At 45.0% G+C, this 72,089-nt stretch overlaps 2 protein-coding genes and 2 non-coding genes across 4 annotated transcripts; 2 read left to right on the forward strand and 2 right to left on the reverse strand.

Moving 5' to 3' along the window:
• The first annotated feature begins 1,734 nt into the window (after nt 1-1,734).
• On the forward strand, nt 1,735-1,817 carry TRNAL-CAG (transfer RNA leucine (anticodon CAG)). The gene has a single exon. It is a non-coding gene; the product is annotated as a tRNA-Leu (tRNA).
• A 30,942-nt stretch (nt 1,818-32,759) lies between these two features.
• Nucleotides 32,760-37,277, reverse strand: ZBTB3 (zinc finger and BTB domain containing 3). The gene is made up of 2 exons (XM_053449029.1): nt 37,042-37,277; nt 32,760-35,164 (listed from the first exon to the last, which is right to left on the reverse strand). The coding sequence occupies exon 2, from the start codon at nt 35,160-35,162 to the stop codon at nt 33,060-33,062; it is 2,103 nt and encodes a 700-aa protein (XP_053305004.1). The 5' UTR covers nt 35,163-35,164; nt 37,042-37,277; the 3' UTR covers nt 32,760-33,059.
• A 10-nt stretch (nt 37,278-37,287) lies between these two features.
• POLR2G (RNA polymerase II subunit G) lies at nt 37,288-52,126 on the forward strand. Its single transcript, XM_053449046.1, has 8 exons — nt 37,288-37,446; nt 38,311-38,420; nt 49,530-49,689; nt 49,931-49,981; nt 50,075-50,140; nt 50,983-51,054; nt 51,285-51,318; nt 51,970-52,126. Exons 1-8 carry the CDS (start codon nt 37,435-37,437, stop codon nt 51,981-51,983), a joined length of 519 nt encoding a protein of 172 aa, XP_053305021.1. The 5' UTR covers nt 37,288-37,434; the 3' UTR covers nt 51,984-52,126.
• LOC128468089 (small nucleolar RNA SNORA35) lies at nt 39,721-39,846 on the reverse strand. The gene has a single exon (XR_008345806.1). It is a non-coding gene; the product is annotated as a small nucleolar RNA SNORA35 (small nucleolar RNA).
• Nucleotides 52,127-72,089: the final 19,963 nt, after the last annotated feature.

Here is a 72,089-nt window from a genome sequence, read left to right on the forward strand (position 1 = left end):
GGTAGAGGCTAAAACCGTGAGGTAATTAAGAAATATACGACATGGGAAAAATGGGTCGCCTAGATGGGTTGGATGGTTCTTATCTACCGCCTAATTCTATGTTTCTATGTACCGTATTTGCTGAATTTTAAGATGACTCTGATTATAAGACGACACCCCAAAATCTGAATATTATAATTTTTTTGTTTTTATTTCCTTTAATTTGCCAACCTGCCCCCCCAGTTATGCACATATGCCCCCAGGCTTGCCACTCTGTCCCTAGAAATGCCATATAGCCCCCTATATGCCACTCTGCCTCCCTGATATGCCTTATACCCTCCTATATGTCACTCTGCCCCATGAAATGCCTTATATTCTATATGCCACTCTGAAATGATAGTTGTGGAAGGTGCACCAGTACCCAATGAACGTTGTAGGCTTTTTATCTTTGACTAATCACATCAATCGTGAGTTTATATGTAGCAGTATGAAGATGGGCATTTTCTGTGAGTAAGACACCTGTGACATTCCTCCAGAAATGATCTATTTTTTCTGAAAATCCTTAGGCACCTGCATGTGCTTCCCAAGTGTGGCATATTGCACTGCAATAAAACCTTAAAGCTTAAGTTCTCTGTCTGTGAAATCCAGGGTGGCACGCATAATATAAATAACGGGCACGTAGCAATTCTTTTTCATGTCATACCTGTGTCAGGATGTCCAAACGGTCTAAGGCGCTGCGTTCAGGTCGTAGTCTCCTCTGGAGGTGTGGGTTCAAATCCCACTTCTGACAATAATCTTTTCGTACCACTACCTGCCAGGCATAATTTCAGTTCATACTTTTCACTCCTACAATAATTTGCACTATTTAGGCTCTAAGATTAAGAATTTCAGCTCTATCTCACCACTGAACTGGTCGATTAGAACATCACACCGTGGTGGAGAAGAGAAGCAGTATCATGAGCAGGAACGTAGCAAGGGGTTAGCTAGCAAACACAGTTAAACATACGAGCCAGAATGGTCATTAAGGAAAGAGGATCACTCGTTCTACTTGCAGCTTTCTTGCTGCACGCTTACACTGGTATTGTAAACCAGGGGTCGTGAGTTCTACTTTTCCTGGACTTTATTGTTTGTTGTTGACTGCACAGCTGTTTTTGTTTTGTAGCAAAGCTGTCTTTGTCAAATGGGAACATTCAGTTATCAAAATGGCACAGTCAGTTGAAGAAACAATAAAGAGCTTCTCAGCCAGAGCTGGTCAATTAGAACACCACACCGTGGTAGAGACAAAAAGCAGTAACGTAGAGATCAACTATTGAGGGGGTTACTTTGAAAACAAGGTTCAAAACACAACTTTGAATGATAGTTGTGGAAGGCGTATCACCTGTGAACTCTTTACAGAAGATCTTGCTTTGGCTCACACCTCATTATTCTTTAACAAGGACCATTCAGCCCTTTTTTGATCTTTTAGTACCCAGTGAATGCTGTAGGCTTTTTATCTTTGAATAATCACATCAATTGTGAGTTTATATGTAGCAATATGAAGATGGGCATTTTCTGTGAGTAAGACACCTGTGACATTCCTCCAGAAATGATCTATTTTTTTCTGAAAATCCTTAGGCACCTGCATGTGCTTCCCAAGTGTGGCATATTGCACTGCAATAAAACCTTAAAGCTTAAGGTCTCTGTCTGTAAACGCCAGGGTGGCACGCATAATATAAATAACGGACATGTAGCTGTTCTTTTACAGTCCACACTTGTGTCAGGATGGCCGAGCGGTCTAAGGTGCTGCGTTCAGGTCGCAGTCTCCTCTGGAGGCGTGGGTTCAAATCCCACTTCTGACAATAATCTTTTCGTACCACTACCTGCCAGGCATAATTTCAGTTCACACTTTTCACTCCTACAATAATTTGCACTATTTAGGCTCTAAGATTAAGAATTTCTGCTCTATCTCACCACTAAACTGGTCAATTAGAACATCACACCGTGGTGGAGAAGAGAAGCAGTATCATGAGCAGGAATGTAACAAGGGGTTAGCTAGCAAACACAGTTAAACATACGAGCCAGAATGGTCATTAAGGAAAGAGGATCACTCGTTCTACTTGCAGCTTTCTTGAAGCCCATGGAGCAGCGCAGCTTAGGCGGAGTGGGCCTTGACAGAGCTAGGTGGTGTGCAAAAAGGAATGATTTAATTTAATTGGTTCAGAGTTGTTATGGGTGGGGTTATTAATAAGGTATATAAGTGGCAACCATTTTGTAAACGGTCACTTAACTGCTTATCTAAATCCTGGTTGTTCTGTATTGAGCAATTCGGTTTGGAGAGGCTTTTCTTTTTCAGATGGAGCGGGATTGAGGAGATTCTGGAGGGAGCTTCGAATGGCTTCGAGGGAGCGTGGTACCGGTTGGCTGAGGGAGCAGTTGGCACCTGTGCTGGACGTCGTGGCGGTTCCTTCCTCTGGTCGGCCTGTGCGGCGCACAAGGCCTCCGGAACGTTTGAGCCCGGAGCTGTCGTCTGGAGGACGTCGGGTCCGGAGTCGCTCGGGAGACAGGCGTGACGAGAGTGTTGGAGGCCGGAGCGGAGCTGGTGTTCGTGGGAGCGGTACTTCGCGGGCGCCCCGCGGTTTTCAACGGGCCCTGGCGGAACAGCAGCGGATGGAGGTCGACATGGCTGGTGTCGGACGCGGCTACGTCGGCAGGTACGAGGCATCGAGTGCGGCGGGCCCCGGGAGGTCGAGGGGTGCTGTTAGGTCAGCGGGGGGCGAGACAGGTGGCAGCGTGGTTGGCGGTGTGTCTGCCCCTGAGGTGCGCAGTGGCGGGAATTCCCCGACGTTTTCGTCGGAAGATGAGGGAGCGGCTTCTGCAGCGGTGCGGGTTAGTGGCAGCCCCCGAGCGTTTTCTTCGGGTCTTCGGTGCGGGGAAGGTGCCGTTTCTGCATCAGAGCAGCTGGCTGAAGGTGATGGGAGTTACGCGGTGGGCCACGGGCGGTCCCGTGGTGCCGTCTCCGGATTTACGGCCACTTCGTTGGGCCGGGCGCAGTGTGTGACGCAGGATGTTGGGTTGTTGGTTGAGGAGGCTAGTGGTAGGCAGGTGGGTCGTGGTGGCCGCACTTTGGAGTTTGAGAGTCAGGCTCAGGATGTTGTTTTGCTTCGGGATGACATTGAGGCGCTGTCTTCGTCTGGAGGCTTAGGTAGAGGTTTGAGTAGGGCTTGTGTTAGGTCTAGGTCTCCCAGTAGGAGCGCGGGGAGGGAGGTTGGGGAGGTTAGTGTCTTTCGGTCTCAGATTCCTGTTCGGCGTAGTTCGTCTTTTCGTGGGGAATCGTTGTCTGTGCCTCGGCTTTTATCTCCTCCTAGGTCTTCTAGTGCAGACGGAGGCCATGGCCCGGGTCCTCTTAAGCAGGATGTTAAGGATAAGATTTGGAAAGGGGATTTTGTGGAGATATTTTCTTTGTTACCTTTGGAGGAGTTTATAGATTTGAAAGGGGAGGATAAGAAGGATGCTAAGAAGGAGGAGGAGGAAAAGAAAAAGCGTTACAGGAAGATTCCCAAGTCGTTTGGTAATTGGTTAAGGGCCTTTTGTATATTGGCTAGTGTTATTGGGGAGAAGTCGCCTAATTTGTGCTCTCCTCTTTTCTGTTACTTGGATGGTATTTGGGAAGCGTATAGGACGTATGAAGGTTTGGCGTGGTGGAAATACGACGAGCAGTTTAGGCAGCGGTTGTCGGCTAATCCAGGTATGAGGTGGGACCAGATGGACCTGCCATTATGGATGAAGCTTATGATGGCGCAGCCCTTTCAGTCGGGGGCCGGCGCGGGCGGGCACGGTTCCTCGTCGGCCGTCAATAGGAAAGGTTTTTGCTGGCTGTTCAACGACCGCCATTGTAAGTGGGGGTCTGCTTGCAAGTTCAAGCATGAATGTTCCGGTTGTGGGGGTGCCCATAGTTTCACGAAGTGTTTTAAGAAGGGAAAATCTGTCCCGGGAACTACTCCTACCGGGTCCGGGGCCGCTTCCTCTGGGGCTAACCCCGGTGAGGTTAAACGCGATGCTACCCTGGCTAAGCCGCTACGGTAATCGTGCAGCGGCACAGTTGTTGTTTGAAGGTTTTCGTTATGGGTTTTACATTCCTTTTTCTGTTAGGCAGTTTCGAAGTTGTAATCGGAATCTGAAGTCGGTTGTGGAGTTTCCAGAGGTGGTGAGGGACAAGTTGGCAAAGGAAGTCTCTTTGGGCAGGATGGCGGGTCCTTTTTCTTCTCCCCCTCTGGATAATTTACGTTTGTCACCGTTGGGGGTGGTACCTAAGAAGGAAGTTGGGAAGTACAGGTTGATCCATCACCTGTCATACCCGAAGGGTTTGTCGGTGAACGATGACATTGATGAGGTGTTGTGTTCCGTTTCCTATGCATCATTTGACCAGGCTGTCGAGTTGGTTAGGAAAGCGGGCCCTAATGCCCTTATGGCTAAGGCACATATTGAATCGGCATTTCGTTTGTTACCGATTCACCCGGATTGTCATCATTTGTTGGGTTGTTATTTTGAGGGTCAGTATTTTGTCGACTTGTGTCTCCCTATGGGTTGCTCCATCTCTTGTTCTTATTTTGAGAAGTTCAGTTCGTTCATTGACTGGGTGGTCAGGATGGAGGCAGGGAGTAACCATAACTGTGACAAAGAGGCATTTCTCACGCCTTCAATACCAGGGCGGTTGACTATTGGCATTGGGTTGCCTGAATTGAAGTGTGTGATGAATGCACCTGCCCACTTGACTGCAACGCCTGGAGCTACTCCAGAACCTGCGGACCCAGCTGACCACCACCAGGGCCATAGTGATGGGCGGGGACTTCAACTGCCCGATCGAGGAAGGAGGGCGCACTTCCACCCACGCAACAAACCTGGACGTGACTTCGAAACTGCTCAGAGAGATTGTCACAGAGGCATCCTTAAAGGACGCTATGGGCTCCATCGGGACCGGCTCCGTGAACTATTCTTGGAGCCGGCCGGATGGCTCTGTGCGTTCCCGGATAGACTTCGTGTTCACCTCTCGAGCGGTAGAGCATCAGCAATGCTCCATGGTGCCCTGCTACTTCTCAGACCACAGGGCTGTTTGGCTCCAGTGTGCCCTGGGCAAAGGGTTTCCTCCCGGTCCAGGCTCCTGGAAGCTGAACTGTGCCCTGTTAGAGAGGCAGGAAATCGTGGATGAGCTGCGTAATGTATATTCTGATTGTGTCAGTACCAAGTATCTGTTCCCCACTGTAGCCCAGTAGTGGGAGTTTACTAAAGTAAAGCTGCGCTCTTTCTTTCAGGCTAAAGGAAGACTCCAGGCGTGTGAGAGGAAGAGGAAATTCAGACGGCTGCAACGCAAGCTGCAGTCCCTGTTGGACCTCCAACAGTGCGGATGGGACGTGGACGAGGAGCTGGAGGAGACCAAGGAGGGCCTGAAAAGGCACTTTGAGGAGGAATCCAAGCAAATCGTCTTCCGTTCCAAGGTGGAGAACCTGGAGAAGGGTGAGAAATGTAACTCTTTCTTTTTCAGGAAGCTCCACTCCGCTCACACGCCCCTGACGGAAATGAGAGACAGCGAAGGCGTGGTACGACAGGGGAAGGAGGAGGTCCAGAAAGTGGTCGTCGACTACTACCGAGATCTCTACTCCCCCAAAGACACAGACCCGGAGGCTCTGGAAGGTGCTAGCCACCAGGTTGAAGAAAGTCATCAGGCAGATCGTCCACCCCGACCAGACCTGCGGCGTCCCAGGGCGCCGGATCGCGGACAGCCTGGCCCTCATCAGGGACACGATCTATTACATCAAGGACCGCAACGTCCGTGCCGCTCTGGTCACCCTAGACCAAGAGAAGGCATTTGATCGACTGTCTCATGGTTTTATGGGTCAGGTACTGCGGAGGTTTGGGCTGGGGGAGATGTTCTGCTCTTATGCTAACCTTGATATCCGCAGCTCGGTGCTGGTGAACGGCTGGAAGACTGACCCCTTCCCTGTCCTCTCTGGGGTCAGACAAGGCTGCCCTCTCTCACCTCTTCTTTTTGTCTGTTGTATAGAGCTCTTCGCCGAGTGCATCAGACGAAACCCAGAGATCAGAGGGATCACCACGCCGGGCAGAGACAAGAAAGAGATAAAGTGCTCGCTCTACATGGACGACGTGACCATCTTCTGCGCGGATCGCCGGTCGGTGAGAGCGCTCGTCCAGACGTGCGAGGACTTCAGCCGAGCTTCAGGCGTAAAGGTCAACTGCGGGAAGTCAGAGACCATGCTGTTCGGGCAGTGGGACCTGACTTCTGAGCCGATCCCGTTTCCCGTCAAAACCGACTTCCTAAAGATCTTGGGAGTCTGGTTCGGCAGAGACGGCGCGGCCCTGAAAAGCTGGGAGGAGAGACTCAACAAGGTAAAGCAGAAATTTGGGCTGTGGAGCCTCAGAGACCTTACCATCGAAGGGAAAGTGCTGGTGCTGCGCAACGAGATTCTTCCCGTGCTGCAGTACGTGGCTCAGGCGTGGCCCCTGCTGGTCACCATTCACCGAGCCATCAACCGAGCGGTTTTCCACTTCATCTGGGGCTCCAAAATGGACAGAGTAGTGATGTACAAGGAACCCGGCAAGGGAGGCAAAGGAGTGCCTGACATCCCTACCATGCTGAGGACCTTCTTTGTGTGCAACTGCGTGCACAGGACTCTCAGAGACGTAGTGAAAGGCTCTGCTGGAAACTCCATGTCTCGCTTCTTCCTGCTGCCCCTGTGGAGGCAGCTCAAGTGGGAAAAGTGGGACAGCTCCGTCCCTTACAATTGGACCATGCCCTGGTTCTACTCGGACGTGGGAAAATTTGTAAGGGAGCACCAACTGGAGGGAGTTAAACCAGACTTGTGGTTACCCCGTGTGATCCACAAGCTCATCAGAGCCAAAGACACTATCGAGAACATCCCAGGGCTCCCCGACGCCACAGCCAAGACTGTCTGGGCTAACGTGTCGTCGAGCAGGCTAACCAACAGGCATAAAGACATTGCATGGATGGCCATTCAGGGAGGCCTCCCCCTAAGGACATTTATGCATGCCAGGGGGCTGTGCAGATATAGACACTGCCCACAGTGCATTGTGGAAGAGGAGACTTCCCTCCACTTGTTCTGGCAGTGCCCGTTTGCACAGGCCTTGTTCAGAGCCCTGGAGCTGGATCTCAAGGACTCTATCGAGAGAAAGTACCTGTCCTACCATTCGGTACTTTACGGACTTTTCCCAGGGACACACACGGAGAGCGCCATTGAGGATGCTTGGCGCCTCATGTGCTGCGTAAAGGACGCTTTATGGTTTGCCAGGAACCGCCTGGTGCTGAGGAGGGAGCAGGTCACAGCCCGTGACTGCCGCAGGCTTATCCACAGCCTGCTGAGAGACTACTCTCTCAAGGTCAGTCTAGAGGCTGAAGACTAGCCCCGTTCTCCTCGCCCCCCCCCCCATTTCCCCAGGTTATGTTCCACGAAAGTGCTGACCATATGTGCCACGTCTGGGAATGTAATTGTACACTGCTTCTACTGAGCTTTCCGTAAACTGAAGTCGTACTGTAACGTGTATTGCCCTGCGCTGCGTCGCAGTACTGCTTATCGTTTATCTGTACCAATATTACTGATCTATGTATTCCTGCTAAAACAGGTTGATGTCTGTTTTATCATAACCAGTTTTGTATAATAAACTTAAATACAAAAATATTGTGCTGCGGAGATTAACAGGTGTTGTATCTATTCCGATGTGTTTTACAGAAGGATAGGAAGATGAAGACTCTACTGAGGTCTGTTGGTTCTGAAGGATAGTATGTTAGATGAAGCATGTTGCACATGAAGGAAAATATGTTAGATGAAGTATGTTAGGTGTCAAGGATTACAAAATCAGACCAGACGGGCCATCTTGTTCGCCCTGTGCCCCCAATAAGCACAGGGTTACTTAGACATGAATGGACTGGGAAGGCAAGTAATAAGTCTCCCCAGGAATCCACCAGTGCCCGCCCCCCCCTCCCAAACTCAAACATAGTAGCCCCATGTGTCCTCTGCCTCTGGGGGATACCCCTAACTGCAGTTGAGTCTGGTCAGTTGAAATATTGCTTAACATACTGATCATTTAATCTTTTAGTGAATGGAGACAAGAGATACAGCCACAAGTTCACCGAGTGTCCCTGTGCATCAAAGAACACGGCGTGATGCGGAAGAGAGAGATCATTACTTGAACCCCCAACCGTCTCAGTCAGTAGCCACCAATTGCAGTTGATTGGAACACTGATGAGATGGCTAAAGTTTTATTGCACAGATGCCCATTTCTAGTCCACTGATCAGCAACAGCCAAAACTCATAAGAGCAATGGTCAGTATATATTAAAATAAAATATATTCCGTATTCAAAGAACTGACTCACATTTACAGTACAGTACCATCATGAAACGCATTTAATGGACGACGCCGCTGATGATATATATCAGAGATGGAACCCGCTCCTGCTGGGCGGTGGACCCTCATTGCGCCTGCAATTTTTAACTGGACACATAAATGTTACGTGATGCTGAGCAACAAGTAAAATGTACCATCTGTGGGATTCAGTGACGGCTCTGCAGTGATTGATATCATTTGTGGGAGAACATACAGATGCTATACCCTACTGGGCAGCACTTTACATACGACGGCCAGCACCATGTGACCTTTACACGTCAGGTTAAAAATGCCTTCATTCACACGATGGCATTAACAATAAAGAAGTAGTTGCCACTAGAGGCACTCTGTTTTAGATTCCTGCCTACAACTAATATAGAGGCTCTAATGAATTCATTTTCTGGTCAGCTGAAGATACAGCTGAATGCAGATATTCTGTAGCGACTCACCAGATGAACTGCTAGCAAGAGGAAAGCTCCATCTAACGCACTGAAATAACTATAATTATACAGATCACAAATGCCCCTTGATAGACAAATCACCTCTGGACTCATGAAGTGTCATTCTTATATCAAAGGTATAAAAGTGAAATCATGCTTTAGCAACTGTCATCATTGGAGTATGAAAATCTCTTGCTCCTGAATGGGTTAAAAAACGTCACACAGTGTCTGAGCTCTGGAAGTCTGCTTCCAAACGTCTAAGACTGACAGTGTTTGGATGCTTTGCCCTGGGGTGAAACAGGTGAGCGGGTCGCCAATTGCCCACTCATTTGCCTTTCCCAATGTTGCTGCTGGTGGTGGTGCCAGCGTCTCTTCTCTGCCAGTTCGCTTCCTGGCTATAGTCATGCCCAAAATGTCCCTAATGGTAAGGGTAGTTTCTCCCCCCTGGCTGCCTCTGTTTGCGGTGTGGCAACGCCTGCTACCTGCGCCGGAGTGGCCAGCTTACGCTAGGGCCTAGTGTCTGAGCTCTGGAAGTCCGCTGTCAAACGTCTAAGACTAACAGTGTTTGGATGCTTTGCCCTGGGGTGAAACAGGTGAGCGGGTCGCCAATTGCCCACTCATTTGCCTTTCCCAATGTTGCTGCTGGTGGTGGTGCCAGCGTCTCTTCTCTGGCAGTTCGCTTCCTGGCTACAGTCATGCCCAAAATGTCCCTAATGGTAAGGGTAGTTTCTCCCCCCTGGCTGCCTCTGTTTGCGGTGTGGCAACGCCTGCTACCTCCGCCGGACTGGTCAGCTTACGCTAGGGCCTAGTGTCTGAGCTCTCGAAGTCTGCTGCCAAACGTCTAAGAATGACAGTGTTTGGGTGCTTTGCCCTGGGGTGAAACAGGTGAGTGGGTCGCCAATTGCCCACTCATTCGCCTTTCCCATTTTTCAATGCTGGTGGTGGTGCCAGCATCTCTTCTCTGCCAGTTCGCTTCCTGGCTAGAGTCATGCTCAAAATGTCCCTAATGGTAAGGGTAGTTTCCCCCCCCCCCCCGGCTGCCTCTGCGGTGTGGCAACGCCTGCTACCTCCGCCGGAGTGGCCAGCTTACGCTAGGGCCTAGTGTCTGAGCTCTGGAAGTCCGCTGCCAAACGTCTAAGACTGACAGTGTTTGGATGCTTTGCGAGGGGGTGAAACAGGTGAGCGGGTCGCCAATTGCCCACTCATTTGCCTTTCCCAATGTTGCTGCTGGTGGTGGTGCCAGCGTCTCTTCTCTGCCAGTTCGCTTCCTGGCTACAGTCATGCCCAAAATGTCCCTAATGGTAAGGGTAGTTTCTCCCCCCTGGCTGCCTCTGTTTGCGGTGTGGCAACGCCTGCTACCTCCGCCGGAGTGGCCAGCTTATGCTAGGGCCTAGTGTCTGAGCTCTGGAAGTCCGCTGCCAAACGTCGAAGACTGACAGTGTTTGGGTGCTTTGCCCTGGGGTGAAACAGGTGAGCGGGTTGCCAATTGCCCACTCATTTGCCTTTCCCAATGTTGCTGCTGGTGGTGGTGCCAGCGTCTCTTCTCTGCCAGTTCGCTTCCTGGCTAGAGTCATGCCCAAAATGTCCCTAATGGTAAGGGTAGTTTCTCCCCCCTGGCTGCGTCTGTTTGTGGTGTGGCAACGCCTGCTACCTCCGCCGGAGTGGCCAGCTTACGCTAGGGCCTAGTGTCTGAGCTCTGGAAGTCCGCTGCCAAACGTCTAAGACTGACAGTGTTTGGGTGCTTTGCTCTGGGGTGAAACAGGTGAGCGGGTCGCCAATTGCCCACTCATTCGCCTTTTCCATTTCCATTTAATTTTTTCCCGTCTGATACACAACCAACCAAACATAACACACACAATAACACAAATAACACAGTGACATAACACACACAACACACACACAACACATAACACAATAACACAGTGACATAACACACATAACACACACACGTACAATGCACAAATCACAAGGACCTTTTCCTCCTGTTATTTGCCCTGGCCTTCACTTTTACACTCACTAATAGCATTACATTAACGCTATAACTGACACTTCACCCTATAACATTTTTCCATCCACATACCTGCCAACAGACCCAACTTTTTCAGGGACAGTCCTGCTTTTTTCCTGTCCCATCAAATTTAGCTAAACTAGGTATGCTAGTGAACATAGGTATAGCTGGGTAGGGTAGCACTACAACATTAAATAAATATAATAAAGTAAATAATAAATATAACTTTAAAATAAAATTAATTTAAATTTAATCTAAATTATTATTTAGACATAATACATCTTTAACCAAAACAGTGCACTGCTAATAATCTTAAACATAACCGTACATTAACCCTAAGCTATTTTTTAGTTCTTGTCCAACATTTTTCCATTCGCATACCTGCCAACACACCCAACATTTTCGTGGACAGTCCTGCTTTTTCCCAGTCCAGTCCAGTAAAAGTTGGGTTGTTGCAAAGTATGCCATTATAAATAGGTAGCAAATGTTAGGCATGTATTAAAAGTACCTTCACGGCAGCTGCTGCTGCTTCGAGGAAAACGAAGATGAAACGAGCACGAAGAATGTCCATGAATATTCGCCCGAAGAGAAGACAGGAACGGGCGAATATTCGCGGAATACCAAGATTTTTTTTCCCCCGAAGACGAGCATGAAGACGAACACGAAGAGCCCCCTGGTGCCCAAGTCTAGTAAAATCCCTTCGAGGAATACATAGTAGCGAGAGGCGACATGGAAATATCAGGGACATATCATCATAGCAAAACAGAGTTGTTCATGCATGCATATAACATCCCTTCGCTATCTAGGAAGAGTAAGACCATTGGAGAAGAATGATCGTGTTATGCCAAATAATAAAACAAATACATACAAACCGAATAGAACAGAAAAACAAATATTATAATGATATAATATAATTATAATATCATAGATATTATGAACAGGGAAAGAATTTTCCAAAGACACCCACAATTTGGGAGCCTCCAATGACCACTACCACCCGGCGGAGGTGCAATGCCATCCAATACCGTTCGATGTTGGGGATCCCCAGTCCCCCCCTACCCTTAGGCCTAGTTAAATGGTGGAATGCAAGACGCGGTCTGCGGTCATTCCAAATATATTTGAGAAAAGCCCTGTGACAGGCCCTGAAGTAAGCCCTGGGCAGAAATATCGGTAAGCATTGCAGTAGGTATAAAAATCTGGGGAGAACATTTATTTTTAGAACACCGACACGTCCAAACCATGAAATATACGGGACTGCCCAACGACGAAGATCGGAAACCACCGAGGAAAGAAGGGCGGAAAAATTCAAGTGCATCAGTTGCGAAAGATCAGCTGGTAGCCAAACACCCAGGTACTTGATGGCCGAGTCGGCCCATTTGAACGGCAAAGAGCGAACAAGTTGCGTTTTACGTACCGTACTTACCGGCGTATTACACGCACCGGCGTATAACACGCACCCTCGCTGGAACCGGAAGTGCGGGAGACGCGGCTGCAGATCGTGCAGCACAGAAAGTTATCGGCGTATAACACGCAGGTAGGGTTTAAACTTATTTTTTTAGATATAAAAGTGCGTGTTATACGCCGATAAATACGGTATATCAGGGATATTAAACCCCAAAATCTCCGATTTCTGCAGATTTATCTAACGACATGAGGGAGGGATTCTTCAGGTTGGGAGACCATGCAGAGCATGTCGTCTGCATAAATTGCCAGTTTATGTGTGCAGTCGTCTACAGTGAGCCCCGAGATATGGTTATTCGCCCTCAAGGCGCGAGCCAGGGGTTCCATTACCAAAACAAATAACAGCGGGAAGAGGGGGCAACCCTGCCTCGTGCCATTGTCTATATCTAGGCGTTCAGAGAGTGTGCCATTGACCCTAATTTGCGCGGAGGGATTCGCATACAATGCCCTCAATTGGTTCAAAAAAATTCCCTTGGAGGCCAATGTGCTCCAACAGGTGAAACAGAAAGGCCCAATCGACCCTATCAAACGCCTTTTCGGCATCCATAGAGACTAGGGCGTATGAAAGGTTGTGTTCAGTGGCATAAGTTAGCAAATTCAGGACCCTAATGGTGTTATCTCTGGCCTCCCTCCCAGGAACGAAACCCACCTGATCCCTATTTATCAATAAAGGAATGTGTGTTTGTAATCTCATGGCCATGACTTTAGCTAAAAGTTTGAGATCAGTGTTGATCAAGGAGATGGGGCGGTAATTAGCGCAATGTTCGGCATCCTTGCCGGGTTTAGGGATGACCGTAATGTGTGCCAAATTAGTCTGTGGGTCGGGAAAGTGGCCCTCAGCAAAGGAGTTGAATAAAGTTGTTAAATGAGCGCCCAAAACCGGAGAGAAACGGTCATAATACAGACTGGTGAAACCGTCCGGTCCCGGGCTCTTACCCTTTGGGGTTAGCTTTAACGCAGCTTTCACTTCCTCGCATGTTATCGGGGCATTCAAAAGTTCCCTCTCATCCTCCCCCAGGGGCGGCGGGGCATATTTATTTAAATATGATTTCAGTGCCTCAAAATAGTGGGGATTAGAGTCCACCAAAGACGGCAAGCTGTAGAGGAATTTTTAATACGTGTGGAAACATTTGGCAATCTCCCCCGATTCGTAACGGAGAGAGCCGGAGGGGGTTCGAATCTTTGGTATAAATGTAGCCGCTCTTTTGGCCCTAAGCGCCCTAGCCAGCAATTTTCCCGGCTTGTCCCCTAGTTCATAGAAGAGTTTTTTGGTCATGAGAAAGGAGCGCCTCGTTCTATCGTCTAGGAGGGAGGCCAGTTGTGTACTGAGAGCCTGTAATTGCTGAAGCGCTGCAGGGTCTAGAGTGTCCTTATGGCACTGTTCCAGACGATAAATCTGTGTAGTGAGAGAAAGCATGCTTGCCAGCCTTAATTTCTTAAGGGAGGAACCCAATTTTATTCAATGTCCCCTAATGGCTGTTTTATGAGCCTCCCATATAACAGGAAAGGGGAGCTCATCGGAGATATTGTCAGTAAAATAATTGGAAAGGTGTTCTGAAAGGTCCGCGAGAGAGGAGGGGTTGTCTAAAAGGCTCTCATTTAAGCGCCACGTCCAGGGCTTACTAGCGGGCCGCTGCAACTGAATGGAAAAGTAAATGGGGGCGTGATCACTTAGCGAACAAATGCCAATACTAGAAGAGTGCAGGTGCAGCAAATCATGGTGGGAGAGGAAGAACGCGTCTATTCTCGAGTATTTGTCATGGAGAGAGGAGTAATAAGTATAATCCCTGTCATTCGAATGTTGTGACCGCCACACATCCACGAGCTGAAGATGTAGCGCTCTCCTAACTTTCTTGATATGACTAAAGGGGATAGAGGAGGATCCGGAGGAGGAATCTCTGTAGGGGTCTAAGATCATATTCAGGTCCCCACCGAAGACCGTGAGGCCCTCCTGAAATTCACCCAATTTTGACAGGATGTGATTCAGAAAAAAACAATTGGTTACGGTTAAGCAAAAGCATTTGCCAGCGTAATTTTCTGATTCCCTAAAAAAAGATGGATCTGCCCTCCAGGTCCCTCCAGACATCTAAAAGGCGAAAGGGAAGCATTTTGTGGAGCAGGATGGCTAAACCCTTCGTTTTAGAATCTGGCGAGCTCGAAAGGAACGAGTGGGAGAAATGGCGATTGGTAAGTTTAAATTCCCTAGGTGCCTTAAAGTGTGTCTCCTGGAGAAACGCTATATGCGTCTTAAAGGAGTTTAGGAGATAAAGCACTTTGGACCGCTGTTGTGGTTTATTTAAACCTCTCACGTTGAGAGGGGTGAAGTTAACGATATCAGGTGTCATAATCTGTCTGGAGGAACCAAGCGGCACAGGTAACAAGGCAGTATAACAATACAAACGAAACAAAACCAGAAAAGAAAAGAACAAAACAACTGGAATCCCCAGTATACTCAGGGAGCATAACCGAGAACTCTGGATGCCATAGCATCAGGTATTGAGCCAATAGACCGATCGGACGGTCAAATTCCCATGCCTTGTCCTCCACGAGAGGAGAGGCAGGACAGCTCCGGGGTATGTGGATTAGACGGAAGCCACAGAAAGACAGTGGCTGCAGGAACAGTGCACAATGCGTGCACTGTAATAGGAACAAAATAAACATAAATTGAAATAGAACAACCTGGTGTGGAGAAGCCAGGCGGCACACTCGGCTCAACAAAAACACCACAAAGAAAACCGAGACCACCTACCGATAAAATAGGGAAATAACACGAGTGAGTCACATAAGACATAGCGTACCCCTGTCCCCTGTAGCTACACATGGGGAACGTGAGGTTAAAGGGTACCCCGTGTACCCCCGTATAGAGGACAAAATGAAAAGTGATACAATGCGAAAAGCAATGTATGAGGAGAGGTAAATAAACAACAAAAAATACAAATATGAGAAAGGGTGAAGACTGTAAGCATAAATGTGTGCGTGCGGTGAGATCAGAAAAATCGAACATCGACAGGGCAGCAGTGAGCCATCCCGTAAGATACAGTACAATAACACCCCTCGCCCCCACGAAGAAGTACCGTAACATCCACACGGCGGACCGCTAGTAGCCATAGCGGCTACGCGTCGACAAGTATCGTCCCACGGGTGACCCCCGTCGCGGGTAGAAGTGTGAGCGCAGCACAGCCTCTGGTATCGGGTACGGTGAGTTGAGATGAAGAAAGGAGGCACGCCAGTGGCATCGGGGTGTCCATATGCGGGCCAGGCTGAGACGAGATGGGGCGAGAGGGATGTAGAAAATCAAAAAGCGAGGCCGTCACTCACGGGATCCGTCTTGTCGTCGCGGTCTTGGAGACCAATCCTTCGTGGGGTCTGACAAGCTCGCAGGAGGTTGAAAGGAGTACTCCCAATCCGGGACCTCGCAGTGGGGAAGACCCAGGGCTTCCGTGAAGGGTTCCACATCCTCGTGTTGCCTGATGATGTGTGTGTTCGCATTGATATGGAATGCCCGTCTCACGGAGGGCTCTTGTGACCTGTTGTAGTGCGCGACGGTTCTGAAGCGTAGCGGGTGATAGGTCCTGATAAACCGAAATAAGATGTGAGTCCCACGAGAAAGATGGCTGGTTGCGAAAAGCTCGTATAATTTCCTCCTTTAGTGGAAAGTCCTGTAGGCAGCATATCACATCGCGTGCGGGCAGAGAGCCCGTAGGTTTTTGTCTGAGGGCCCTGTGAGCTCTATCGAAGCGAATAACTGACTCCATAGGCCTATTGAGGATCTTATGGAACATCGCTTGAAGCGTAGAAGGTAAATCCACGTGCTCAATTGATTCTGCGAATCCTAATGTTATTCCTGCGGCCCCTGTTGTCCAAATCTTCAAGTTTTCATGATAGCAACTGTATCGTAGCCGATTGGAGCCTAATTTGGGATGTCAAAGAGTCTACCGTGTGGTAAACACGAGGTTGGTCCTCCTCCAGGACTGCCACGCGGTCCCCAATATGGCGTATGTCGACTTGTATAGAAGTGTGGCTGGAGCGAATCCCCTGAGTCGCTCTGTCAATAATATTGACTATATCCTTTTTCGTAGGTAACGCTGCAAGTGTCTCCCTCCAAGCACGGTCCCGGTGGAGTAGGAGAGGACGGGCCCGTCTCTAAAGCGTCGTCATCTACCGCATCACTGGCCGGGCTGGCCACATTAGACGGAGGCCTGAAAAAGAAGTCCCAGGAGTCTTGATCGGCAGGCGCGTGGAAGAAGGACCGCACCGAGGTGAGTGACCCCTTCTCTTTCGCTCCCGATGGTTTGGGAGTAGTAGAAGTTTTGGTGTGTTTGCCCATGATGAACGTGGATGCGTTTCAGAAGCTAATTAGGAGCCAGGTGTACCGGAGCACAGGATTTAAGCGTCCATCTTGTTCGCCGTCAGGCCACGCCCCACTCAGGTTTCATTTTTCTCCCATTATATCCTATGGGCATTCTCTCAAAACTGTCATTCACCTGTCATTCCATAGAACACAGCTATAATTCCACTGAATATGAGTTTTAGAACCTGTAGCTGTACTAGGGGAGTATGTGTGCCAAAGATCTATATATGTCAGAGGGTTTTCTCTAAAAAACAAGATTATTTTTTCTCCCATTATATCCTATGGGCATTCACTCAAAACTGTCATTCACCTGTCATTCCATAGAAAACAGATATAATCCCACTTAATCTGAGTTTTAGATCACATGTGTGTACTAGGGGAGTGTGTGTGTCAAAGATCTAAATGCTATTTCTTAAGCTTTTATTTAAAAATCAATTATTCTTTTCCCTTCCATTATAGTCTATGGGCATTCCTCCCCATTATAGTCTATGGGCATTCCTCCCCATTAAAGTCTATGGGCATTCCATTTTGTCATTCGTTTTAGTATGTCCCCTTTAACCTCTTCACTGCCAACTCTGCTGCAAACAGCTCTGTATCTCTGTCTGCTGGAAGATTCTGCCAGGATGCTGTAACTCTCCTCTGAGCATGGATTTCAAGTAGGCCTCTGTTCCTAGGCCTCTCTCCTTCTCTCTCAGCAAGGGTCCTTCACCTCTAGCTTCCAACTCTCAACTCCTCTCTCCAAACTCCAATGGCCCCTTTTTCACCTCATCCATGTGCTTTTCAGTTCGCCATCTGTTGGTCACTCCATAAGAACTGCAGGTGAGTCAGTGACAGCAGCAATCACTAGAATCCCTTGAGGGGTTACACTTAAAATAATGTACAACAGGCATGTCCAAACTTTTTTCGAAGCGTGCCAGATTTGATGAAGTGAACATGTGCGAGGGCCGACCATTTTGCCTGACATTCTTTGAACCATTAAAATTAAAAGCAAATTAACTATTTTATGCAAAGTTTATTGAAAACGGCATACTTTTCATTTTGTGACTTGGATGACAAATCTAAACAAGGTGTTAAATCACTCTGCCTTTAATATAAAAAAAAACAGATCTATATTTGGGCAACTTATCTGGGGGGCCTTATCAGTCCAGAACGTGGGCCGCAATTGGCCCTCGGGCCGGACTTTGGACATGCCTGATGTACAACAATGGAAATTGTATGTTTGTCTGTTTCTGTCTATATTGTTTATTGTTTTATGAAAAAAATATATTCAATAAAGAATGAAACATAAAAAAGAGCTCTTCAGTGACTAAAATAAAAAAAAAAAATAAAAAAACACACTTTTAATAAAAGTAACACAAACACAAATTAAATAACAATATCTCCTCTTTGAGCTCAATTTCCTCCCCTTACTCTCCACGATTTCGGCGGACCTACGTAACTGGGGTTTTAAACATATCTCCTGGTTTGGCAAGGTGGCGGTAATAAAAATGAATATCCTCCATAGATTTCTTTACCCTTTTCAAACCCTACCTATTTTTATTCCCCGCTCCTTTTTTAAAAAATGCCACAACGTTTTTCGGTCATTTGGTCATCCAAAACACCTAGGCTCTCACATGCTCACCTCATCCGCCCTAAATTAAAAGGTGGCCTAGGTCTTCCTGATGTAGAGCGCTATTGGCAAGTGGCCCACCTCCGCAGGGTGGTGGAATGGTCGCTTGGTGTCCCGAAGCAATGGGTCCAGGTTGAGGAGGCCCTTATAGGTCTTCCCCTTCGATCTCTGCCTTGGCTGCCCGACTGCCATAGGCATTTGACCACGAAGAAATATGTCACAGTAGCTTCGACTCTTAGAGTCTTTAAGAAAATACTTACCGCTGGTGCCTTGTCTTCTGTACCCGATCATACCTAATCTGAAGTTTCCTCCGAGCATGACTGTATCACGATCTCCACTTGCCCACTCCCTCCCTTCAGGTAGACTCAGATATTGCGCGCTGTTTGTTGGTGATAATTTCTCCTCGGCAACGGTTCTGTTTAATAAACGAACTCTTAACGTGACCGAACTTTTGTTTTATCTACAAATCAAACACTTTGTTATGTCCCTCCCAGCAAATCCCCTGTTTAAGAAACCGTTGACTAGCTTTGAAACGCTATGCACCTCTGGGAGGGAGATCTCTCCATTTCCCTGACCCCACAACATTGGGACAAGGTTTTTTGTGCGGTACATAAGGGCTCAATCTCTAGAAGATTGCAGGAATGTTCCTATAAAGTCTTGACACGATGGTATAAGACACCTGTAGCTTTGCATGGGTACCTTCCCATGGTGTCAGATGTCTGCTGGATATGTGGGATTGCATGGGGCACCATGTACCATATTTGGTGGTCGTGCTCATTGATCACACCATATTGGACCGCAATCCTACAGGTCATTAAACATGTCAGGGATCTTGACTTCCTTACCTCCCCGGCTGCGGCCCTTTTACACTTCAACACGCTTCCACAAAGTGCATATAAAAAATCTTTAGCGATACATCTCCTCAATGCCACCAAAGTGGTTATCCCTCGATTCTGGCGCTCTCCCTCGGTACCCCCTTTACAAATGTGGCTGCAGAGCGTATCCTTTATTGAACATATTGTTAGATATTTTATGCTAGAAAACATGTATTCTATATGTTCTGTATTTACATGAGTACAAAATGGAGTCAGAGCCATTTTATTTTATTTTATCATATAACGGTTATTTCTGTGTGTCTTTGTTCCCTCTATAATTGAGAACAAAGAAGTATTCAGTATATATGATCCTATGAATGTTATCTTCCATGAGAAAGTTAATGAGTAGACACTGCATATCCTTAGGAATGTAAATTGGAATGGGGGATACGTCATAAGACCACCAAAACCTAATTTACTACCTAGGAGGCAACGTCTGGAGATATGGGTGACTACAAAGACCTGATTTACTATCGAGGAGGTAACATCTAAAGATAAGGGTGACCATGGATGAATTCCAAACACATATGTAATGGCCTTAAGTTATTTCTTAGACCAGAGCGTCTCTTGGAGGTAAATTAAGAAATTACAACGGTGTAAATATGAGTAGAAGTCCTAATTATAATGGGTAAAACCTAATAATTTAGGGACTCACCTTAAAAACGGACCTGAGAAACGCACCCTGAAACAGACAGACCCTGACGGACTCATTTAAATTTACCCCAGAGAATTGGAATCTTAAGATCCTGACACCATATTTTACTCTTAGAGTTACTTTGAGTTCTAACTTATATAACTTTTAGTAAGTTATATTTCTTTCCACTTAATTTCTTGCCACTGAACCTGGATTAACTTCTACAAGGACCAGTTGGACAACAGCAACAAATGGTGGTAAATATAATTGTTTTATTATTCTAAATAGAGGTGAATTTTGTCTTCTTCATATAGAATTCCCTTTTTCTGGGAAATAGTATATTGCATTATTGGATATGACGGCTTGTGAGACTGCAGCTTATAACCCGTGATAATAACAATAATGAAAAGGTATTTTTACCTGTAGATGAAGTTTGACATTATTTGCATCTATTAGGAATTTCACTAAATACTCTTAGACATTATTAAATTATTGTTAATTTGTCATATTAGTTGAATTAATATAAGAGAGTTAGTGATCTTTTTATTACCGCCCTGGTTATCATTTTTGGTTGCTGAGTGGGATGGAAATTAATTGTGTGTGTTAGACTCATAAAGCAGTAATTCATTGATAACTTTCGATAATATACTGTATTTAGATATACTGCAATTTGACATGTTTTAAGAACTTTGTATTTTATATCATGCACTGTGTGACTCGTATATATATTTTATAAATTGTGTTTACAATAAATAATATTTTTGATTGATTATCGTGATAATATATATCTAATTTGAATTATAATTTCCGGCGATCTGAAAGGATTTAGGATCAGAGATAAAATATTGTTAGGGACCAGGAACCAGACGGACACAAAACGTAAAATGCAATCACCTTTATTGTAATGACAATAGTGAACAAAGCCAAATCGTGATCCAAAAGCATATACCAAAAGACAAGCCGGGGTCAGGAACCAAGACAGATACTCAGACAAGCCGGGGTCAGGAATACAGAGATCAGCGAAGTCAGGAACAAGCCAGGAATCAGGAGCCGGGATGGACGTCAGAGAAAGCCAGGTCATACACAGGAATTCAGGAACACAGGAACACAGCAATAGCACTTGCAGCCGGAAACAACACAAGGGCAAGGAGGAAGTGAAGTTTAGCTGCTTAAATAGCCAAAAGGGGCTGGCTGTGGGCTGCACAATGGGCTGAGTCACAGGAGTGACAGGAGTGTAGCCATGGCAACCCAGCCAGGCTGTATAGCCTCCAGCAATGCAGCAGAAAAGCAGCTAGACCATAACAGTACCTCCTCCTCAACGACCCCCTCCCCGCGGAGCAGGGCCGGGTTTGAGGGGAAAACGCGAATGAAAGCCACGAAGGAGAGCGGGAGCATGGACATCTGAGGCTGGAACCCAAGATCTCTCCTCTGGACCGTACCCCTTCCAATGGACCAAATACTGGAGCTTCCCACGGAACCAACGAGAGTCGACTATGGAGCGGAGCTCGAACTCCTCATGGTTGTCTACAGTCACCGAACGGGGGCGAGGAGTGACTGTAGTAAAACGATTACAGATCAGAGGTTTCAACAGAGAGACATGGAACACATTGTGGATGTGCATGTTAGAAGGAAGATCCAGGGCATAGGCCACAGGGTTTACCCGTTGAAGGATACGGAAAGGCCCCACATACCGGGGAGCCAGTTTCTGGGAGGGCACCCGGAGGTGGAGATTTCTGGAGGATAACCAGACCCTCTCCCCGACCTGATAGGAAGGCGCGGGTAGGCGTTTACGATTAGCCTGGAGCTCCTGACACTGTTGTGAGCGTTGAAGTGCCTCCTGAACCTGCACCCATGTGGAACGGATCTGCTGGAGATGATCCTCCAGTGCCGGAATCCCCTGGGAAGTGAAATTATCAGGAATCATGGAGGGCTGATACCCATAATTCACCATGAAAGGGGAGAACCGGGTAGAGGCCGAGACAGCACTATTATGAGCAAATTCCGCCCAGGGTAGCAGATCCGACCAGTTATTTTGGTGGTCCGAGATGTAGCACCGCAGGAATTGCTCCAAGCCCTGATTGGCCCTTTCCGCAGCCCCATTAGATTGTGGGTGGTAGGCCGAGGAGAAGGAGAGTTGGATACCCAGTTGCGCACAGAAGGCCTTCCAAAATCTCGAGACAAACTGGCTACCCCGGTCAGAAAGTATGACTTTGGGAACCCCATGTAGCCGATAGATCTCCTTGATAAAAACTGTAGCCAACTCCTTAGCGGAAGGGAGCTTTTTGAATGGTATGCAGTGTATCATTTTAGAAAACCGGTCAACAACCATGAGGATAACTGTGTTACCGTTAGACAGCGGAAGGTCGACTATGAAATCCATGGCAAGGTGAGACCATGGCCTCTCACCAGTAGGTATGGGTTGGAGAAGGCCCACTGGAAGGTGACAGGGTGATTTAGTCTGCGCGCAGACTGGACAGGCTGCTACGAAGGCAACAATATCTTTGTTAATGCCTGGCCACCAGTAGAGACGGGAAACCGACCAGAGAAGTTGGTTCCTCCCGGGATGACCTGCTGATTTAGGATTATGATAGGTGGAAAGTAACTTGGTACGCAGGTTGACAGGTACAAAACATCGCCCTGAGGGGGTTTCAGCAGGTGCATCCACCTGAGCGGCCCGTATTCTGTCCCCGAGGGGAGATGTTATGCTGGTACGTATGGTAGCCAGTACTCGGTCCGGGGGAATAATCGGACTAGGAGGACACTCCTCTTTAGCTTTCGAGAACTGTCTAGAGAGAGCATCGGCCCGGACATTTTTGGTCCCCGGCAGGTACGAGACCACATAATTAAAACGGGATAAAAATAATGCCCAACGGGCCTGCCTCGGAGTTAAGCGTTTAGCCTCGGACAGGTAGGTGAGATTTTTATGATCCGTGAGAATTAGGATTGGTACAGAAGTTCCCTCAAGCAAATGCCTCCATTCTTTGAGAGCCAGTATTATCGCAAGCAACTCACGGTCACCAATTTCATAGTTGCATTCCGCAGCACCTAGCTTCTTGGAGAAGTACCCACATGGGTGCAACTGGCTCTCAGGAGTAGGACGTTGAGACAGGAGGGCGCCTACCCCTGTCTCAGACGCATCGACCTCAAGTATGAATGGAAGTTCGGACTTCGGGTGTACCAAAACAGGAGCTGCGGCAAAAGCGGCCTTCAATGACTCAAAAGCTTTGATGGCCCCTGGGGACCAAAGAGAGGCATTGCCATCTTTTTTGGTCATGTCCGTAAGAGGCTTAACAATAGAGGAAAAATTCCGAATGAATTTCCTGTAATAGTTAGCGAAGCCGAGGAACCGTTGAAGGGAGCGGAGACCTACAGGTCGTGGCCACTCGAGAACAGACGAGAGTTTTTCAGGATCCATAGCGAAACCGACCTCTGAAATTACGTACCCCAGAAAGGTGACCTGCTTGCGGTGGAATTCGCACTTCTCCAATTTGCAAAAGAGATTATTCTCTCGTAACCTCTGTAGGACTCGGGCTACATCAGCGTGGTGGCTTTCTATGGAGGTGGAATGGATCAAAATATCGTCTAGGTATACCACCACACATTGTTGGAGCATGTCCCTTAGGACATCATTTATGAATTCCTGGAAAACCGCGGGGGCATTGCAGAGACCGAAGGGCATAACTAGGTATTCATAATGCCCGCTCCTGGTGTTAAACGCGGTTTTCCATTCGTGGCCCTCCTTTATCCTTACTAAGTTATACGCCCCTCGCAGGTCGAGCTTTGTAAATACCTTGGACCCTTTTAAGCGATCGAATAACTCGGTAATGAGTGGAATCGGGTAGGCATTTTTAACCGTGATACGGTTGAGCCCCCTGTAATCTATACAGGGTCTCAGTTCGCCGCTCTTCTTTTTCACAAAAAAGAATCCGGCCCCAGCAGGGGAAGAGGATTTACGGATGAACCCCCGGGACAGCGCATCCGCAACATACTCCTCCATGGCCTTATTCTCTGCGACAGATAATGGGTAGACTCGACCTCGAGGGGGTATGGCACCAGGTTGCAGCTCAATGGCGCAATCGTACGGGCGGTGAGGTGGGAGCTCACCAGCCCGGCCCTTATCGAAAACATCATGAAACTCTTGATACTCCTCAGGCAACAAAGAGACCGGAGAAGTGGTTAGCACCTTCACCACTCTCCCCAGGCATGTTTTGGAACAATTAGGCGACCATGCCAAGACTTCGGCCCTTACCCAATCAAACACGGGATTATGTTTGCGCAACCATGGATATCCTAAAACCACAGGATAATGAGGAGAGTGTATCACCTGAAGTTGAATTATTTCATGATGGAGAGCCCCGACAGCCATAGACAAAGGAGCGGTTTCATGGGTGACCTGCGGGGGCTGTAACGGTCTGCCATCGATCGCCTCAATGGCAAGCGGAGCAGTCCGAAGCTGCAACGGAATAGAGTGCTTCTGAGCAAAGGTGCTGTCAATAAAAAGGCCCGCTGCCCCCGAGTCAATGAGTGCCTCTGAAATGACAGAAATCTTGCCCCAAGTGAGACCCACCGAGACTAGAGGTTTATCCTTCTGGACATCTGGGGACGCCGAGACGCCACCTAAGGACTGTCCCCTCTGGAGCCTTAGGTGCAGGCGTTTTCCCGGACGTGTAGGGCAAGTTCGCAGCAGGTGCCCTGCTTTACCACAGTAAAGACAGAGACCCTCCCTCCTCCTAAAGGCCCTCTCCTCAACCGAGAGACGAGTAAATCCAAGCTGCATGGGTTCCACAAAGCCCTGAGTGTCGAGACCAGGAGGCATGGGAGGAGAGGGAGGCACGGGTGGGAATGAAAAGCTCGGGGCTAAGCGTATAGGAGGCCTCCGCAGGCGCTCCCGGAAGGATGGTCTCTCACGGATTCGTGAGTCAATAAGGATACAAAAAGAGACCAATTCCTCCAAATCACTGGGAAGGTCCCGGGCCGCAATCTCATCCTTAAGTATATCCGAGAGCCCATTAGAAAAAGCAGCCACGAGAGCCTCATTATTCCAACCAACCTCAGCGGCCAGGGTGCGAAACTCAATAGCATAGTCCGAAACCGTCCTTGTACCCTGCCGAATGGACATTAATCGTTTGGCAGCCGAAGCAGAGCGTGCCGGTACATCAAATACCCGTTTTAGAGACGCAACAAACTCAGGGTAATTGTGTACTAAAGGTTTCTGTGTCTCCCAAAGGGGATTCGCCCATGCCAAGGCCCTGTCTGAGAGTAAAGAAATCACGAAGCCCACCTTACTCCTGTCAGACGGAAAGGCCTGAGGTACCATCTCCAGATAGATACTGACCTGGTTCAGAAAACCTCTGCACAAATTAGGGTCGCCTCCATAACGTTCGGGAAGCGGAGCAGACCCTGTCAAGCCTCTGGCAGTATTAAAATCACCAGTGGCAGACGGAGCGGAAGCAGCAGCAGGTGTAGAGGCAGCCTGTGCCGTGGGGACCTGTGCTGGCAGAACCAGATGTGCAGTACGGAGCAACAAGGTCTGGAGAGCTAGCGCAAATTGGTCCATGCGCTGGTCTACCTGGTCCAGCCTGGTAAAAACATTTGGTGGATTGCCTGCCCCTTCTGGGTTCATGGCCCTTGTGTAATGTTAGGGACCAGGAACCAGACGGACACAAAACGTAAAATGCAATCACCTTTATTGTAATGACAATAGTGAACAAAGCCAAATCGTGATCCAAAAGCATATACCAAAAGACAAGCCGGGGTCAGGAACCAAGACAGATACTCAGACAAGCCGGGGTCAGGAATACAGAGATCAGCGAAGTCAGGAACAAGCCAGGAATCAGGAGCCGGGATGGACGTCAGAGAAAGCCAGGTCATACACAGGAATTCAGGAACACAGGAACACAGCAATAGCACTTGCAGCCGGAAACAACACAAGGGCAAGGAGGAAGTGAAGTTTAGCTGCTTAAATAGCCAAAAGGGGCTGGCTGTGGGCTGCACAATGGGCTGAGTCACAGGAGTGACAGGAGTGTAGCCATGGCAACCCAGCCAGGCTGTATAGCCTCCAGCAATGCAGCAGAAAAGCAGCTAGACCATAACAAATATAGGGTATCTCCTTAAATTTATATTGTGGATGTGGTACTACAATATTTGGTAGCGTCGCTATCACTACAATATTTGGTAGCGTCGTGTGTGATAAAATATTGGTTTTACCTATTTTGTCTCATTAATATCCCTAACAATATGGAAAATTTGGTGTGGACCTCCAGAGGCATGGAGTTCCAACATAACAGGAGGTGGTTCTGGTGGCATACCTTTATTGCTTCCTCTGATTTTGCAAGGCTTCTGGGTCCATCACTCCGGGCCCCGGACTCTCCCTAAACTCCTCCGAGGTCTAATGCTGCATCTGTCACAATAGCGTCTATGAATGATAGTCTCCCTGTTCCTAGATTGTCATTCTCTGCTTAACTGTGTGACAACTGTGATATTATTATGTCTCTCTACTTATGACGGCATGGCATTTCCCCATTTCCCCTTTTCTTTTTCGTTTTTATTGTTTTCCCTTTATGGGCATTGTTTCTTATTGTTATCTCAAATAACCTATATACATGTATGCTCCGTGTAATGACAGATGCTGATGCTCAGAGTACTCTGTATTTACCATGCAAGCTTTACCTTCTCAATGATAATCCGATTTTCTGATGCGGGGGATATGTACACCTTTGCTTTGTACTTTATGTCATCTATTAACATTGAATGTAAACGCACAATGTACATGTATCCTGTATGTAACATGTTAAATAAACGGAGATTTGAGAAAAAAAAATGAAATAATAAAATAAATATATATGATTGTTAACAGCACACACAAATTCCAGCATGTACTGGCTGATTTGGCATGATAGGAGTGTGATTGTTAACAGCAATCACACTTGGTGACTTGGTTCTGGTGGTAAAAGGGTTAAAATTCACTATCTGTCTGCCCTAGACCGGAAATAGTGATAAAAATACAAATATTCACCCTTAATACCACCCGCAATTGACTATAATGATATAACAAATATCAAAATAACGCTGCCACCATCAAGACAATTTAGAAATGGGGTGCCTTGGTACCCCAAGCGAATCAGACTAAAAACCCACACAATATATTTTAACACAATAATTATGTGATTTCCAATTACCGATAAAATGGTCTAATCAGGTAACGTGAGTCTTTACCAGACAAAGGCAGAACTTAATAAAGGAATATTTATTATGAACAAAAAATCACAGTGCATACACAAAAAGATGATAAACAGATTATTTACACCAAACAGATAAAATAAAAAGGAGAAAATTACAGAAAACCTAACTACTCACTTGAATGGTAAAGTAATAGTTTTTCTGTCCGTAGGGCTCTGGCAAGGAAAGATGGCGACTTACTCAAAATTAGATCTTGGCTCCTAGTAAATGTCGCGATCGCGGTCCCGGGTCCGGTCGCGGTCCCGGGGTCTCGTGTGCGGCGATCCGCTTGCGGGTCACGGAGACCCGAGCTGGAGAGCTCGGGCTCCGTCTCCGGCGGGCGGACGTCCGCACGTAAGTGCGGTGGGGCCCGGAGTCCCCGATCTCCCTGCACTGGCGATCTACAACCCGATCGCCGGTGCAAGAAGCCGGGTGGCAGGTCTGGGGATTCGGCAGCGATCAGAATAAAGACTGCTCGCTGCCTTAGGAATCCCCAGAAAGCTTTACTTCGCCGGTCTCCACTGAGGGCGCAGCCAATTCTCACGGCTGGAGCCGTGAGTCAGAGGGACGTCTTAGGGCACGCCCCTGATGCTCTGTTGGGGGCGTGGCTTTAAGTGGCGCCAGATTCAAAAACCCTGCAGATCTGTCCACAGGCACCCTGTTGTGGTCTTCTCTCTGAGTTTGCGTTTGTGGTTTTGCTGTTACCTTTGGTGGACCTTTGGCTATCCTGACTACCCTCCTGCCTGCTGATTTTGTACCTCTGCCTGAGATTCTTGTTACCGACCCCTGGCTTGTCTGACTACTCGCTTAGTGAACCTGACCCCTGGCTCGCCTGACTACCCGCTATATGGTTTGATGGGGATAAATTGAGGATAAATTGAGTTAACCGGCTTCAAAGATGTTCCAAAGAAGAGATGGAGGCAGAATGACCAGATTTGGAAAAAAAGGGTTGGGAATCATAAAACGCTACTTGTACTTATTGCCCTATAACTTGCCCTATAACTTACAAAAAACAGCATTTCTCAACTCAGGACAAATAGTAGAATCTATTTAGCTCGTTTTTTTTTACTTCCTTTTGTAGGTGAGTAAAAGATTTTTCAAATAAAAGTCATAAGGTGTTTTTTTACAAAATTTCACCATGTTTTATTATTTTGTTTATAGCAAAAGCAAAAGTGTTAAAACAGCCTCGGTCCCAAAGGGTACAAAAAGAAAAAATGAGCCCAGTCCGTAAGGGGTTAAATATAGGAAAAAACAGCTAATCTTTGTAACAAAAATATTTTTTTAAATATTGAAAAATTGGACCCTAAGCAAGCATTTCCTTGGGACGCGCTCACACTCCCTAGCATGCAAACACTCCCTCTGCTTCCACACCAAAACAATATATTTGCCCCACTGAGTGCAGATTAGGAGAAGACTGTGAGGGTCAGTGCAGTCTTCCCTCCTTCTGACCCTACCGTGACATTGACAGGTCCTCTCCCCAGTAATCATCCATAGAGTCCCTTTGTCCCCTCATTCACCATACCTCTAATTTACTTACTCCCTGTAGTTCAGGTATAGATCAAATAAACAACACATGTAAACAGCACTGCAAGTATAGATAAACTGAACAAGACATAAAAACCCTGTATTTGCAGGTATACAATAATAATGTATGGAAACATAGCATAGCAGGTATAGATCAACAGAACACAGAAACCCAGCATTGCAGGTATAGATCAACTGGAAATCACAAGTAAACTCAGCACTGAAGGTATAGATCAAATAAACAACACACGAAACAGCACGTGCATGTATAGATCAACTGAATAAGACATACAAACCCTATATTTGCAGGTATACATAAATAATGTATGGAGACATAGCATAGCAGATACAGATCAACAGAATAACACATAAACCCAGCTTTGCAGGTATAAATCAACTAGAATTCACATAAATTACAGGCATAGATCACAGGTCGCACACCCCTAAAGGCCAGCCCTGGCGTCCACATTCCCCACAGTCCAGAGTGAGCCAACTTTGTCCCCAAACAGCCCAGCGTGAGCCATCTTTGTCCCCAAACGGCCCGCCCTGCCTTTCCCTAAATCACATCCATGATACACATATCCATTAATGCATTATTATAAATAATTCAAGCAATTCATCCACACATTAATTCATTCTCTCACTCATTCACACAATTCATCCACATTCATTCATTCTTACTCATTCACACAATTCATCCACATATTAATTCATTCTCTCTAATTCTCACTGTTTATTTCAATATTCTTAATACCCCCTTTCTCCCTATCTACCCCATCTCCCTCCTTCTCACTATCTACTACCTCTTCCCCTTCTCACCCTCTCTCAACACCCACCCACTCCATTTGTAGTTCACTTTCTGGCTGAAGTCCTGTGGTGGGACCGCTCGGCTCTCTCCTCCACCTGGGTGCCATACAGCGTTTTGATTGGGGGGATTCCTACGGCCTTGGGGGGGGATTTCTTCATTATCGGTTTACTGGGGGGATCTGCCCCCCGTCCCTACGCCCATATTGTGGTTGATTTTGTGGTAGACGTCTACGCAACTTCCGCTGCAGCCGGAAGGAGGTGCGGTTAGCAGCGGGGGTTGTCTGCGTCCCTCGCGCATACACCTTCCGGCTGTCAGAGAGAATTCGGCGAACTCTCATGAACTCTCCTCTCTGACAGCCGGGGAAGGTCTGCGCGATGGACGCAGACAACTAGTGTCAGCAGGCAGAAGCAATCAGTGCTTTAGCATATAGAAAATTGATATGATATGATATGAGATAACAAAAACAAACATGCCTCTGATAAAGTAGAGCTTTGTCTACGAAAGGCGTAAGGCGGACTATAACACACCGCGTGAACCAGGCTGATAGAGCTGAACCAGATAAGAGCTGCGGAGTCAGCGTCCACCTCCCCACAGAGAGTGAAGCAACACTTGGGATCCTGCCTCAACTCCCGGATGAGCCGACACTCTGCGTGAGTTTAAGATGATTCAGAGACTACTGTGTGGGGACTCGATAAGGCGCCCTGTTTCTCTGCTAATTTGTGAATTTTCTTAATCTTGTTTTAAATAATACATTGGTTTTTTTTTACGGAGAGCACTATGCACTTTCGTTTTTGATTCCAGGTTACCTCCTGTTCCTATTATTATTATTATTATTATTATCTTTTATTTACATAGCGCCAACAGTTTATGCAGCACTTAATACAATACATAAATTCAAGGGATATGACAAGACAAGAATTGGCAGACTAAGACAAACTGATACATTCGGTGGAGAGAGCCCTGCTGGCAAGCTCTAGAGGAAAATGGGGTGACAAACATAAGGCACAAAGAAAGGGTTAGAGGTAGTGTGGTGGTTGTATCAATGATAAGGCAGTTCTAGCAGCTAAGATGGTATGCTTCTCTGAAGAAGTGGGTTTTTAGATATTTCTTGAATGTCGGGAGGGAGGGTGAAGATTTCTTGGGAGTAGATTCCAGAGATATGGGGCAGCTCGAGTGAAATCTTGTAGACGGGAAAAGGAAGAGGTGATAAGTGAGGAGGAGAGCCTTAGCCCATGGAAAGAACATAGGGATCGAGTAGGAGAGTATTTGCTAATGAGGTCAGAAATGTATGGAAGAACAGTATTATGGATGGCCTTATATGTCAGTACCAGGATTTTAAATTTAATTCTAACGGTAATTGGGAGCCAGTGGAGGGTTTTATAGAGGAGGAAAGCAGAAGAGGAGCGACGTGCAAGGAAGATAAGCCTAGCAGCGGCATTTAGGATAGACTGTAGAGGAGAGAGTCAAGACAGTGGAGTGCCAACCAGAAGAGTGTTGCAGTAGTCAAGACGGGAAATGATAAGTGAATTAGTTTTTGTGGATTCTTGGGTGAGCAATGGGTGTATACGAGAGATGTTTTTGGGTGCAAGCGGCAGGATCTGGCAAGGGACTGAATGTGAAGAATGAAGGAAAGGTTAGAGTCAAGGATGACCCCAAGGCATCGGGCCTGGTTAGTAGGAGAGATAGTCGTGTTGTTAATGGTGATAGAGAATTCAGGTAGTGGAGTGGAGATGGAGGGAGGGAAGATAATGAGTTCAGTTTTAGAAAGATTAAGTTTCAGGTAGCGTTGTGACATCCATGAAGAAATAGCAGACAAGCAATTGGTAATACAGGACATGAGAGATGGAGAGAGATCAGGAGAAGACAGGTAGATTTGGGTATCATCTGCAACTATGATACTGGAGGCCAAATGAGTTGATTAGTTTGCCAAGAGATGGGGGAAGTTGACAGAGAAGGAACGGTTAGACAGATATGAGGAGATCCAGGAGAGAGCTGTATCGCAAATGAGTCTAGAAGAAGGTGGTGATCAACAGAATCAAAAGGAGCAGAGAGATACAGTAGTATTAGAATAGAGAAGTGACCTTTTGCTTTGGCAGAGAACAAGTCATTGGAGACTTTATTGTTAGAGCTGTTTCAGTAGAGTGAAGGGGTTTCAAACCAGACTGTAGAGGGTCAAGGAGGGACTAGATAAGTAATCAATATTAATCTAGGTTTTTTCCTGGTGACACCTCTGGTCTGAATTTCTTGGACTTTCTCTTAGTTTTACTAAGAGTCAGTTCTATTTCATATGTTAATTTCATATATGCTAAAGCACTGTTTCATTGCTTCTGCCTGCTGACACTAGTTAGTAATTTGAATTTGGTTTTCTTGTTTTCCTCACTATATCTGTGAAATAATTGATGTAGAAGGTTATTATATTATATTATTTTTTCATTTTGTAACTTTTTTTTAAGTGAGTTTGATTACTTCTGTCTGAACCCCCCCCAAATATTTTTAAATACCATCGCTCCTGGTTCTGCAATATTTGTTTTCAAATACACATTCCATGGTTATTGGGGTGTTTAGGGTTAATTTATGGGCAGTTATGGTTAATAGGGTGTTTAGGGTTAACTTAGGGACAGCTATGGTTAATGGGGTCTTTAGGGTTAATTTAATGCTGTGGACTGAGGGTTAATTTAATAAAGTTAACTTAAGGTGCAGTTAGAGGTAAAGGGGGCAAACTAAGGGGAATCTAAATCCTTATTTATTTATAAAAGTATTGTGTCAATGTGCTGTGAACGATTTTCTGAACAATTCGAATCTCTGAACAATTCTCTTAACGAATCTATGAATGGATGAGCTGTAACCTGATCCCAAAGTCTGTGCCTAAGTGCTGTGCAGATGACTCACTCTAGGATCAGGTTACAGCTGCATGATTCACAGACTGAACTGTTAAAAATGAATTGTTCAGTCTAATGAACCGATTCATCCGGATCACTGAAAACAATCAGATCAAAAGAACGATTCGTTCATGAACCGGACATCACTAGTAGCATGACCTGGGAAATTATCAGGCATTAGTCAAACCACTAATCATTTTGCTTGCACACTGCACATGGGTCCAAAGCTCCTGTCTGTACCCAAAGTATCAGGAGCCTGTTGACACAAAAGCTAACTGGCTATGTTTCTCATAAAAATGTTGCTTGGACATCTTTTAGACAATTAAGCAGATATTGTCTACTTCACAGTCACACAACAAGCATAACTCACCATTTTAAATAACTAAATGTCTTAACAAATGTACAATTATGGGAATATCCATAATAATAACATTCCAGTATTATTAATATTAGAATTAAATAAGAATATCACTGATGTGCATCATACACCAGTGTATGATTTATACAGATATTTAATTGTAGCCACCTTTCAAAGTATACCTTTCTAAGCATAAAAATCAAAACAGACATAATTATGCTTGTTTTAATTGGGAACATACTTTTACTGACAAGAAAAAAAAGCATTTTTTGTGAGTTACAATTACTTCCTTATAACCTAACAAGAAGAGGGAGATATAAAGAAGGCAATTTTAGTTTACAAAATACATTAACATGGAATAAATAACAACTATTTGGAACAAATGTGCAATTTAAAAGCACAGCCCCTCCCATTTTGAAGACTGTTTTCAGTGACCATATTGTGCATATGCTCATTATCCTTCTGGCCACTCAAAAGGTAGCCTTATTAGAGCAGTGACTGCTAAACCCAACCACTAATTTCAAGGCAAGTTTGGAGGTGCTGGCTCCATATCCCCCTTTGGTTTTTTGGCACTTGGCTCCTGTTGGCTATGTGCCTTGCGGATGTGTCTGTATAAGTCTCCACTTTGTGTGTAGCTACGCAAACAATACCGACATTCATATGGGCGTTCACGTGTGTGCACTGTGGCATGTCGTCGGAGCGTATAAGAGCATGAGAAGGTTTTACCGCATGTTTTGCAGGTGGGCACATCCTCTGGGAAAATTGGGAATCCAGGATGGCCTTCAAACTCCTGTAAATACATGGCCTCAGGATGCATGTTAGGAGGCAGAATGGCTCCATAACCTGGGTGATGCCCTCCTGGCACTGCTATCATTTGATAAGGAAGGTAACCAGATTCCTCCTCTCCCTCCTCATCAAATTCATGCCGTTTAAATGCTCTCACTCCCCTCTCACATTCTTCATCTGATATTACAATGGCTTCAATCTTTACAGTAACACCTGTGTGTGCTTGGTGTGCATCACTGCCAGTGGAGCTGCAAGGACTTAGCGCAGCCGCCACCTCCATGCCAGGTTGAGTTGTTGTTGTAACTACCAACTCAGACTTGGCACGCTCTCCCTCCTCCTTTTGCTTGCCATTAGGTGAATCAGGGCGGTGTAGTGGCCACCTGGATGTAGCTGACAATGCCACAGAATTTCTTGATGACTCTGGATTTTGTGAAATGCATCTGGAGGGGCCTGGCTGTGTGTTTGTACTGTCCGTTGGCTCTTGTGTGTGCAAGGAGTATTGAGAACATATCTGTGCTTCCTGCATGTTGTCTGTAGATTCCTGTATGGCATAGCCGGAGCTACCTGGTTGTGTCACTGTGTTGCCTACTATCTCTGGACTCTGCCGAGAGTATCTGGAAGTTCCTGATACTGCCACCATGGCAGTGGGCTCCTGTCTTTGTAGAGGGTAACGGGAAGTTCCTGTCACTGCCACAGTTGTTTGTGCTTCCTGTTGGTTCTGCATAGAGAATCTAGATATGGATGGTGTCTGGCTACTAATCCATGCAGTTTCTTGCACTTGAAGTGAATACCTTGCACCTCCTGATGTTCCCTGTGCACCAGCAGCAGGCTCCAGCCTCTTTGGGGAGTTTCTGGAGGGCAGTACATAATCTTGGCTCTGTGTTGAATATTTGTGTGTAAAAGATGTGAGAATACTTTCTGCTGATTCTTGCACATCATGTCTCACACTTTCTGTAAGTGTCTGTTCTGCTCTTCTCCCATTAACTTCAAACTTAGAATTTCCTGACAACTCCTTCCCATTTACAGCTCTCTGCAGACCTTGAAGTTTCATACTGCTAGTAATTGCCCGACTACTGCCTGTTCCTTCTGGCAGATCAAACCTTGAGCTTTCTGCTACCTCGTGGTAACTTTCCACTGCACTTAATGTCTCAGTTCTAGAATTCACTGCCGCTCTCTGTCCACTTCCTGTTGCTTCCTGCTGTGAATACTTTACAGTCCCTGATAATCTCTGACAACTCCCTGCCTCCTCCTGTCTCTTATATCTAGAAATTCCTGGTTCTTCCTGAAGTTGGAAAATTGGATTCAACATTACTTGATGCCCATTATCTACTTCATTTGGGCCATGGTATCTTAAGACCCTTGTCACTAGCTGCCCATTCTCTGGTCTTTCATGCTCCCTGCCTTCTCCTTCACTCTCTGACATCTGGCATACTATTCTACCCTCCTCCTCTTTGCGAGTGCTGTCTGCCTCAGCTGGTGCCCTTCCCTGTAGCCTCTTCTTGCAGACCCTCACCACCTCATCCATGTGCAAATAGCTGGCTGCTGCCAGAACATCTTCAACAGGTGCCTCCTGGAAGCGAAGACGTCCACAGTACATGAAATTGAGAAGCAGAGAGAAGGCTGGTGCAGTAACAATTTGGTTGTTCAGGGTGAGTTCTCGTGTATCTGGCCGCTCTCTGCAGGACATATGGAAAAAGGGACTACACGATGCCAGGACTGACCGGTGCGCCAAAAAATGGGCAGTGCCAACAGTCACCTGACAATCACAAAGGAATCCCCGAGACTGCTGGTCTTGAAGGCTATGGAGGATGCGGCGGCTGTGATCTGGGAATTCCATGGCTAAGAGCAAAGAAAGAGGAAATAAAGGGAACATTTATAAATGTGTGACATTACAAAACAGAAAAAAAAATCAAGCTGTAAAGCAAAAAAAGAAAAATATAAAAAAGGCAAAGGGAAAAGAGAGAAAGGTAGGAAATGACAGGTCTAGTAGATACATTTTCCTCCCAGTATTTGCAATAGACAAAAGGGACACTTTTGTTTTAAAGGGATGGTTCACCAAGACTTTGTGATCTACTGATAGCTATGAGTAGTAAATGAGTAAAGTAGTTGGAAGAACGTACGGTATTTTTTTTACACATTTTAATTTATAAGTACATTTATGATACATATTATTATAGCCTTTGGGGTTCTGGGACAAAGATACATGCAAAACATTTTAAAACTCCCAAGAAGAGAGGGAGGCAAGAGGAGTTTGGGGTCTCATGAGGGGGCTGCCTTCTTGAAAAAGTGCACGTAGGAGGAATGGATTGGTTGACCTAAATATTGTTCATCGTTAAAAGCAGTGAATATATAAATATGGAATTGATTGAAACGGATAGCGTTACCTTTTGCAAACTGTACTAGTGTGACACAGAAGGCTCAGTAAATATATGTAAATAACTAAACGTAATTTTCTTTTTAATCACGTACAGCGCGTGATGAATTTTACTCGGTCAGCATGCAGTAAAAACACTCTGTGGCAGATAAGAACCGTTAGGCCCATCTTATCTAACAACTATAATTGGTTGTAGGGCTGCAACTAACGATTATTTTATTTTTTTGATTAATCGGAGAAAAAAAGCAAAATAATGTAATAAAAAAATTTACACTTTCATCTATTTATCACAATGGCATTTCTCTATTCACCTTCTTATTTTACTAACATAATAATAAAAGCTACAAGAACACCAAACAAGTTATTAGTAAATATTAATTCATACATTAACTATTTTTCATATTTAATAAAAACTGAGAAAAAAGCCTTGTTTATATTTTCTTTTATTTATAAAACTGCCCCAGTTATGCATATCTAACCCCCAGCTTGCCACTCTGCCTTATACCTCCTATATGCCAGAGATTCCACTGTGCCCCCTGATATGCCACTGTGCCCAAAATATGCCATATACTCCTTATATGCCAGTGATATGCAACTGAGCCCCCTGATATACCTTATACCCCCAGATATGTGTTATGCCCCCCTGATATGCCAAATATCGATATGCCTTATACCCCCTATATGCCACTGTGTCCCTGATATGCCTCATAACTTCCAATATGCCACTCGCCCCCATTTATGCCTTATAAATTCTATGCCTCTGCTTCTCTCCCAGGCTCCCATACATCACTCTGCCTCTCTCCCCGGCTCCCATACACCCCTCTGCCCCTCTCCCCGACTCCCATACAACCCTCCTCCTCCCATACACCACTCTGCCTTCCCCCCTCCTCCTCCCATACACAACTCTGCCTCTCTCCCGACTCCCTGGTGGTTTGTGAACCTCCGTTGCTGACAGACACTTTCACAGCCTCCGTTACTGCCCTTCACTTACGCTGAGGCTTCTATGAAGCTCCAGTGAAAGTGCCTGTCAGCAAAGGAGGGTTTTCCTCGAGATCCTTAAGGTAGGGGGCGGTGTGTGTGTGTGTGTGTGTGTGTGTGTGTGTGTGTGTGTGTGTGTGTGTGTGTGTGTGTGTGTGTGTGTGTGTGTGTGTGTGTGTGTGTGTGTGTGTGTGTGTGTGTGTGTGTGTGTGTGTGTGTGTGTGTGTGTGTGTGTGTGTGTGTGTGTGTGTGTGTGTGTGTGTGCGTGCGTGTGTGTGTGTGTGTGTGTGTGTGTGTTCCTAATAGCACAAGTAATGAAATAACCCTCATTATTAGATCCCGTGATTTGTTTTTCATCGCTCACCGGCACAAAGCAAGCCCTGGAAAACCCGCCTCTCGCGTACGATGATTGGCCTGCGTTCGACCTGCCCACCCTACACTGGTTGGCCGCTAGGTCTAGTGATAGACATAACCCAACACCAATTGGAGGCCTTTGCCAAACTTCCCGCTCCGACCGGCGATCTTTGTCCTGTGGCGTCCCCCGGTTTCTTCTGGTTGCGTTCAGTCACCCTTTTATGCCACTAAGCCCGAGGACACCAGGAGCTCAGCCGGCGCTGCCTCAAACCACCGTCTCTACGTCACTTCCTATGCGCGTTAACGCCATCAATAGGAGGCGCGACTTTGTCCGAGAAACTTCCTGGAGTGAGCATATAGGCGTATTGTGCGTCCTGATCGAAGAGGAAACGGGTGCTACGTTATGTTTTACCATGTGAGTATATCCTCTACTTAGAATCGTTGTTTTGGTTAAATTATGTCATGTACGATTAACGTTTAATCCATAAACCCCTATGATAGATCTGTGCGATTTTTTTTGCCTTTAAGAAGTCCACTGAAGGTAGGTAGTAAAGTGCTTTAAATCGTTAATAAGCATTTTTCAGACCTAGTAAAATAGGCACTTACTTTAGAAAGAAAATGCAATGCCACACTTCCGCCTTGGTTCGTTTTGTTCTACTCGTTTTCTTTGAGAAGCCATTAGGTTTCAGGAAAGTGCTCCCAATTGCTAGTATTAGTTGCGTTTTTATTTTGCACATACGGGTCTAAGCATCGCCCGCATGCTTTCCACCCACCGCAAAATACCATGCAGGACATTTGTTTGGTCTGTGGTGACTTTGAATGGGAGCACTGTCCTGCCACTGATTTATTTCTTCAAGCTGCCTATCAGTAATAAGAATAGTGGGACCATAGATGAGGAGCAGGGCAGCTACTACTGCAGGTTAGCTTCTACGCTGTCAGGTAAGTTTTATTTATAATTTTTTAGTTTGGAAGAATGCATAATAAACCATCATATGCAGTTTAATGCATTTTATAGTGGAGTGGTCCCTTTAGATTTTTATGTGGGGCCCCTTTGCAAATGTGTGGATGGGTTAATCAGACCTCCTGCATATGCATTTGCTTATTTCCCCATCTAGCAACTTCTTCACTTCCACAAGATGTGTTAGAACACATCTCCTGCTCCTTTTGCCCATGTGGCAGAAGCCAATCAGTAAATACCCTCCCAACACACACACACACACACTGCTCAAATAATACATATTGAAGTACTGAGTAAGAAAACATAATTTGTTTCTTCTAGATCTCACTGGAGCATGAAATTCTCCTGCATCCTAGATATTTTGGTCCCAACCTCCTCAACACGGTCAAACAGAAACTATTTACAGAGGTAGAGGGCACATGCACTGGCAAGTAAGTATGTGAGACTTACCCCTCCCCCCCCCAACATGCACACAGTCATGTTAAATTAACGTAATTTAAAAAAATAAATAAATCTGCTGCTTAAAACAGTGGGTTTAATTTGCTAAAGGAAAAGATTGCCGGAGAGATGTGGTTTCAACTCCCTTATTCCACTATTGATTTTAAAAAGTAAACACTGGCATGTTTTTCCTGCAAGAAGTGCTTTAACCCCTTAAGGACCGGGTTCATTTTTTCGTTTTGTACCCTGTGGGACCGAGGCTGTTTTGACACTTGCGGTGCTTGTGTTCAGCTGTAATTTTCTCCTCGCCCATTTAGTGTACCCACACAAGTTATATATTGTTTTTTTTCAGGACAAGATGGGCTTTCTTCAGATACCATTATTTTGATCATATCATCTTATTTACTATAAAACAAAAAAACATGGTGAAAAATTGAAAAAAAACACATTTTATGACTTATTTGAATTCGCCTAAAAAAGCGAGTAAAAAAACTAGCTAAACAGATTCTACTACTTGTCCTGAGTTTAGAAATACCCAATGTTTTTATGTTTTTTTGCTGTTTTTTGTAAGTTATAGGGCAATAATTACAAGCAGCGTTTTTATGATTTTCAAACCTTTTTTAATAAATCTGGTCAGTCTGCCTCCATCTCCTCTTTGGAACATCATTAAAGCCGGTTAACTCAATTTAACCCCGTCAAACCATATATTTTTGAAAACTAGACACCCCAGGGTATTTCAAGTGCTGTTATTTTAACTCTTTCCATGCCCCAATTATACAATCAAACTTTGTAATAGTAATTCTTTTTAATTTTTTTTCACACAAATTGTAATTTAGTTATAAATATACAGGTTCTGGTATATGTCACTGTCAAACAACCCCCCAATATGTGTTCAGCAACATCTCCTGAGTACAGCGATACCCCACATGCATGGGTTTGTCAGATTGTTTGGCTGGTAAAAGGCTACTTTTGGGGCATGCGTAATTCAGGTTTTCAACACAGACTTTTAGCATCTGGTCATTCTGCCTCCATCTCCTCTTTGGAATATCTTTGAAGCCGGTTAACTCAATTTAACCCCGTCAAACCATATATTTTTTTCACACAAATTGTACTTTAGTTATAAATATACAGGTTCTGGTATATGTCACTGGCAAACACCCCAATGTGTGTTCAGCAACATCTCCTGAGTACAGCGATGCCCCACATGCATGGGTTTGGCAGGTTGTGTGGGGGCTAAACTGTAACATTTGAGACATGCGTAATTCACTGTTTACAACATCCGGTCAAAACTTGGTTTGTACCCAACTTTCAGATGGGGCAGAAGAAAGCCTGTCCTTTCTCCAAGAAGGGATTTGATCTAGCACCTTAAGCGATTCCCTCATGCCATGGGAAAGACACAGGGGTCACTTGTCAGTGCAAAAAAATGGTGCAGCAAAAAACATCTAAATAGCAGTAAATGGGGGGGAAAAAATACAAATGTAGAGCAGGAAAAAAAAATTAAAAATGGGCAGCTGTGTGGTACAGCTTGAAGCAGTTACCAAGGCAGAGTGCAGGTTCTCCAGGGCAATCTGGACAGTAGAATGGGGTGTCCTTTCTTTGCCCCCTGCTGTAGCATACCCTGCATCTCTTTTGGGGATTTTGCTTCTTCTCTGTAGGAGGAATTCTAAAAATAAAATATGTAGCCCCAATTCTGCTAGACTCCATCACCGCCCGGGGACCAGGTGCATCTTGGTACAAGAAATCCGAAATCACTCGAAGCTGAAATCGCAAAAAAGACATTCCGGGATTTGCTTTTTCATGCAACAAAAAAGCATTGTAGGTTGCAATTTGCATTAGATAAATTGCAACCTTCTTGTACCAGGCCTTTGTCTTGCTCAAAATGAGGTAGGGCTGTAGGAGTTGATCTGACAGATCAACTCCACCCATGTTCTTGTTATAGGCCCTGATGCACACTGGCTAGTGACCCCAGCTCTGCCACGGACAGAAACCTCCACAGTTCTCTCATCGAGGCATTTCAAGAACACCAACTGAGTGGAAGAAACGACCTCTGATCGTTTCTTAAACGAAGCTTTTAGCTTCTAACTAATAAAAAAGCTCCGGGGAGCGATCTAACTGTCGAGGCATTACAGCAACACAATCTGCTCGAAGAAAGCAATCTTTGATTGCTTTCTGAGCCGATTTAACCCCATGACGGTTCAGGACCGTCAAAGGTCGTGAAGGGGTTAACAGAAATACTTGCCTATCCATGGCACACAGACCTTTTTTGTGTCTTCCCTTATGACTAGAGGTCTCCTGGAACTCGGAAAACACTATGTGATGATGTAACATGCTATGCAGTTACAAATGAGCAGAGAACATGGGTTTCAGAATTATTCTTTTTTTTGCTGCTTAAGCAGGTTTTCAGGATGAGGGAGTGTTACCCTCCCCTCTTTATATACTGAAAAGTCTACGGTCAACTATTTTAAGTTACTGCATATCTGTTTGTGGCCAAGTTACATTTGCCTAGAAACACTGCAATGCAGAGTATCTATTGGTCCTTCTTTTAAAGGATACATTTGGCAGGATTTATTTTAAGGAATTCTTTCTATTGCGTGTTTTGAATTAATGTCAACATTTCCAGAAGATTGACGATTCCTCCTAACAACCACCTGTGCCAAAAAAACCTCCACAGAATTCTGTTAGTTCTATCTTTCTTCCACTTAACTGTATTCGTTGTTAAAAGCATCACCCACAGGAACTGGGTATTTTGTGGCTCCAGAAAAACTGGCTTTCCAGAAGGAGACAGTGTCTTGTCTGTGAGAAGTAAATGGTCAGTTTAAAGGTCCCTTTTTGAGGACAAAGGAAGACCCAAGCAATAACACTTTGTTGAAGGGTGACTGGCTCTTTACTTACTGGAATGGCAAAACATTACTTTAGACCAGTGAATGTTGAGAATTATTAAAAAGCTTTTATTTTGCCTGCATATAGTGGCAGTACTAACGGGGTGTTGTTCTTCCTTTTTACCCATAAAAGCACACGGAGCACCAGTTAAGCCAGTTCTTCATTTTTTAGTCTGGTGGGGCACACGGGTTGTGTCCAGGGGATCCCTCTTCCGATTGCTCCCTGGGTGGTGAGCAGAGTGAGGCAGAACATCTGCATCGGCAGATGTTATGGAGCAACTAATGGCAAGTCTCTTTAAGTCGGCAAGTAGCGGGCTTGACTCCAGGAGGCAATTGGATTTCTCCTTGGATCAAGAAGCTCTAAAATACCAATAATTGGATTGGTTTTACTTTCCTTGGCAATAAGTATTTGTTTCCCATAGGTATATATTGGGATGTGTAACTTTGCAATGTGTGCTTAAAGGTATTCCATTTGTCCTCTGTGTTTAAACCCGATCACAATCCATCCCAGTCTATATATTCCATGGTTGACCTTTAGCCTGTCAAAGTTTGCCCTTCTGAAATTAAATGTTTTGGTAGAGCAGTTAACAATTTGCTTTTTGGAATTAATCTCAAATGAAACCATGTTATGGTCACTATTTCCCAAGTGTTCTCTTACTTTAATGTTTGAGATAAGTTCCTCATTGTTAGTTATAACCAGATCTAGACAGACATCCATTCTGGTTGGGGTCTCTACTAATTGTGACATAAATTGGTAATTAAGCAGGTTCAGAAACTTCCTGCCCTTAGTGGAACAAGTTACACTATTCCAATCTATATCTGGGTAATTTAAAGTCTCCCATGATTAAAACTTCATTCCTATTTGCAGCCTTTTCAATTTGAAATAGCAGCTGATCTTCCCCCTCATTACTAATGTTGGGTGGCTTGTAGCATATACCCACAAGTAGTGTGTGACTCTTTCTACTATCTAGGTTAATCTCCACCCACAGCGTCTCCACATTACTACTGTCTTCATGCACACCTTCCTTAATACTGGGCTTAAGTTTAGGGTTTGCATATAAACATATCCCTCCCCCTTTTCTATTTACGCTGTCCCTTCTAAAAAGTGAATATTCTTGTAAGTTTACTGACCAGACATGCGTATCATCCCACCACATTTCCGTGATACCGATCAAGTCATATTGTTCATTACTTACAATATTTCTAGCTCACCCATTTTGTTTGCCAAGCTTCTCACATTTGCTAAGACATTTAAGGTTACTACCCATTTCTGGTGTAACGGTTGCCAAATAATTGTTGACATCAGGTTTTGTACTATGCAACACCATATTGTCTGTTAACCACACCAATGCTTTCCCCCTTCTCCCATAGCTAGACCCCCTTCCCAGTCTACTCTAGCTAGCACTTCATTTCTATCTTTATCCCCCCAGAACCTAGTTTAAAAGATCCTTGATACCTCTGTAGAGTCTGTAGCCGACTGCAAAGTCTGCCCAGTTCTCCGAAAAACCAAATCCCTCTTTCTTACACCACGCTCTTAACCACACATTGATCTCCCTAAGCTCCCTCTGTCTCCCTGAAGTAGCGCGTGGTAATGGTAATATTGCAGAGAACATTACCTTGGAGGTCCTTTGCCTAAGTTTCTGACCTAGTGCCCTAAAATCATTTTTAAGGACACCCCACCTGCCCTTAACTATGTCGTTTGTACCAACATGTACTATGACCGCTGGATCATCTCCAGCCCCTCCCAACAATCTGTCCACCCGGTCCACAATATGTCGAACCCGAGCACCCGGGAGACAGCATACTGTTCGGCATTCGGGGTCCTGGCGACAGATTACCCTATCAACCTTCCTTATAATTGAATCCCCTACCACCAGCACCTGTCTAGCCTTCTGGCTCCCCACAATGCTGGAGAGGCTACTCTCCTGGCTGCTAGGAGAGTCAGCCTGCCCCAGAAATGCTTCCTCTGAGCTGGTCTCCCCAGCATCTTCGCACAAACTGGCGAACATGTTGGGGTGATCTAGCCCAGAACAAACCTCCCCAGCTCTCCGGCCCCTGCTGCCCCTTACACATCTAAACGTGAAAAGGTTGAAAACCAGCCAAGACGGGTAAAGACTCAATAAAGTAACGATAAAAAGGAACTTTCCTTTTGTATGTATGGAAACACAGCTGCAGCCCTTAAACAACACTCTCCGGGTTTCGAAGTATTCAGCAAGGGTCCATTAGGGGGCGTTCATGTATTCCATTCATTATAAAAAAGTAGAAGCAAATAAAAAGATATATAGTGTAGGTGTAAAAATAAAAAATCTGCCCAATTTATCCCGGATTTTGCACTCACAGTTTAACTGTGTTGGTCAGCACATATAACGGAGGTGCCCTCAGGATCCTCGCATGGAGTGTATATCAAGGAACACCAAAAGAAACAGGATATCCAATAGTGTAATACTGTTGTAAGTGCCGAGAACGCAAAAATGGAAGTATACTTACACTTAAAACAGCATGTAAAGGCCCGTAGTCCCTGGTGGCAATCTGGTCCTGTTGATGTGTGCCTCAATCCAGTGGGTCCAGGTGGGTGTGCAGTATAACAGATAACTGCCCACACCGTATGGTACAAAAATTATTTATTTATTTCCAGGTCACAATATACTGGATATATATAAAAAACACTATGTAGTGCTTTGAAATCAAATAGTAAAATTAATTAAAACAGCTATATTGCTGATTTTAAAATAAAGAAATAGTCCAAAAATAGTCACTCAACGCATTTCGCTGTGTGCAGCTTCATCAGGAGCCTTACACATCTAACCCAGCTCTCTGCCCTCGAGACCTCTTCTTCCCCATCTCCACCCCCTTCAGCACTGGCCCCAGCCAATGCCTGCTCTGTAAGCAGTAAGCTCCTCTCCATGTTGTCTATGTCCCTCAGTGTTGCCAGTTGCCTCTTTAGATCTAGTACAGTACGTTCCAAAGAAGAAACCTGCTCCCACTTGCAACAGCAGTATATTTTGCAAGACATGTACTGAGTGGCATTATCCAACATGCCTACTAATGTAAGACGTAAAATATATATAAATATATTATATGGAGTTACAAGGATTTATACTTTACCCTTTCTTGTTTTTGAACTCCTTCTTTGCTTGTAACTCCTCACTTAGGAGATTCGCCCCAGCTCAGGATTCGCTTGTGTGTCCAAGCTAAATGCAATTGCAAAAGCCAAGCAGAACTCAGAGAGTTCTGTGTCACCGAATTGCTGCAAAAAGGAGATTGTTAGGCATCCTTCAGGTCTAGGATCACATCTCCATGTGCCTATTGCAGTTGCATCCAGAAAATTCCTCAGGCTCGCTAAAAGGAACGGAATGAGAATTTGGTCTTTCATCAGCCCTGAGGATTTTTACAAAAATCTTAAATCCTATTGCAGCAGCTTTAAGAGAAAGAGGTATCACGGTTGTCCAATACTTAGACGATTGGCTCATCAAAACCTGTTTCGCTCAAGACCTTTGCCGGTTTACAATCAAGTTTTTAGAAGAACATGGCTGGATTATAAACCTAAAAAAATCCAACCTTACTCCTTCCACAAAGATTAAGTTCCTGGGTCTAGTAAAAGACTCAAACTCTCTACGTCTTTATCCCCCACAGTTAACAAATCAAGAAAGTAAGAAGGGAGGTATGGACGTTACAAAAGAATCCACCCTGCTCCTTCAGCAAGGCTATGAACATCACTGGCGTTCTTGCTGCTTGTATCCCAGCAGTAGGCTGGTCAAAAGCACAGATAAGGCCCCTTCAATAGGACATCTTAAGGAATTGGTCCGGAAAAGAAAATCTAAACGTGAACTTCGGTGTCAAAGCACATTTTAGTTCATCTGAACTGGTGGAAAAGGACGGATCATCTCACCAGGGGTTTTTGCTTTCATCAAAAGTGGGTCGCTCGTACCACAGATGCCTCCAAAATAGGCTGGGGAGCTCATTTAGGTTACCTCTTCAGACGAGGAAATTGGTCACCAAGCGATTTAACCCAGTCGTCAAATTACCGAGAACTAAAGCCAGTATTACTAGCCCTCAAAGAGTTCAGTCCATGGTTAAAGGGAAAGCCGTAAGAATCCAATCCGACAGTTAGGGCTGAAACAATTAATCGATAATTAAAATCGTTGACTATTTCCATTATCTATTAGTTGAATCGATTTTTATCGATTTTATAAAGTTTTTTTTTTTTTTTTTTTTTTTTTTTTTCCCCCAGAGCAAATGCTCTGGAAAAACTCCTCTCCTTATATAATCCGACCTCAAACAGAGATCAGATTATAACACTAGAATCCAGATCCCCCGCAGCGGTGCAGGGGACCTGGATTCCCCTCACTGTCGGCCGGTGGGTGTCCCTCCACTTCCATACACCCCTCTGCCTCCCCCCCCCCCTCATACACCACTCTGCTTCATAGAACCCTGTCAATGAACCCTGTCTCCCTGTCCCTGAAGCTGCCTCTGGCAGCTGCGACACAATCTCCCATAGACTGGAGATTGCAGGGGAGGAGTCGTGGGACTTGTGGGGACTCTTTTTTGCTGTTGCTGGTCTGCCTGGGCTTCCAGGCAGACCACCAGCAGCAGAGCCCCATAAAAAACGGGAACGCTGCACTGACGCTCTCATGGAGCGATCAGGCAGCAGGGGGTGTTGGGTCAGGTCCCCACACTTGTGTGGGTACCCATTCAACACACCACCCCCTTCCCTGAAGCTGCCTGTGGCAGCTGAAAACGCAATTGCAGATTTTTCTGCAATCGCGGTTTCAGCCTACAGAATCACTCTGTGGGAGTGATCGTAGGCTTGGGGGCGGGGTTAGAGAGGCTGTGCTGGTCTGCCCAGACTCCTGGGCAGACAGCAGCAGCAGCGCCCCCGCGATCACCACGATTGTGGCGATGTGGGGGGGGGGGGTGTTTTTTGAGGAAGACGTACCTGGTACGTCCCGGTCTACCGGTGACCTGTGACCAGGAAGTACCAGGTACGTCCCGGACCTGAAGGGGTTAATATAGTGGTGGTACGTATTTCCTTTCCTCCTGTTGTCTACCATTACAATTATTTTGCAAGCATATTGGTGTTTTTGGAACTTACCAGCTTCGTTTGTTTGATGTGCTTTTATGGGTTAGGAAGAATTAGAGGGGGAAATAACTCTTTGGTTCAGATTCTTCTCCCTAAGGTAGAATGACACCCCATAGGTACTGCCACTATATTAAGGAAAAAAATCTTCTGTGTTTTTAGAGCTGCATCTCGTAATTTTTATTTATTTTTTTAGATCCCCAAACCAAGTCTCCCATTTATTAAATTATGTTGAGATAAACTGGTTTAAGATAAAGGGTTGTCTTAGTCTATCAATTCAAGTCTTGTCATACCCCTTGAATATATGTATTGTAAAAAGCGCTGTGTAAATTGTTGGTATATAAATAAAAGATAATAATGTCAGCAGGGCTATCATGTCACCCCATACCTAGATGATTGTGCTAACAAAATGGATTCCGAAATTATTAATTCCCAAACCTGTTTTACTGTCCAAAGTCTTGAAGGATGCTGTGATGGAACCCTCCATCACTGCGGCCCCTGGAGAGGCCTGAGAGCCAGCCTCCCACCTGCCGACTATGGGCCCAGGCCTTGTAAAGACTTCTGTGTGTGGATACGGGGGATATCAGTTTCTACTGATTTTCCCCAGGTACATGTTTTACTACATTTCCCACTCAGAGTATCAAAACTGTAATGTCAGCTGGACATCCTGTTGTAGGAAGAAAGCTGATTGTCTTTGCATTGGGTGCATTGTTGATTTTATAGGTGTGAAGTGTTTCCCCTGTTATTGTGTGAGTTAGCCCTTGTCTTAAGACCCCTTGTAGGTATGACTAGGTGTGTCACTGCTGCATACCTAATTATCAAAAACAGGTAGCTGTTAATCCTGTCAGCTCCTGTTATCTGTGTCCTAGCCATTGTCTGTCTCAAGCCAATTATGTCTCATCATCATGCCATGTCTACGTCCAATTAATGTACCGTATTTGCTCGATTATAAGATGACCCCTCCAATCTGAATATTAAAGTAGAAAAAAGAAAATGCCTGAATATAAGACTATAGGAAAAAGTTTTACTAGTAAATGTTAATTCATGTAAACTTATTTTTTTTTTTTTTTTTTTTTAACAAAAGCTATGATTGAAAAAAATATCTTTTGTTTTTATTTCCTTTTATTTTCCAACCTGCCCCCCAGTTATGCACATCTGCCCCCAGGCTTGCCACTCTGCCCCAGAAATGCCTTATACCCCCTATATGCCACTGTGCCCCATGAAATGCCTTTTAACCCTCTACATCTTATAATCGAGCAAAAACCCCCGGATATTGTGTTGCAGGATTGTATCTAATTACTTCCTTCCTGACATGGTAATTAGATCCTGTGATATTTGTCTTGCCCCTTTCTTGCATATATATGTGTATATATAGTTCGTGTGTTTGGGTCAAATAAAGTAGTTCCTGTTTTACCTCACTACAAGTCCTGTCTGGTTTTTGAGGTAAGCCTCGGTGCTGTCCTTATCAGGGCAGTAGAGCGCCGTATTGCTATACTTCCGTATACTACAGTGCCACCAAGGTTCGGGAAGAGCTGTCCTCTGCTATGATCACTTATTGTCCTTTTCAGGACAATAGCCCCACGGTGTAGCTCAGCTTCAGCTAGCCACAGTGGTAAAGCAGCCACTTCTCTCTGCAATGCTGGTTCTGTCTGGCGATGAAGGGGTTAATCGCTGGTGGCCATGGGGCGAAGGAAGCAACATTCGGTGGATTATAAGTCCCATCAAGACTGGTACCTAAAACTTGTACGAAAGTGCTCCTCCCAGGGACAAGGTACCATTCGCTTGTGTATAGAAATTAGTGTTCCAGAAGCTCCGAAATTGATGGACCATGTATGTCTTGAGACATTTTGGACTTTTAACAGCTACTATTCCAGTCATTCCATGGGGCTTCACCTCAGACCTCTAGTGCAGGCAGTCCTTCTAGTCAAGGATGCTCCTTTTTAAAACAGACTGGAGCTTTCTGGTGGCAAAATCTGGTGAGCAGTCTTGTTAGACTACTTGATGTTGGATTGTCACCACAGATGCAACCCTGTCGGGCTGGGGAAAGTTATCAAGAAGGAGCACAACTATTGCATATATCAACGCTCAATGAGGTATAAGGTCTCACTCATCACAGTGTCTAGTTGTACTGATCCTTTCCTGCACAGGGGAAAAAACACAGCTGCCCATGATCTATTTTCTAGGGAATGGAAATATTTTGGTGGACAGTCTGTGAATATATGTATGTTTTCCATTTGATAAAATTTGGAAAAACAAAATTACATGGTATTAAGAGTTTTGTGTTCAATTTCTTGACTTCACTATATATTTTCTTAAAATCCCATCTCAGATCTAATTTTTGTTTTTCCAATTTTGATCAAATGGAAAACATTCATACCGTATTGGCTCGACTATAGGCCGCACTTTTTTCCCCCACTTTAAGTCTTTAAAGTGGGGGTGCGGCCTATATTCGGGGTCTAGCGCCTGACAGGCGCCGGGCAGGCAGCGGGGTTAGGATACAGATCCCCCGCAGCGGTGCAGGGGACCTGCATCCTACTCCCCGATACGCTCAGACAGCCTCCCCTGCCAGCACTTCCCACGGGGGGGGGTGCCGGCACGGGAGGTTGTCTAAGCGCATCGTGCGGACCCCCCCCGGACAGTGGTAGCATATCTCGGGGAGGGAGGACAGTGGCAGCATATCTCGGGGGGGGGGGGGACAGAGTGGCAGCATGTTTTTTTGGTGCTTTTTTAAAGAAAAAACTCCTTTAAAAAAGCACCAAACTTAGGGTGCGGCCTATATACGGGGGCGGCCTATATCCGAGCCAATACGGTATATAGGGAACAGTCTTCTTACCCCAGTAAGTTTCTGATGCAGGAAAAGCATTGCTGGTCCTGTATAATATGGCTTCTTCAAAGCCTCTTTACCCATTGAATAGTGCATACAACTCTCCTACAAACTGGCCCTTTAGTTGCAGCCTGCATTACAGTGCTTTTGCCTTGTCAATTACTGTTATCGAATACATACATACATACATACATACATACATACATACATACATACATACATACATAGTCTTTTGATTTCTTTATTAAAAGTGCACACTGTTTCTGATTTTAGTAAGCAATTATGTTTCATGTATTTATGTCCATGCTCTTGTCCTCCCCAGGTATGGTTTTGTGATTGCAGTCACCACAATTGACAACATTGGTGCAGGAGTGATCCAGCCTGGAAGAGGCTTTGTCCTGTACCCAGTCAAGTACAAGGCTATTGTCTTCCGTCCCTTTAAGGGTGAGGTTGTAGATGCTGTAGTGACCCAAGTCAACAAGGTGAGAATTTTTCAAGAAATAGTATAGTTGCAACTCTTGTGATTTTGTCTCAAAATCTGGCTGTTGGTTTTAATAAGTAACATTAACTGTACTTTTAGCTGGTATATTTTTTTGGATGCTAGGAAAGAGTGTTGTACAGTAGTAGCTTTCAAGAGTATCGATCATATCCTCAGGTGTATGATTAATCCTCATAACCTGAGAACTTCTCCATTCATGACACTTTTTCCATCTTTTATGCAAGGTTGGATTGTTTACAGAAATTGGGCCAATGGCCTGCTTCATTTCCAGACATGTGAGTAGTGATGTCTGTCTACCCTTTCTGGATATTACTGTCAAACATTCCCTCTGGATTAAGGTTATCCCTTTCTTCCTTTTCCCCCCTCAGTCAATCCCGTCTGAAATGGAATTTGACCCAAACTCTAACCCTCCATGTTATAAGACTGTAGATGAGGTAAGGAATCAGGACTATGCTTTTGTGTATTTTATACTAATTTCATGAGGTTGTGGAACAAAGGATCCCATACTTGATGCTTTCAGTATTGTGTTTAACCTCTGACGCTCTATATTTGTTTTTGTCATATGATACAAGTAATGTTCTGAAATACTGGTGTTTAACCTGTTTACGGTCCAGGAACATCAGGCAAAAACAGTCAGTAAATAACAATTGTCGCTTTCTTCACCTAACCATTGTTGCTGTAATGCCTCAATGTCAAGGCATTCAGCAACACTAAGATCAGCATCAGGGTCCATGTCTGGCCCCTCTCAGGGGCTGCCCATTTTAGAAGAGCTCCAATTGTGTCACTGAAATGCCTCAATAGTGTGTGTATGGGGGGGTGTATTTTATGAGCAAGTCTTCAAATTATTATTACCTGAAGTATAGTGTGTGTGTGTGGGGGGGGGAGCAAAAAAATTGCTACCACAAAGTTTGACAAACGCTGGTGGTAGAATTAGTGCATGGAAAGAGTTAAAATATTAGCATTTGAAATACCCTGGGGTATCTTTTCTTCAAAAATATATGGTTTGATTGGGGTAAATTCCATTGGCCAGGTTCAAGGATGTTCCGAGTAGCACATGGAGGCAGAACTACCGGATTTCGAAAAGGTTTTGAAATAGCAAAACGTTACTTGTCATTATTTTCTGCACATTATGGGGCAATACTTAAATCTAAAGAAAGCCCTTCTTGAAAAAAGCAATATATAACTTGTGTGGGTTCAGTAAATGGGAAAGAAGAAAATTACAGCTAAACACTAGCACCCCAGAAATGTTAAAACAGCCATTCTTTGTGTTTTTTAGGACATAGTCATCCAGCAAGAAGATGAGATTCGGCTGAAAATTGTTGGAACAAGAGTGGATAAAAATGATATTGTAAGCGATTGTGGTTCTGGCTGGAGTACCTGCTGTATAATCATCATAATCAGATATTCATATATTATATATATTATTCTCTGTAATTAAAACCAAAAATAAATTGTGGTCTATTTTTGGTTTGTTGGTATTGAAGAATAACTCTCCATAATCTTATATTGCATGTCATAGGAGGCTTATTTATTCACTCGTCACTGCTGCTGTATTTTAATTATTTTTTCTGCTTTCAGTTTGCCATCGGCTCTTTAATGGACGATTACCTTGGTGAGGCTTCATATATGATTTTTCTATAAATTAATAATTGGCTGTCTTAACCCTCATCTGTTATCCCCCCCCCAGCAGTGTAACACAATGACTGGCCTAGACTCTACATTATACAAAATGGAATTGCATTATATCAGAATTTGTTTTTAGCAAGGGAAGATACTGACAAATCTGATTCTTAATACGTTCTTCAGTCATGTACATTTTTGTCATATACACACTTAATTGTCATGGGACACAAATGTTGCCATATTAACTGGTAAAGGTTAGGTTTCTGTGATAAACCTTCAGAGGAAAGAATACAAGTGCATAGCTTACTAGCTCCACTAGGAGGACTTTTTTTGTATTTATACAGTGCAGAACAATGTTATCTACAAAACAAACAAGGTAAACATTCAAAGTCAGTATCTGTTATAACTGACCAATACATTTTATTGGTTTATTTTAAACAGGGTCTAGGGGAAGGGTAGACCAGATAATTGCCTACTTTACCTGGTGGTATGCAAGGAGCTAGGCTGGTTCATTGCATCTCACCTTAGACATGTTCTATTAAAACATGGTTCTAAGAAGCAGAACTCTTACATCCATTTTATTTTCTCTGTTAGATGCCGTATTTCAAACTGATTTTCAATTTTTTTTTTCTGTTTGCAGGTCTTGTCAGTTAGCAAGATATTTCTTCCCTCCAAGCCTGGATTTTGGATATTTATATTTGTTTTCAGTGTGGTTTCACTTAGGACGATGTGCTTTTATGTGGTGGAACATCATCAAATGACTATGTGCACACTAATAAATGAAATGGTTAGATGTATTTTCTCTTGTACTGAAGCACATGTGTTTCGCCAAAATGCCAAGCAAACTTCTGCAGTGACGTGAGTTTTAAAATTTTGGTAACTAATTTTGGCCAATTTATTAGATTATATATTACTGTATTTGCTCGATTATAAGAAGAGGTTTTTTCCAGAGCAAATGCCCAAATGTCTTATAATTGGGGTCATCTTATAATCAGACCTCAAGTAGGTCTGACTGAGACTAAGATCCAGATCCCCCGCAGCGATGCAGGGGACCTGGATCCTTCTGTGTTATGCCCCCCCAATTTACCGGTGCTTCTGAGTCCCCAGTGCTTAGTCCGGGCAGCGTGTAGAGCTCTACGCGATTCGCGTAGACAACCTCCGCTGCAGCCGGAAGGAGGTGTGGTTAGCAGCGGGGGTTGTCTGCTTCCATCGCGCAGACCTTCCCCGACTGTCAGAGAAGAGAGTTCCCTGCACCGCTATAGGATCGGTACTAAAAAAAACCTGTAGTGGAGCTTGTGATTGGCTATAACTTCAGACAATTATATAGTTACATATAGTTACATAGTTACATAGGCTGAAAAAAGACATGCGTCCATCAAGTTCAGCCTTTCCTATATCTGTTAGTTTGTTGCTGTTTGATCCAAAAGAAGGCAAAAAACCCCGGCTTCGCTCTTTCCAATTTTGCACTAACCAGGGAAAAAAATTCCTTCTTGACCCCAAAATGGCAGTCAGATTTCTGACCATTGATTTATACAGAGGGCAAAATTATATCTTTATTCCGCGACTTGATGCCCCTTTTTATACACGACAATACCTTACTGGCCTTAGCAACCGCAGACTGACACTGCACATTGTTGCCTAGTTTGTTGTCTATAACAATTCCCAAATCCTTCTCATTTGTCATTACCCCTAATTCACTACCGTTTAGGGTGTAGGTTGCTTTCGCTACCCCGAAGTGCATAACTTTACATTTATCTACATTGAATTTCACCTGCCATTTGAGTGCCCAGTCCCCCAATCTACCTAGATCCCTCTGCAGCACTGTAATATCCTGCTCGCCCTGTATAACTTTACCTAGTTTTGTGTCATCTGCAAACACAGAAACATGACTTTCAATGCCTCCTGCCAGGTCATTTATAAATATGTTGAATAAAATTGGTCCCAGAACAGAACCCTGAGGGACACCACTTACCACTTTTGACCAGCTTGAAAATTTACCATTTATAACAACTCTCTGTTCTCTACCTCTAAGCCAATGTTCTACCCAAGAACAAGAATTTGCATCTAGGCCAATTTCTTTCAGTTTGAATACTAACCTATTGTGTGGAACCGTGTCAAACGCCTTGGCAAAATCCAAGTAGATTATATCCACTGCAACACCCTGATCTACACTTCTACTTACTTCTTCGTAGAATGCAATTAAATTAGTTTGACATGACCTATGTTTCATAAAACCATGCTGATTTATGCTAATACTATTCTCCCCAAGGAATTCTTGATTATCCCTAAACAGCCCTTCAAATACTTTCCCAGCAACGGAAGTTAGGCTCACAGGTCTATAATTTCCGGGCACAGAGTTGGAACCCTTTTTGAAAATAGGAACCACATCTGCCTTCCTCCAATCCTCTGGTACAATTCCTGAAAGAAAAGAATCCCGAAAGATTAGAAACAGAGGTTCACTTATTTCCTGACTCAGCTCCTTAAGTACTTGTGGGTGAATACCGTCAGGCCCTGGAGCCTTGTTAACATTAATTTTCTTTAGTTGCTGCAGCACCTTGTCCTGGGCCATCCACTCACAGTTTGACTGAAAATTTTTCTCAGTGGTCCTATGTATCTCCATTGCCATAGGTTCCTCCATAACATATACTGAGGAAAAATACTTATTTAAAGTTTCTGCTTTTTCCTGGTCCTCCTTAACCAACCCTCCCCTCTCTGTTTTTAATGAACCTACGTTTTCATTCTTCGTTTTTTTAGAATTTATGTACTTTTTGGGGTTAGTTTTGCTCTCTTTGGCAATCACCCTCTCATTTTCTAGTTTAGCCCATCTAATCACTTTTTTGCATGCTTTATTGGCTTCCTTATATCTTATGTAGGATGCCTCTGATTCGTCTGATTTAAATGCTGTAAAAGCCATTTTCTTATTTTTAATTTCCTGCTTAACGACCCCACTAAGCCACATCGGTTTCAATTTGTTTTTTATATTTGTTTCCTAGTGGTACATACTGAGAAGTGTACCCTGCTAATATAATATATATATATCACACACACACACACACAATTAAATATCAGGCAATTATGTTTAGCTGCAAAGACATGCCATGGACCAGGTGACCAGCACCCTCACAGAATAGATTTTTGCCTTTTGCGCCTCTGATAAAAGATTTTGCATGGGTTCCTCTGTGGTTGGAGAAGAAGATAGACAACTAGCTGTAAAAGCATTAGCAGCATTCCAAGCACCACTCATGTAATCTCTGGCCTATCTGATACAGCCAGTCTCTGGAAATCACTCCCATACTTTGCCGTTCCTTGATTTGAAGTAAGTATATCGCCCTCAGCCGTGAAAGTAATAGTCAAGATTTAAAATGAATCCTGAAGTCAACATGCAGCGATGGAGAGGAAGATAAGCCTGGCAGCAACATTAATAGTGGATTGTAGAGGGGCGAGACTGGTATGAGGGAGGGAGGCAGGCAGGCAGGCAGGCAGGCAGGCAAAGACAGAGTTACAATTATCGAGGCAAGCGATAATGATGGCATGGACAAGACCCTTAGTGGGATCTTGCGCTAGGAAGGAATGGATGCAGTCAAGGATAACACCAAGGCAGCGAGCTTGAGTGGATGGAAAGATAATTGCTGATTGATGTTGAGGGAATGTTAGCATTGGAGGGAGCTAATATGAGGGGTTGCGTTAAGTATTAGGAAACGTGCGGACAGCGTTTAGAGACAGAGGCAAGGCAGTTAGTTACACAGTCTGAGATGGGAGGAGGGCTCAGGAGAAGATAGGTGGGGTTCTGGGTGTCATTAGCACACAGGTGATCTGGAAAGCCAAACGAGATTAGTTTGCCTAGTGAGCTGGTGTAAAATGAGATCAGAAGGGGTCCTAGAACTGTGCCTTGGGGTACCCCCACTGAGAGGGGGAGGGAAATGTTACTGAATTGGGAGATGCTGAAGGTATGATCAGAAAGGTAAGATGTGATCCAGGATAGAGCAGTGTCAGGGAGACCAAGATTGGTCAAGAACGGAATCCAAATTGGAGAGGGATGAGTAGGGAGTTGGAGTCAAGAAACTTAGTTGAGTATAGACAATTATTTTAAGAAGCTTGGGGGCAAGAGGAAGTAGAGATGGGGCAGGACAAATCAGTCAGGTCCAGGAATGGCTTTTTCAAAATAGGCGTTTTGGTAGCATGCTTGATGGAAGATGGGAGACATCCTGTAGAGAGGGAGAGGTTGAGTTAGTGTAGGGACAAAGGTAGATGATAGACATGCTAAGGTGAGAAGGAATCGGATCAAGGGGACATGAACCTCATCTGTGACAGGGTGAGTTCAGTAAATAGGAGGGTGAGGAGTCAAAGGGAGGGGAAGGGCAGGTGGGGGGACAGTGCTTATTTCATATGTGAGAAATGTTGTATCTTAAATGTTGTTATTGAACTATGTGGCAAAGTCAGAGGCAGTTAAGTTAGTGAAACGGGTACTTAGAGGTTGAAGAAGCGAATTGGAGGTAGTGAAGAGACGTTTAGTCTTAAGAGTCAAGGAGGAAATAAGGGAGGTGAAGTAAGTTTCCTTGACAAGGGTGAGAGCAGAATAGTAGGAGCGTAGCGTGAATTTGTAGTGCAGGAAGTCAGACGTAGAATGAAACTTTCTTCAGCTACGTTCAGCAGTGCGAGAACATTGTCATTGGTTTCAAGTTAGACTTGCGTGCCAGGGAAGTCTTCCGGTTTGTCTTCGGGGAATAAAAATCTTCGTATTCTACAAATATTTGTCTGTTCACGTGTTCGTTCCGGCCGAATATTTGTATTCTAACGCTTGCCATGTAAATGCTGTGAAATGTGATGAAATAAACAAATGAACGCGTAGAAAAAGATGAATTGGGAATTCAAGACCAATTTTACATACTTGCCTTACATTTCCAACTTAACTACAATGGCATACTTACCACAACCTGAATTTGACAGGAAAAGACTGAAAATAAATGGGACGGTCCTGGGAAATATATATTGTTAATGTAAGTTTAAGGCTAGCAGCAGTGCATTAAGTTACTGTCGTGTGCCAGCGTTGGAAACGTAAATGTCCTGAGGAGCGAGTAGTAGTTGGGGCTACATTGTCAAGAGCAGAGGCGAGGGTGGAGTTACATAGTAAATAAGGTTGAAAAAAGATCTAGGTCCATCAAGTTCAACCCTTCTACCTAACCTTTCTATTCTTCATCCAAAAGAAGGCAAAAAAAAACCCCTAATTAAACTACTACAAATTCTGCCATCAAGGAAAAATAATTCCTTCCTGACTCCAAGAGGCAATTGGAGTTCTCCTTGGATTAACCCCTTCAATCCCCTATAGACGTACCGGGACGTCCAAAAAATGCCTATTAAGAAACCCCTATGGACGTCCCGGTACGCCCAGCCCTTCTTGCAGTGTCAGGGACACATCCTTGCCGCTGCACGGGAGACCAGGCTGTCGTTTGACAGCCTGGGCTCCCCACTGACAGCAGAAGCCGGCATTGCCGGCTTTCTGCTGCCCGATCTGCTGTCCTCTTAGGGACCTCTTGAACATGTTATTAATGCCAGTGATGTCACAATGACATCACTTAGCTCACATTATTATTTTAATGATTTTTTATTTTTTAAATGACTAACCGTTTTTCTAACCTTTTCTATTTCAGCACGGGAGGGGGGTGAGAGACATGGTTTCTCGCTCCCCTCCCCGCGATCCCCCTGCACCAATCACACTGTGATCCCTATGCAGGTCCTCACAGATGTGCATAGAGATCACAGCGTCTCTGCCTCACTGGAGGACAGGATAACGCCTGCAGGGATAATCCCAGTAGGGAGGTTAGAATATCCGCACTCCGTGCACAACCGGCTACTTTCGTTTTCCAGTTCATATCAGGGAGATTAAAGTCACCCATGTTTATAACATCCCCCTTCACTATCATTTTAGCTATTTCTTCCACTAGTAAATTATCTAGTTCTTCTACTTGTCCTGGTTGTCTATAAATCACACCTACGTGAGTTACTTTACTTTTGCCAAATTGTACTGTAACAGACTATGTTCTCCTCACCAACTTGTGTTAAGTTAGATTGTTATTTTTCGCATATAGGGCCATCCCTCCCCCTTTCTTGCCCTTTCTGTCTTTTCTATATAAAGAGTACCCCAGTATTGATATGGCCCAGTCATTTTTCTCATTATACCATGTCTCAGTAACAGCCACTATATCAACATTCTCAGTTGCCACAACTGTTAAAAGTTCATGGATCTTATTCACTAAACTGCGAGCATTTGTAGACATGACCTTTAGCTTGTCGTTTAACAGTAATGCTGCAATCGCTTTCCTGTCCTTGTTTTGGGGGGCAAAATATGCTTCTCCCTATTATCTGTATAGACCAAGCCCCCAGCTCCACCCACCTGGTTACTAAGTAAAATCGCCTTTCCTTTTCTATACTGTCTAGCCCGGTATTTATTTCCTCCCCCCTCCATTGCTAGTTTAAAATCTCCTCCAACTGTCTAGCCATTCTCTCCCCAAGCACATTGGACCCTCTTGCGTTTAGGTGCAATCCATCACGACTATAGAGATTGTACCCCAAAGCAAAATCAGCCCAGTGCTCTAAAACCCAAAGCCCTCCTTCTTACACCAAGACTTCAGCCATGCATTTAGCTGCCTAATCTCCAGGCCCGGACTGGCCATCGGGCAGTATCTGAATGAGGGAATTAATGAGTATCAATGTATGAATGAATATCTGAATGAGTGAATGATTATCTTTGAATTAGTGAAAAAATATTTGTGAACGAGTGAATGAATATGTGTGTGTGATAGCATGGATGTGTAAGGGGGGGCAAAGATGCAACAGGCAGGCTGTTTTGGTGGCAAAGATGCCACAGGCAGGCTGTTTTGGTGGCAAAGATGCCACAGGCAGGCGGAGGGTGCGGGTGTCAGCGTGGCAGAGCCTGTCCTGGTGTTTGTGATTGGGTGTCAGTGTGGCAGAGCCTGTCCTGTTGTGTGTGTGTTTGGGTGTTGGTGTGGCAGAGCCTGTCCTGGTGTGTGTGTGTGTGTGTTTGGGTGTCAGTGTGGCAGAGCCTGTCCTTGTTTGTGTATGGGTGTTGGTGTGACAGAGCCTGTCCTGGTGTGTGTGTTTGGGTGTCGGTGTGACAGAGCCTGTCCTGGTGTTTGGGTGTTGGTGTGCCTGTCCAGAGCCTGTCCTGGTGTGTGTGTCTGGGTGTCAGTGTGGCAGAGCATGTCCTGATGTGTGTGTCTGGGTGTCGGTGTGGCAGAGCCTGTCCTGGTGTGTGTGTGTGGGTGTCAGTGTAGCAGATCCTGTCCTTGTGTGTGTTTGTGTATGGGTGTTGGTGTGACAGAGCCTGTCCTGGTGTGTGTGTTTGGGTGTCGGTGTGACAGAGCCTGTCCTGGTGTGTTTGGGTGTTGGTGTGCCTGTCCAGAGCCTGTCCTGGTGTGTGTGTCTGGGTGTCAGTGTGGCAGAGCATGTCCTGATGTGTGTGTCTGGGTGTCAGTGTGGCAGAGCCTGTCCTAGTGTGTGTGTGTTCGGGAACACAGAAAAGAACCCCAGCACTCCAATCAGCTTCCAATCCTTAGGTTACTTTTTTCAAAGAAAGCAAAACAAAAAAGCAATGTTTCGGCCAAACGTTGCTATTTTTGTTATGCTTTCTGTTTTTGTTTTGCCCTTTTTTCCTGCTAACTCCCAGCTTCCTGGGAGTTGAGTGCTGAACCATTTCTTCTTTTTTTAATTGTCCTGGTGTGTGTGTTTGGATGTCGGTGTGGCAGAGCCTGTCCTGGTGTGTGTTTTGATGTTGGTGTGGCAGAGCCTGTCCTGGTGTGTGTGTGTGTATGTGTGTGTGTGGAAAAGCCTGTCCTGGTGTGTGTGTTTGGTTATCTGTTCCCTTAATTTACAGTAGGAACTATTTCATTTTTACTTATCCAGAGATAAAATGCCCTCCTGAATTTGTAGTGACTTCAGGGGACAAAACATTCAAGGCCCTGAAATCATTTAGTGGAAAAGATAAGGTATTGTGTTATTTACTCTTTAATATTTATTTAAAGGATTAGTTGTACTAAATTGTGGCTTCAGGCTTTCCATGTTGAATGACCAAGTATTATGTATATGTATGTACATATATGTTTTTTCATAAAAATGGGCTGCTCAGTCTGAAATGCCCGGGCCTATTTTTTGTCCCAGTCCGGGCCTGCTAATCTCCCACTGACTTTCTGGTGTAGCGCATGGCACAGGTAGTATCTCTGAGAATACTTGGAGGTCCTTTTTTTAATCTTACTCCCTAAATCCCTAAATTTACCTTTTAGGACACTCCATCTTCCTCTTACTATGTCATTGGTGCCAATGTGTACCAAGACAGCTGGATCCTCACCAGCCCCTCCCAATAATCTATCCACTCTGTCCGCAACATGCCGAACCCGGGCACCTGGGAGACAGCAAACCATTTGGGTGCTGCGATCAGAGCTACAGATTACCCTGTCTATTTTCCTAATTATTGAATCCCCTACCACCACAACCTGCCTGGGCTTCACTTCCTTTCGGATCCCCTGCACACTGGATGAGCTGCTCTCCCAGCTGTTAGAGAGAACACCTTTTTCCGGAAAGCCTACCTCTGAGTCTGCCTCCCCAACATGCTTACTTAAAAGAGCAAATTTGTTGGGATGGAGAAACTCTGGGCTGGCTTCCTCTTCCCTCCCCCACCGCAACCACGTCTTACTGTTACCCAGCTACGTGCCTGACTCCCTTCTGACTGATTTCCTGCCTCATAGCTAAAGGCCCTATCTAAACTCTGCTCAGTGAGCAAGAGACTCCTCTCAAGATTGTCAATCTCTGTGTTTCAATGTGCCTCTTCAGAGCACCAACCTCATCTTCCAGAGAGACCAATTGTTCACACTTCCCACAGCGATATGGACCCAGGAACTGCCACATATGGCATGATGTGGACTGAGTGAGATCTCCAAGCTTGCTTATACTTTATGGAGGGACGTGAGCACTTACAGAATTTAAACAATTACTTTATGGTCCTTACCCTACTTTCTCTTACAAATCTTGTGTTGCACTAACTGCTGTGGTGCACAAACTGGCCCCTTACTATGAGCAAGCTCTGTGAGTTTAACCCCTTCCTTTATACAGAGCAACACAGTTAATGGATTCTAAACCCCACCCTTAACTAATTACACTACAAAATGGGGGAAAAAACACAGTCAAGCAAAACACACAGGTTTTTTTTTTCTTTTCTGTGACAAACCCTTCCACCTTCTTGTTGCTGGTTGAGCTACAAACCCACTGTTGGTATAGTTCTAATACCACTTCTTTGCTGCTGCTGTGGTGCACAAACTGGCCACTTCCAGAAAGCAAGTCACTTAGAGAATGCAAGCCCCTTACCCAAATCATCTGTGTTGGCAAGATACAGGACCAAATCAACATCAGTGCTCCACAATCCTCAGAGTCTCTCATATTTAGGAAACCAGAAGTGTATGGGGCGCAGGTGCATATATAGGGGAAAAAAACAAAAAAAACTATATAGTGTAGATGGTATGTCCAATGCTAATTATTAAGTGATATGTTGCACTCACAAGTGAAAGAGGCAAATCCAACCCATCAATGAGGACTGTAAAAAACTTTAATATTCTTCAAGGTCAATCTAAAAAAACAAACTAAAATAGTGCAGTATCTTAGGTGAAACAGTATATACCAATGGTAATGCACTCACAATTTTTTCATGCACAAAGTGCATATGCAGGCATTTGGTTAAAATGAAGTCCAATTGAATCTTTCTTCTACGCGTTTCGCCCTTTGGGCTTCCTCAGGAAATCAATTGGTGCAGATTTCTATAGGTGTCCGTGAATTCAGCAAAATCAGCAGAAGTCAGAAATATATGTATGCTTCCATCCCTTAAGTCTGTTCTTTTATAGTCTTTTAAATGTGTATTTCCGTGTATGTCATCGCGTTTTTCACCTTTGTCCTTTGTTGTCATCACGTCTTGTCTGTCATTTGATTGTTTTCCCGTTTGTCAATAAAGATTGCCGGCAGAAAAAAAGGCTGCAAAAAAAGGCTGCAAAGGGCAAGGACCGCGTCACTGCTACAAAGATATTCAGCCCACGTCACTCGGGAGACAAAGAAGAGGATGTTAGTTCGTTCATCAACCTGACAAACGGGAAAACAATCAAATGACAGACAAGACGTGATGACGACAAAGGTGAAAAACGCGATGACATACACGGAAATACACATTTAAAAGACTATAAAAGAACAGACTTAAGGGATGGAAGCATACATATATTTCTGACTTCTGCTGATTTTGCTGAATTCACGGACACCTATAGAAATCTGCACCAATTGATTTCCTGAGGAAGCCCAAAGGGCGAAACGCGTAGAAGAAAGATTCAATTGGACTTCATTTTAACCAAATGCCTGCATATGCACTTTGTGCATGAAAAAATTGTGAGTGCATTACCATTGGTATATACTGTTTCACCTAAGATACTGCACTATTTTAGTTTGTTTTTTTAGATTGACCTTGAAGAATATTAAAGTTTTTTACAGTCCTCATTGATGGGTTGGATTTGCCTCTTTCACTTGTGAGTGCAACATATCACTTAATAATTAGCATTGGACATACCATCTACACTATATTGTTTTTTTTGTTTTTTTCCCCTATATATGCACCTGCGCCCCATACACTTCTGGTTTTCTTGTATTTTATACACTTTGAGGAAGAGTGTCGCTTGGGCAGCTGCGGTCCATATTAGGGAAGTATTTTCACATTTGTTTATTATTTATCACATTTCACCTAAGTAGCACATATTTTTTGGATTTCTTTTTGTTGTTATTTGTATATCTCTCATATTTAGGAAAGGTTCTGTCACAGGGAGTAAATTGGTTGATAATTTTTGAGGACTGAAAGAGCTAATGTCTCCTACTCCTTCCCTGCCCCCCCAACAACCTCGCCTATGCAGAGGCATAGGCGAGGTTGTTGGGGGGGCAGGGAAGGAGTAGGAGTCAAGGTGAGAGAGGGGGAAAGGGGAACTGAAGAAGCTAAGGAGAGAGCACATGCTAGAGAAAATAAGGTCCAGGGTGTGGCGGAAAGTGAAGGAAGAAAGAAGGGGGACCCAAGATTTGGAGAGATGTCCCTAGCTGCTAAAAGTAAAAGAAGAGAGATTGACAGAAGATCAAAGAGAGGTGGGAGAGAGAGAGAGAAGTGGTGAAGGTGGCTGAGTTGAGAGGCAAAGAAAGTAATGAGGGAGCAATACAGACATAGTGTGGAGGTACTGGTGGCTGGAGAGTGATAACTGTTCTACTGATAATAGAGGAAATTTAGGGACAATAAGATTGTAACCATGGTAATTGGAGCATGATGGTCATGGGGATGGAATGGTGGTGGAGCAAACACAATAAACAGTATGCAGCACTTGGCGACTGTTCAGTGGTGTATTGATTTAAGGCAGTGGCTTAACTACAGGGGTCACAACTGCCATAGGGCTTGTCCCTCTAGGGGCTGGGGGACCCCTCATTCCTGTCTCCTTGGAGTCAGTCCAGGTCGGAAGGGCCCACTCTAAACAATTTTGAACCGGCATTGGGAGACAGGAATGCAACAGGGTCACATTGCGCCAAGCAACCCCACGGTGAAACAGACCATGCGAGCAGCGGAACCAAACCTACAGGAGTGGTAAAGAGTACCTCTTTATGTACTGACGGTGACGGAAGGACGGGCAGGGGCATGTGTATGTTTTTATGTGTATGAGCATTGGGCTCTATGTATAAGTGTGTGTGGCCACGGATTTCTATGTATAAGTGTACGTAAGAATGAATGTCTATGTGAAAGCATTTGTACATATGAAAAATGTGTGTATGAGCATGAATGTGTATATATATATATATATATATATATATATATATAAGTGGTGTGAGAGGGTGTGTGTGTGTTAGAATGAGTAAGTGTATGTGTGTTAACATGTACATTTGTGTATGTGTGTTAGACTCCTGCAAAGTGGCAAAGAAGGTGCAGAGTGTTTGGGGGTTAGAGTGGCATTTTGCTTGGGGCTATGGTGGCGCTCACAAGCTGTTTAGGGGCAAAGGTGGCCCTATGGTACATGTTGTTTGGTGAAGTTGGGGGGGGGCCCAGGGCAATTTTCCCACAGGGGCCCTGTGGTTTTTAGTTATGCCCCTGATTGCAGGGAGCCAACAATTTCATTTTTGTTCTTCTTTGTTTCCCTCCTTGTTGAACTCCCTCTGTAAACTCCTTAAATTGGCACTTAGTAAACTGGCACACATATGGAAAGTAGCTTGTGCCTCCAAAGTCACACCAGATATACAGAATGTCTGTTAGGTATGTACAAATTGATTAATGACCCTGCAATAAAATGAGATATATGGAAAGAGGGGAGGATAGGTTACAGGGTACTAATAATTCAATATAAACAAAGCAAAGGGCAAGCAGGGCAGCCAGCAATGATGCAGAACACAAACAGGGTAAAGGCAAAAAGTGGAATACCTGTAGGTGAGAGATGATAATCATCCTCAAAAATTTAAGTTATGATATCTATGCAAGATTGGCCCACCATAGAAACAGTCTTTACCTTAAAACACAGGTAAAAATGCAGATGTTGCACCTTTTAGAGCTGGTCCACTGGTAGGAACACAATGTCTGATTTTCTTGTATTGCCTGGACAGCTTGGGATAAAGCGCAGTCTGTGTAGTCAGAGCCATTATGGCATCAAAAAACCCAGTGCGTTCCATATGTGGCTCAATTGGTATGTAAGGAGTTGAGTTTCTGGAACACAGACAGGGGTTATGGCAGCGAGTCAGTCACCAAAGGACCAAAAATACAGTACCACTCAAGGCTAAAAGTAAACAATAAACAGTGCAAATGTGGATACCAGCAGTGGATATTTAGGAGCATAAGACATAGCAGCGTTCAAGGCAGGAGGCAACCAGTAGCAAAAAAAAAGTTAAGCCAGGGGTCAAAGTCAAATGATTGCGCAGCAAAGTCTCCAGCAGAGGAAGGGCATCAGACAACTGACTGAAGGGCTGCAGGTAATCACCACTCACCTGCACCTGTGAGACCTTCACCAGAAGCTGGCTCACCAAGAGCTGAAGGTTCACCTGTACAACCCCCCTGTTCAGGTAAGCAGGACACCAATAGCATAGTCACTCCTCCTGAGGCGTGACACTTGTGACCAAGTTCTGTTCGTTGTGTGCATGGGCCTCTGTATTGATGTGATTGAGGGGAAATACACCAGCTAAAGCCCAGTGTTGCTGCCTAACCTGCACATGTGCAACAAAGTTCCGATTGATGGCGTTAGCAGAGGGAGCTGGCAGGAGACCAGGCGCCTGACATTTATATTGTATAGATGATGCATTGATACACACTGACCCTCACAACCATCCTGCCTAAAATATTATAGTCTAGACAATGGACCGAACTGGGGATGACTAAATTGCCCTGCAACTTTAAGGCTAGCAGCCACAGAATGGCATAAGTGTAGCCACAGGCTGAATATTCACGACCATGGCTGCATCAAGCTGGTGGCTTATAATCAACCAATCTACCGTTGGAGTGGCGGTATCAGTAAGTATAAAATTCTATTGAATACGTGCTCACGTGGCTTTTCCCAGGTATGCCATATGACCAGTCAGTACCTGGTAGGGGCTGCCAGCATTCTGGTAGTCAGCTCCTCAAACTAAAGCCTGCTTTGCTTTGAGACTGAGGATGAAGCCAAGTAGTATTTGGCAAAATCCCCTTCATACCCAAAAATAATCTATAACGCCAATACACATCTCACCGTGTCTAACTCTTTGAGTGCTAGGGCTGAGTACAGTTTTCCCTGCCAAGAGCTGGGCCAATTTGCAATTTTAATATGGTTACATTTCGATGACATTCCAATATATAGCTTATACTTTAGGTCAGGGGTGTCACCCTGCGGCCCTCCAGCTGCTGCAGGACTACATTTCCCATACTCTTCAGCCAGCCCCTTAGCTGAAAGAGCATTATGGGAGATGTAGTCCTGCAGCAGCTGGAGGGCCGCATGTTGGACACCCCTGCTTTAGGTAGTAAAATCTATAAATTGTTTTTTTTTTTAGGAAAACTTAATATCTCTCTCTCTTTCTCTGATGAGTTGCCCCCATCCCTTTGTGGTGATAGCAGCTTCCACTTTTCTGGGAAGGTTTCAAAAATGTTATGCTGTGCCTGGAAATTTGTGCTCATTTAGCCAAAATAACATTTGTCAGACATGGATATTGGATTAAAGAGTAGAGGACAATAGAGATCAAGGCCACTCAAATTCCTCCACACTAAACTCATTAAATCCATGTCTTTATGGACTGGTGCCTTAAAGTTTAAAGCATACAATTGTCTAAAATATCTTTGTATGCTGTAGCTTTAACAATACCTTTCACTGTAACCAAGAGGCGTAGCCCAATCCTTGAAAAATGCCCCTGACCCTCATCCCTCCTCCACCAAACTTTATAGTAGGCACTGCATTCCGGTAGATTCTCCTGGCATCTGCCAAATCCAGATTCTTCCATCAAAGTTCCAGATAGTAAAGCATGATTCATTACTCCAGAGATTACATTTCCATTGCTCCAGTGGCTGTGTGGTTTTCAGCACACCAGCCGACACTTGGTATTGCACATTGTTATGTTCGGCATGTGTCCAGCTGCTCAGTCATCAAAACTAGACTTGGGCACCAGGGGGCTCTTCGTGTTCGTCTTTGTGCTCGTTTAATCTTCGTTTCCTTCCTGGTTGCCTAGCAGGGGTTAATACGGGGTTAACAACACATCGGAGCAGCAGCAGCTGCCGTGAAGGAACGTGTGTGCAACTCTATTGGTCGTTTCGGCAGCAGCATTGGAAAAGGTGAATGAGTGGGCAATTGACGACCCGCTCACCTGTTTCACCCCAGGGCAAAGCATCCAAAGACTGTCAGTCCTTGGCGTTTGGGAGCGGACTTCCAGAACTCAGACACAAGGCCCTAGCGTAAGCTGGCTACATTGGCGGAGGTAGCAGGCGTTGCCACACCGCAGCAAGTGCAACCAGGGGGGAGAAACTACCCTCTCCATTAGAGACATTTAAGGCATGACACTAGCTAGGAAGCGAACTGGCAGAGAAGAGACGCTGGCACCACCAGCAGCAGCAGCAGCAGCAGCATTGGAAAAGGCGAATGAGTGGGCAATTGACGACCCGCTCACCTGTTTCAACCCAGGGCAAAGCATCCAAACACTGTTAGTCCTTGGCGTTTGGGAGCGGACTTCCAGAACTCAGACACAAGGCCCTAGCGTAAGCTGGCTACATTGGCGGAGGTAGCAGGCATTGCCACACCGCAGCAAGTGCAACCAGGGGGGAGAAACTACCCTCTCCATTAGGGACATTTGAGGCATGACACTAGCCAGGAAGCGAACTGGCAGAGAAGAGACGCTGGCACCACCACCAGCAGCAGCAGCAGCAGCATTGGAAAAGGCGAATGAGTGGGCAATTGACGACCCGCTCACCTGTTTCACCCCAGGGCAAAGCATCCAAACACTGCCAGTCCTTGGTGTTTGGGAGCGGACTTCCAGAACTTAGACACAAGGCCATAGCGTAAGCTGGCTACATTGGCGGAGGTAGCAGGCATTGCCACACCGCAGCAAGTGCAACCAGGGGGGAGAAACTACCCTCTCCATTAGGGACATTTAAGGCATGACACTAGCCAGGAAGCGAACTGGCAGAGAAGAGACGCTGGCACCACCAGCAGCAGCAGCATTGGAAAAGGCGAATGAGTGGGCAATTGGCGACCCGCTCACCTGTTTCACCCCAGGGCAAAGCATCCAAAGACTGTCAGTCCTTGGCGTTTGGGACTCAGACACTAGACCCTAGCGTAAATTGGCTACACCGGCGGAGGTAGCAGGCATTGCCACACCGCTGCAAGTGCAACCAGGGGGAGAAACTACCCTCTCCATTAGGGACATTTGAGGCATGATTTCAGCCAGGAAGCGAACTGGCAAAAGATGCTGGCACCACCACCAGCAGCAGCGTTGGAAAAGGAAAAAGGTGAATGAGTGGGCAAATTTCACCCCAGGGCAAAGCATCCGAAGACTGTCAGTCCTTGGCGTTTGGTTGCGGACTTCCAGAACTCAGACACTAGGCCCTAGCATAAATTGGCTACACCGGCGGAGGTAGCAGGCATTGCCACACCGCTGCAAGTGCAACCAGGGGGAGAAACTACCCTCTCCATTAGGGACATTTGAGGCATGATTTCAGCCAGGAAGCGAACTGGCAAAAGATGCTGGCACCACCACCAGCATTGGAAAAGGAAAAAGGTGAATGAGTGGGCAATTGATGACCCGCTCACCTGTTTCACCCCAGGGCAAAGCATGAAAGTCTGTCAATCCATGGCGTTTGGGAGTGGACTTCCAGAACTCAGACACTAGGCCTTAGTGTAAATTGGCTACACCGGCGGAGGTAGCAGACGTTGCCACACCACAAACACGTGCAACCAAGGGGAGAAACTACCTTAAACATTACAGAGAAAAAAAATTAACTTTCCAAGCTAAGAGCTGGGTAACCCAACTTGGGCAGATTGAATTTAAGAAAGGCAATCTGCTCCATCAGATGAGGTGCCATGCGTGAGCGCTGTGGACTCAGTATGTTTCCAGTCATAGAAAACACGAGCTCACTTTGAACAGTGGTTGGGGGACATGATAGCAGCTGCTGCGCAACCCATGAGAGTGCAGGCCACACACTCTTTTTTTCATCCCAGTAGCTAAGAGGATCAACATTAGGCGCAGAAGGAACTTCACAGAGGTAAAGTTTGACCATTTCAGCAGCACTACTCTCCTTTCTGCTGCTAGCTCTGTCAGATGGTCCAACTATACTCCCAAGTGCCTCTTCCCAAAACGCAGCTGCTCCACTCAGCTGTGTTGTGCTGCTTGTGGCACTGCTGCTGATGCTGCTGCTAGGAGTAGCAGACCACATCATCTCTTCCTCCTCCTGCACCTCTCCCTCCTCGGACAGCATTCCCATTTTACGCTGCCAGTCACGCACCTTGTTGACCAATTGCTCCCGGTAGCTACTGAGAACATTAAATTTCAAAGCTAGCTTTCCCTTAATTCTTGGATCGCAAAGGCACGCTAGCATCATTTCGGGACTCTCTTCCATCCGTTTGCGAAGGTGTACTTTTAGCAGATCCTTCAGCTTCCTGACTATGCCTTACAAAAAAATTACTGCAGTTTTTCTGAAGTAATACTGCTATTTTTTGGACATGAAAAAACTGCAATACTGCACTTTTACTGCAGTATTACTGCACATTTACTGCAGTTTTACTGCATTTGTACTTCACTGTACTGCAGTTGTACTGCAGTTATTTTTGTACGGAAGTACAAATGCAATAAAGCTGCAGTACATTGAAGTACAACTGTAGGTTTGCAATATAAAAAAAAAGTGCGGTAAATGTGCAGTAAAACTGCAGTACAGTGAAGTACAAATGCAGTAAATGCAGTGCCATCTGTAGTAGTTGGCATGACCATCCGGGGTTAAAATTTACTGATTTATTGATGATTTATGTATTTTTTCCCCATATACGTGGTGTTTATTTGTGTGTACTTTGTTCTCCCTCCTATCCTATGCATGTGCCACATGTCTTGCCCCCGGACTTTTAACCCTGTATAGCCAGGACATCATCGGCCTGACCACAGCAAGGTTGTACGGAGGTACCCCACAGGTGGTGGGGACACGGACCAGGGGTGGTTCAGGGAAGAAGCCTCCTATCGATTCCCGGCTGCTGGGGCTGCCAGGAAAGCGGAGATCAGCCGACCGTGTTGCTTTTTGGACAGGATATCCTCAGGCCCCTGAGCTATGTATTGGTTCCCCGAGATCACCGCCGCTCCTTCGGGATCATTCCGAAAACGCCGGTTTGTGGCCCCTGACTGACTGGGCAGGGCAGGAAGATGTGGACATAATTTATGGTCTTCCTCACACCTGGACATTAGTCTTATCTAATGTTTCAGGGACCTGCTATATCACCTATTGTCCTTTTCAGGACAATCTCTGCAGCTACGCCTTGGCGAGCTGCAGTGCTATAGTCGGGAAGACACCGGACCAGTTCGTGAAAGCAGCTTCGCTAGTATCGTCTAGCGCTGGTAGCGGTTAACCCTTTCGGTCCCAGCAGGAAGCATCACAGAACAGACGGGCACACACAGTCAGGGTACAAGGCGTGCCCGTCACAGATGTCTGCTTTTAATTCGGCAGGCAAGCAAATGGCCCATAAGTAGGGCCAGCCCTATCATGGGTCTAGGTGGCACTTAGTCTGGGTGGCACTGGCAGAGAAACGTCAAGGCAAGTAGAAAATTTGAGATTAAATGAATAACATGCGCAAACCCTGCATTGCAGGTATAGATCAGATAAGAACCATGTGGAATCATAGAGATCAACTGACTATCACATGCAAACACCACATTGCAGATATACATAAAATAAGAATCACATTGAAACATAGAGATAAAATGAATATCACATGCAAATCCTGCATTGCATGTATAGATCAAATGAGAACCACGTGAAAACATAGAGATCAAATGAGTATCACATGCAAACCCAGCACTGCCGGTGTAGCTCAAATGAGAACTGCATGGAAACAAAGAGATCAACATAATATCATGTGCAAACCCCCGCATTGCAGGTATAGATCAAACGAGAACCACATGGAAACATAGCAATCAGCTTGATATCACGTGCATACCCCACATTGCAACTTCAGATCAAATGACATCCACATTTAAACATAGAGATTAACTAAATATCACATGCAAATCCCACAGGAATAGATCAAATGAGAAGCACATTGGAAACAAAGCGATCAACTGAATACCACATGCAAACCCAGCATTACAGGTGTAGGTCAAATGAGAACCACGCATAAGACATAAAGATTAACTGAATATCAAATGGAAACCCTGCATTGCAGGTATAGATCAAATAAGAAAACATAGGATCATAGAAATTGACTGAATATACATGCAAAGCCCACAGGTATAGATCAAGTAAGTAACATATGGCATTATAGACATCAACTGAGTATCATATGCAAACCCTGCACTGCAGGTATAGATCAAAGGAGATATATACAAATTAACAGACATTCATTTACTTTTAAAAAAAAATAAATGTAAACAAGATTTAGAATTTTAATAAAGTTTATGTATGTGTACAGTGTTTAGAGAAAATGTGTATGTGTGCATGTATTATGTATAAGTGTATAGTGATTAGAAAGGGTGTAAATGTATGTATGTGTAAGTGTATCAATTTTAGAGAGGGTGTTTATGTGTGTATGTATTTATATGTAACTAAATAGTGTTAAGAGAGGGTTTTTATGTGTACATGTTTGTATGTCATACTTGTAAGCTGTCTGATTTTTCATGGGATAACACCAAGATTTGGTAGCTTGTCCTGGTACTTCCAGTGTCCCAGGGAAATGGGCAGATGTGGGCGTTTGGCCAGTTAGAGGGAGATCCGTTAGAAAGAAAAAGGCAGAACTAAAAAGTAATTAGAGATAAAATGGTAAGGAGACGCGAAGAAAAAGGGGGAGAGAGCGTGAATATGGACGTAGATAATGGGAAAGAAGAGAAATTAAGAGAAAGGGTGACATAAGAGAGGTAGGGATAGATAAAGAATAGAGATAAAAAGAGAAAGCGGTGGGGTAATAAGAAAGGGGAGAGAGAGTGTGTTTGTATTTTTAAAGTGCGTGCATCTGTCACGGACTGGGTCCAAGCAGATGACTGAAAGGACCCAGCGCGCCCAAAGATTGTGTGCAGGAGTCACAATGCAGTAGTGGAGTTGGACAGGGCCTGGTTGCAGGGTGACCACACTCACCCAGGTGATGAGCACCTAGGGATGTGCAGCCAAACACCAGCGCCCTGATATGGCAGCAGATGAAGTCCAGAACAAAGCGAAATCCTGTAGGCACACTGGAGCAGGCATGAAACATATCACTAGAATACGTGCAGGATGCTGCAGGCAGGGAGTATGAAAGCTAAGCAAAGGGTATAGCAGAAACATAACAATCAAGGGACAGGGAGACCAGGCACGAAACATAACCAGACAAGACATACATGTTACAGGGCACTACAGTGAACCAGACAAGGAATAAACATTACTAGACAAGATATACATGATACAGGGCACAACAAAGGACAGGGAACAAGGCAAGGAACACAGGGGAAGGAGTGAGGAGCCGGAACCCTCGGACGCTTCTCCTTTAAGCAAGGATAGGACATATTAACTGGGACATGGGGAGAGGAGAGAGGAACCGGAATCCTCAGATGATTCAAGGAAGAAGGACAAAGGTACATAAAAGACAGACAAACATGAATACAGGAACTAGCCTAAGACTGATTGAGATTGAGATTGGAGATTCCGTCACATGATATGGCCATAGTATGCTTAGCCCACCACTACGCCAAGGTACTCCAATGATGGTGGGTCCTAACGCTAATCCCTGCTGACAGTGGTACGAAACAAACCAAACATGTAAACCAAACGCATAGCACTGAGACATACCTTAGACTGAAGACTGAGACAAACAGAACACATAGGTGGGGCACACCTTAAAAAGGAAACAGAGCTGAAGCAAAGAGCTGAAGCAGAAGCAAGGAATGGAAGATCAGAACAAAGCAAAAGGAAATCCAGGAACGGATCTAAGCAAAACAGAGAAACTAAGGCAAGACAGATATGCAGCTCCGCAGCCTGGGCAGAACGTGACAGCATCTAAGTGTGTCTAATTACAAGCAATCGTGTGGCTG

This window comes from Spea bombifrons, chromosome 10 (assembly GCF_027358695.1).
Source record: "Spea bombifrons isolate aSpeBom1 chromosome 10, aSpeBom1.2.pri, whole genome shotgun sequence".
Taxonomy (NCBI): Eukaryota; Metazoa; Chordata; class Amphibia; order Anura; family Pelobatidae; genus Spea; species Spea bombifrons.

Coding starts and splice junctions, on each gene's coding strand:
- ZBTB3 (XM_053449029.1), bottom strand. CDS start 35,162: ATGGAATTCCCAGATCACAGCCGCCGCATCCTCCATAGCCTTCAAGAC.
- POLR2G (XM_053449046.1), top strand. Junction 49,982..50,074: donor CCTGCTTCATTTCCAGACAT/GTGAGTAGTGAT, acceptor TTCCCCCCTCAG/TCAATCCCGTCTGAAATGGA. Junction 50,141..50,982: donor GTTATAAGACTGTAGATGAG/GTAAGGAATCAG, acceptor TGTGTTTTTTAG/GACATAGTCATCCAGCAAGA.